This window comes from Lagopus leucura, unplaced genomic scaffold (genome assembly GCF_019238085.1).
Source record: "Lagopus leucura isolate 7727_CA_CO unplaced genomic scaffold, USGS_WTPT01 Super-Scaffold_100027, whole genome shotgun sequence".
Classification (NCBI taxonomy): domain Eukaryota; kingdom Metazoa; phylum Chordata; class Aves; order Galliformes; family Phasianidae; genus Lagopus; species Lagopus leucura.
Window position 1 is genome coordinate 6,348,008 of NW_024962278.1, and position 67,993 is coordinate 6,416,000.

The 67,993-nt window shown below is 48.8% G+C and overlaps 2 protein-coding genes across 16 annotated transcripts; one reads left to right on the top strand and one right to left on the bottom strand.

Annotated features, from left to right (window-relative positions):
• Positions 1-2,576: 2,576 nt before the first annotated feature.
• ARHGEF37 (Rho guanine nucleotide exchange factor 37) lies at positions 2,577-13,445 on the bottom strand. 12 transcript variants are annotated; one of them, XM_042880734.1, is made up of 15 exons: positions 13,008-13,445; positions 12,840-12,943; positions 11,603-11,752; positions 10,090-10,392; positions 9,539-9,662; positions 9,299-9,446; positions 8,366-8,565; positions 7,384-7,514; positions 6,791-6,895; positions 5,855-5,965; positions 5,069-5,398; positions 4,771-4,899; positions 4,077-4,272; positions 3,478-3,650; positions 2,577-3,146 (listed from the first exon to the last, which is right to left on the bottom strand). In XM_042880734.1, exons 4-15 carry the CDS (start codon positions 10,291-10,293, stop codon positions 2,937-2,939), a joined length of 2,061 nt encoding a protein of 686 aa, XP_042736668.1. In that variant the 5' UTR covers positions 10,294-10,392; positions 11,603-11,752; positions 12,840-12,943; positions 13,008-13,445; the 3' UTR covers positions 2,577-2,936. The 12 variants fall into 12 exon arrangements, with proteins under 12 accessions (XP_042736668.1, XP_042736672.1, XP_042736670.1 ...); XM_042880738.1 differs by having other exon boundaries at positions 10,090-10,304; positions 10,382-10,392; positions 12,840-13,445; XM_042880736.1 differs by having other exon boundaries at positions 10,090-10,304; positions 10,382-10,526; positions 12,840-13,445.
• Positions 13,446-26,375: 12,930 nt separating this feature from the next.
• CSNK1A1 (casein kinase 1 alpha 1) lies at positions 26,376-59,406 on the top strand. 4 transcript variants are annotated; one of them, XM_042880564.1, is made up of 11 exons: positions 26,376-26,934; positions 27,626-27,732; positions 37,779-37,905; positions 39,231-39,329; positions 41,694-41,777; positions 45,049-45,188; positions 47,934-48,012; positions 49,016-49,090; positions 50,220-50,326; positions 51,171-51,319; positions 56,756-59,406. In XM_042880564.1, exons 1-11 carry the CDS (start codon positions 26,812-26,814, stop codon positions 56,761-56,763), a joined length of 1,098 nt encoding a protein of 365 aa, XP_042736498.1. In that variant the 5' UTR covers positions 26,376-26,811; the 3' UTR covers positions 56,764-59,406. The 4 variants fall into 4 exon arrangements, with proteins under 4 accessions (XP_042736498.1, XP_042736500.1, XP_042736499.1 ...); XM_042880566.1 differs by having other exon boundaries at positions 51,171-51,283; XM_042880565.1 differs by lacking the exon at positions 56,756-59,406 and having other exon boundaries at positions 51,171-51,324.
• The last annotated feature ends 8,587 nt before the right edge of the window (positions 59,407-67,993 follow it).

Consider the following 67,993-nt stretch of genomic DNA (forward strand, 5'->3'; position numbering starts at 1 on the left):
ACCCGGCTGTCCGTGAGGGGTAGCGGCAGTATGGGCTGCTCCAGCTGACTCATTTCACGTCAGGGGCAGGCTGACAGCACGGCGGCACAGAGCCTCCCCCCACCCACGGCATTTGGCTGAGCTGCAGCACAAGGAGGTGGCAGGGGCAGCGTGGGCTATAGGGTTACAGCACAGGGTGAGCTACGGGGCACCACTCCATCACTCAGAGCCGGGCACGGGGAGCAGGGCTCCACAATGCCAGGCTGTACCCAGCCTTCCCCTGCTCTCCCCATGCCTCCTCCGCAGCACAGCAGAGCTAAGGACTGTGATGCTCTCTGCTCTGATGCTGTTGTGCCTGGGATAGGGCTGATCCTGCAGCCTTGCAGCCTTCACACAGGAAGGAGGGCAGCACAGTTTTCCCTGTGCCTGGGCAGCACCGGCAGCGTGCATGTCCTATCTAAACTCGCCTTCTGGACTAAATCTTTAACAAGATCAAGGGTTTAACTTTATCAGTGGCTGGAAGAACATGACACCTTTTCCCTGGGGCAAAGTATCCCTGTTGCCTGGCATTTCCTGCAGATCCCTGCACCCATCCCACGCCTGGCTCCCTCGGCATTTCCTGTCACAGAGGGGCACAGACTGCCCTCCTGCAGGAAGGAAAGAGCAGAGATCTGTGTCCTTTCGAGGGGACGTTTCCCCTGCTGGCAGCACAGTCCTCACCAGCCTTGCCAGCCCTCAGCTCAGGAGAGCTATCCTCAGCAGCTAGGCCCAGAGCAGGAGCACAGTGATTGATTATCTCTGTTAAGACTGCAAATGGTTTCTGAGCATGTTCAGGCGGCTCAAAAGCCATCGGTCCACCTTGGCGGTGGGGCAGTCCTGTGTTCCCTGCAGAGCATTGGCTGATGTTGCAGTGTGCAGCATCTCTCAGCATCCCCAGGGCCATCTGAAGAGGGGAACGGGGAAAAATGGGGTGTGCAGCCCCAACCCAGCCTCATGGCTGGGCTTCTGCATCCACAGCAGTGCAGCTCTGCTACGGGGCTGGGAAGAAGGGAAGGGTGTGCATTGTGGCTGTGCTGTGGAGCTGAGCTGGGTGCCGTATGAGCCAGCAGCTCATCTGGCAGCTCTGTGACAGCAGGGACTTTGGCAGCAGCCAGCGGCTGGCTGGGGGGTGGGGGGAGGCAGTAATGATGGTCTGTGTCTGCAAAGGTAGCAGAGCATGAAAGCAATTTCACACTTTATTAAACAATTCAGGTGCTGGCTGTGCAAGACGGGAGCAAGCAGTGCCGCTCATGCCTGTGCTCCTATCTCCCAGCCCTGTGGCCACCATCTGCGGGGCTCAGCCCCCCAGCAGTGCAGCACTGCAGGTACCTTGGGTCCTGAGATCCTGCTGCATGTGCTGCTCTGCATCCAGCCCTGCGTTCCCTACACACCACAGCCCTGCACACATTGCGTCCCTGGGATGGACCCAGGTTTGGGAACCAGGCCTTGGAGTTTGCATGGATGCCGTTCTTCCCTCGGCGATGCCAGCCGTGCCTCGGTCACTGTGCGCCTCGCACACAAACAAGCCGGCCCAGGGCCAGCAGGTCAGATCTGATCCTCGTCGCACCCTCTGGGTGGACACCATCCAAATGCCAGCATGTCCAGGATATGAATCAGCTCAGGCACAGTGCCAGTGCCGAGTCCCTTGCTGGCCAGCAGAGGCTGTGGGCAGCAGTGCCACCCAGCTCCACCGCCACCAGAGCCCTGCGCACGCTGAAACCCAGGCTGGTGAGCGGCTGCCCCACACACGGCCCTGCTGCCGAGCTGCTGCTCTGGGCAATGCCTGACCTTGAGGTGGGCACCTGGCCAGGAGCCGCCCCCCGGGCACAGGCATGTTCCACCAGCCCGGCCAGAGCGTTCCTCTCGGGAGAGCGTGTCCTCGCCGCGCTATTTAAAGGCACGCTTGTGCCCTTTATTCTTCCTCGTGGTTGGGCTGGAAGGGACCCGTGCCCTGCGCTGACCCCGAGGGAGCAGCCGAAGCCTCTGTGCACCAGCGCAGTTGGGGTGATAGAATGGGAGAAGTGAGAGACGTCGGTGCCCCGCGTCCTCACACCGCGTAACAGCGCACGTCCCGGGGAGAGCATCTGCAGGGAACGTCCGCGGGCACCGAGGATCTACGCGATGCGATTGGCAACGGAAGATCCCGGAGGAGCCGCGGGCGGGAGGCGCGGCGCTGCGGTGCTGAGCTGAGCTGAGCTGTGCCGGGACGGCGCCGCCACCTCGCGGCCGCGCAGCCACGCCGTGGGCACGGGGCCGGGCACGGCTGCGGCCGCACCGGAGTTTCGTACCGTCACAGCCAAGAGCTGCCGTCGCGCACAGAGCGCTTCTCGCGCAGAGAGCGTCAGCGGCCCTCGGCAGCACCGCACCGCAGTGCAGGGAGCAGGAGTAGGGCTTGGTGGCCGAGAGGTGACAGAGCGCTGGCGTCGGGGGCAACCAATGCCCAGATGTCGATGGGCCGTGTGGATGGGCACAAGGGAGCGTCATCCCGCCCGTTTTGTGGAGAGCATGTCTCCAAGAGACACGTGCCAGGCTGGAGCCCCGTTTGCAGCACTGCGGTCTTTGCAGCTCAGACGTGATTTACTCAGGGATGGTTCTCTCATCACCACTACAGGCATTTTTCTCACCAAAATGAATCCCTGCCGAACTGCAGCCACATGTCACTCCATCCCAAGTCTTCTCTCCGTGCTGCCCAGCCAGAAGCAAACACACATGGACGTGGCACCCTCGCACTTTCCTGCCCTTGTGCACAGCTGCACAAAGCACATCTCCCCACTTGCAACCGCCCCTGGGCCACATTCTGCTGCTTCCCCAGGCAAGGGCTGTGCAGCCACTCCCTCAGCAACGAGCTCATCAGGTGCCAATCAGACAGCTCTCCTCCGTGAGCGGCACGAACCCATCAGGTGCTGCGCTGGTGCTGCTCACACGGGCAGATTCCAGCCCATGGGCTCCTGCACAGGGACTGTCCGCAGGTAGCTGGAGGGCACGTAGCCCTGCTGCCCGTTCACCTCCACCAGGCTCCACTCAGTGCTGCCCTTCTTGTCGTGCGGCTCCAGCACCACCACGGGCTGCCCTGCCTGCAGGCTGAGCTCCTGCGGGCTGCGTGCTGTGAAGGAGAAGCCAGCGACCACCTGTGAGAGCAGGAGGAGAGGAGGAAGCACTTAGCAAGAGGCAGAGCTAGGAAGCAAAGGGACATGCATGGCAGGGTAGGACCTAGAGACACCAAGGACATTGATGTAGGGACAATGGAGACCTCCAATGCACAACTCCCTTGCTCTGTCCACCCCAGGTCCCAGAAAGGCAAACCTCAGCCTTACCCAGGCAGCTGTGACACTCCTGCAAGGCACACAGCTGCACACAAATGGTTGTATGTGTGCTGGAAAAACAGGTCTGTGTCTTTGCCCACGAGCAGAGAGCTATCAGGGTCGCTGGGAACAGCCCTGGGTTGTCCTCTCCTCTCACCTGGAAAGCCGGGGTGAATGTGGCCACCTGGGGTTTAGGAGCTTCAGGTGACACATAAGAATGTCGCCTTCTCTCTGTACCACTCTCCAGGGCTGACATCTGCATCCTGGGCTGCTGGCTTGGTCCCAGGCAATAGGGCTGGAGTTTGGCAGCAGGCACAAACCCTCGGGGACCTGGAGAACATGCACACACAGGTCATGGGGTTCCACCACCTGACACACATAGGATGGGTTGGAGGAGAAGGGAGGGGAACTTGGCTGTGGCTGGCACAGCACAGGAGCCCCATTCAAACGTGTCCTTCGCTAGGGTACATCCAGAGCAAAAGCCCAAATAATGGGTTTCAAGACACTTCTGTGTGGGCAGGACTCTCCTTTCCCAGTCTTGACACTTCACAAGTGCTCTTTTGGGGAACAAATGAGGAAACCCAAGATCTACAGCCAATGGCTACAGGTGTAGCTGGCAGAGCACAGATGGGTTTGGGCTAAGCCAGTCCTGGAAAGGAGGGTCCAGGAGACAATGGCTCACTGTTTCATCCAAGCTGAGGAAGTGGTTTGGGTTTGTTTTCTGACCCTGGTGCCTCCCTGCAATGTTAACAGTACCTCCAGCATCCACAAGCCATCTGCCCTTGTTGCCTTTAGTATCCACACTCTGCAGCAGAGCCACAATCTGCCCCCTTTGCAAGGTCAGGTCCATGTCTTTGCTGCCACTGATGTTGCTTGTCACTTGGTAAAGCTTGTCTTTACCGTGTTTGTTCACAAGGGAAAGGACCTTCCGCTCCTCAGCAGGGTTCAGGGGCTGGAGGGGAACAAGAAACACAGGAGCACTCATTCAGACACAGGAGACTGAGGCCCTCTGTGAGCATGTTCTATCATCATGTGGTCATGTTCCAATGGGTGCTTAGAGAAACCTCTCCACACTATCTGCTCTTCCTCACAGTTTGGAGAAGACCAGTGCTCAGAACCAGAAAAGCTGAGGCTGTTCCAGCTCTGGTTATTCCCAGACAGCCTCTTCTGGAGTAGCACTGTGGCTGTGGGGATCCCCTGTGCCACTGTGTGAGCCAACCTGCCCCCAGCATCCTGCACCACGAGGTCTCAGACACAGCGCCTCCTCATTGTCAGCCCTTCCTTTGGCACAGGCTGCCCAGGGAGGTGGTGCAGTCACCATCTCTGGAGGTGTCTAAGAACTGTGGAGATGTGGCACTAAGTGAGCACGGTGGAGATGGGTTTGTGGTTGGACCTGATGATCTTAGTGGTCTTTTCCAACCTTAATGAGCTTATGATTTCCAGCACCTACCTGTGGCACAGGGCTTGGTGTGACAGTCTCAAATGCCTGGATGAAGGTAGAGAGCTGAACTCCTGACTGCTGCAGGGTGTCCTCCACCAGCCTCCAGAAAGCGGGCAGCAGCATGTGGCCATGGGGCATCTGTGAAGGACCCTGAGGTCAGTGTGGGATGCAGCCAGCTCACCAGAGCTGCCATAGGTCCTGGCCTGCGCCCACAGCCCCACGGGCCTGCTAGAGGGGGAGACGGATGAACCCAGCTAAAACAGGCAAGCCTGGATGAGCACAAGGACACCCGCTCTCCTCCTCTCACCTGCTCTAGTTCCTTTTTAGCCTCATGCAGAACCTCTGCAGCCAAGTCCTGCTGCAGGACGCAGAAGGAGCCCAGGAGCTGTTCCAGGAGCTGCATGGCCACCTGGTTGAAGCGCGGGAGCTCAGCCACAAGCAGGGCATTGATGGCCAGATAGGTGTTCATGGCTGCTTCCTCATCATATGTCACATTGCCCGTTTCGCTCCTCCTCTCCTGAATCTCCTCGTAGTCCAGCAGCTTGTCCAGGCGCTTCTTGACCAGCTGCTGCGGCCCCACCAGCATCTCTGCCAGGCTGCAGAGCGGCTGCCAGACAAGCCTGTCCAGCCGGCGCCTCTGTGGGATGACAAAACCCAAATCTCCATGGGAACCCCACTGGACAGGCCCCGCTGTCTGCATGCAACACTGTCTTATGCATTAGAAAAGGCTTGGGAGCCTGCTGGAGGACTTGTGTGTGCTTACCCCGTGTCTCACCCTGTGCAGCATGAGCAAGGGAAGGGCTGGTGCTCCCTATAGGGGAACTGGTATCCAGTCTGGGGATCTGTCTGCCCTGCCACAGCCTGCACTGCTTGGAAGCCCATCCTGGCCATGCTTACAATGAGTGGGGCTGAGGGCAGACACCATCTATGGAATGCTGATGGGCTCCCAAAGCTGAATATTGATAAGAATGCTCCTGCATCGGGCCATTCTGAACCCCACTCTCTGTTTCCCCTGCCCTGGCAGCCCTGGCAGGAGGTGTGAGAGATGCTTGGCTCTGATCCCAAAGGAGCTCTGCAAAGAAGGAGCACTCACAAACTCTGGGAACACAGCGCAGTGGAGGTGCTCTGCGAGGCGGCGGTACTGCTGGGCAGGGCCCTCCTCCATCTGCAGCTCACACTTGTGTGGGGTAGGCAGCAGGAATGCCTGGAAGGGAGAAAGCAATCAGGGCAGGCCTCTGGGAGCTGCCCAGCACCGTGCAGCATCCTGTAACTATTCCAGCAGCATGGGAGCTTCTCTCCATACATGTAGTGCGCACAAATATAAGGGGGAGAAAGAACAGCCATTCCCTGCCACATCTCACTAGCACACAGACTGCCGTCCTCCTGTGTTCTTCTCTTTTTATGCACTGTTTGGGCTGCAAGGAGTCATCCTGTCCCCTTTTCCTTCATGTCATACCAGTGTGGGGAACCGTTCTCAGTATTTTCAGGACAAGGTCTTTCTGTCCTGACATAGGTGCTCTCTGGCCCCTCTGCCATTTCCTGAGATCTTCCTGACAGTCTTTTTGCCATCACTCATGCTTTCATTTCCTTCAGACAGCCTGAAGGATCTCTATAAGAAAATTACAGCAATTACTGACCCAGGTCACTCAGAAGGGAAGTCTGCTGCCATGCCTCATCTGGGGACACTTGTGCCTTATACCTGGTAAAGCAAGTATTTCCAGGCTGAACAACAGTGAGCACTTCCAGCTATTTGATACTTTGAAATAATGATCAGTGTAAGGATTGACTTTTCTCAACTGACACCCAGCTCTGCCAATGAAGCCTTAGCTTCATTTCAGCCTCCTGTGGATGGAAGCAATCTTCTGAGGCTGTGAGTTCCCCAGCACAACAACATGTTTCAGCTGAGAAACACAAATCCCTGAGCACCTCCAGCTGTTGTCTGCAGAGGGCTTGGGGGTGTTCTGCAGCTCCCAGACAGGGTCCTGAGGCCTGGATGGGGAAAGTTCCCTGCACACAGACAGGGCTTTACCTCTAAGTGCTTCAGGTAGGATGCCACGTTCTCCTTCAGTGCAACCACACTGGATGCCACGCTCTGGAATTTCTCTTCCAGGTCATCATACTCCTTGTCCTCTGTCTGCAAGGCAAGGGGCGGCTTGTCTCTGTGCAGGCAGAACGGGAGGGGTGGGGGCAGAGGGGATGTCAACACAAGGTGCAGCCTGAAGCTGGAGCTGGGGAGACCCTGAGGGGCTCCAGGAGTTTGGCAAGGGCCACGATACGGGGTGTTTGGGCACTACATGGGACGTGGTGCTGGGGAAAATGTCCTAACTGCAAGCAGTGCTCTGTGTCACTGGGTGTGCATCCTTTCGCTGGGATGCTCTACGGGTCTGAAGGGCTTTCGGAGGTCAAAATGTTCCCCTTTGATACTTATGAGGCAAGGAGGGAGGTCTGTGCCTGCGCAGCGGCTAGAATTGGAAACCAACAGCCACACTGGGTCACCCGGCAGGCGGACGGGGGCTTACATGACAGCACAGGCCGCTGGGTGTCAGCACCGGGCTCGGCTCTCCGTGCCTCGGTGCAGGAGGAAAGCCGCAGAAGCGGCAGAGGAGGGAGGTAGGCGCGCACCTTGGCCACGATGCCGGCTTCGTGCATGAGGAGCCGGCTCAGCCGCGTGGTCTTCTTGGCGATGGAATGGGTGTTGAGCCGAGCCAAGCGGTCCCGCAGCGTCAGCTGCTCAGCCTTGTTGTACTTGGTGGCTGCCTCGGGGAGACACGAGAGGGGAAGGAGAGCTGTTGGTGAGCGGTCCGGCGGCCCCGAGGTGAGGGGCTGCTCACACAGCTGCTTATCTGTACAGCGGGAGCCCGAGGGTGCTTTGGCCTTCATTCATAGGACAACAGTGCTCTGGAACCAGAAATCCTGCCTGCAGCCACCAGCAAACCAGTGCAGATCTGGCTCCTGCGGCGCTGTGTCCTGGCTGTTCTCTGCAGGTAGCATGCTCTTATCACAGCCCTGCAGCCCAGCAGCCTCCCTGCACGGTGCTGGGGCAGCTGTTGGGATGCTGGTGTGACCAAGAGAACAATGCGGCTGCAGAAGCTTTATAGCAGCAGCCTGAATGGGTGAAACGGAAAAAGCAAGGTGAGAACAGCAGCAAGGCTGGGGCTGATCAACAGAATAAGCACAACCCACATCAAAGAAGGGCAGCCCCAGGGAAACTACCATGAAAACCAAAAAGCAGAGTGAGCTTGCATTTGTGGGGAGCTTGATTTCTCCTATCCCAAGGGCAGGATTGTTCCTTCAACTCCCCAGCCCAGGGAATGCAGATGGACCAGTTCTGTGCTCACTCCTATGCCACCCTGCTCCTGCAGCTTACCCAGAGTGCAGCACCCACCCTGAGCCAGGTTCCACAGTGCCAGGAGCTGCTGGGACGCAGCCCAGCCTGCAGCCCCACCTGGAAGGATGGCTGAAGGACAGGAGAAAGGGAGAGCTTTGAACTGACTTGAATAGGAGTCAGTGCAGCACCAATGGGACGCAACCAGGGTTGAACTGAGCCTCCCCAGCCACCCGCTGCCTGTGCCATGCCCTCTGCCTGAAATGTGCCCCTGCTCACCCACTTCCCGGCGCCGCTTGTACTCGTTGATGTTGGCATTGACCTGGGTCATGGCACGCACGGCTGCAGCGAGGGCTGCATGAGAGCTGGTGCTGGCAGGGGTGTTCTCCAGGATCTTGCCCAGCAGCAGTGGGTATTTGGTGACTCTCTGCACCGGCATCACCAGGAAGAAGCTGAGGTCCGAGGCGCTCGTGTGAGGCCTGAAGGAGGGGGAACTGCGTGAGGATGGCATGGAGGACAGCCCCAATGCTTCTCTGGGCTTCTCTGCAAGCATTCTGGGCATAACCCGGCCCTTCTCCAGCACCAAGAAAGCTTTGCTGCCTGGGATCCAGAAGTGAGCTGTGCCTGGATTTCTGTCCATGTACCCCAGCTGTGCACCCTCAGGCAGTCTCACCAGCGTGCTGTCCCCGCCAGCCCCAAAGGGAGTTCCAAGCCTCAGCAGGCATCTGGTGCTCCTGAACAGAACTGTGCTTGACTGGCTGAGAGGTGCAGGACAGACATCCCAGGCTGTGTGCACAGACCCCCTCTCTCCAGCACATCATCTACACTGCAAGCAGGAGGAAATGCAAGTGGCTTGTAGTGTTCGTGACCACGCTTATGGGGCAGAAGGGGTCCTCCATGTCCACTGGGGCTAGCCTATCTCTCTGCTAATACTGGAAAATGCATATTCTCTGTGGCACAGCCCCTTTGGATGGCAGTGATCGGGGGAGAGGAGCAGGCAGGAGCCATGGGTGCCACCCCACCATAGGTTTGAAGTCCACCATAATAGATTCCCAAACTGTAATGCTTTGACAGGTCCCAGAGGATGCAGGAGAGGCTGTGAAGATGTGGCACTCAGCTAGGTACCCCAGAGCAGATACCTATCCACACAGGGAGCTTGTTTAGAGAGGAGAAGGGCAAGGCCACTAGGGAGGGGGTGGCATGGGTACCTACACTGTCGTGCTCAGGGTCTCCATGATCTCCTCCTGCAGCCTGGGGTCCTTGCGGTAGCTCTCCACCAGGAGGAGGGCATGCTCATAGCTAGCACAGTAGATCTTGTAGACCATCTCCATCTCCTCCTTGAACTCCTGGAACAGAGTGCCTGGAGGAGGAGGGTCAGGCTGGATGGGACAGTTCTATTCTATGGGAAGGGGTCTCTTCCCCACATACCATATGAGTTTGCTTTCCACTTACTGATGCTGAGCAGCTGCTCATGCTCCTGGGTAGCAGTGTCCTGAAGTCCCCTCAGGAACCGTCTGGAGACATGGAGGATGTCATCAATGTTAGAGAAGAGTCCTTCCAGGTCAAGACCAGGCAGCTGGAAGGAACACAATTGCCCCAGAACAAGCCAAATAGATGAGATGGAGGTGGATCTGGCATTGTGGAATCATCTGCACTCTCTCAACACCAGTATCCTTCCAGCAGCCTCATGTGACATCTGAGGAGCTGGAAACGCTCCATTTCAAGAGGCATTTGGAGATAAGACCTGTCTTTGTTCCCAAGTAGGACAAGGCCTTTCTAACATTACAGATGCAGAGTTAAAGCCTTTCGATGGCTGTACTGGCTAAGACATAATGTCTGTTCAACCCACGACCCTGCCTGATGGGGGCAGCTGGGGGGCTGAAAGGATCAGGGTGCAGGTACTGGCCTCCCAGCTGTCCTGGGAGGCCTGTCCTGTCCCATCAGCCCTGCTGGGATCTGGGAGCCCCTCTGCTCCCAGCACATTCATCCCACAGCGCCCTCACCTGCTTCTTCTGGAGGTGCGCCCGGATGTCGGACAGGCACAGCTGGAGGTTGTGCACATAGCTGGCTTCAGTGGTGATGAGCTCCTCCACAGCCAGCCGCTGGCTGTGCTCCATCCTCTCACAGAGCATCACCTCCTCATAGATGTGTGCATCATGGTCGGCTGTGTCCTCAGCAAGTGGCTCTTCTGTGTGGGTGCTTGCCATGACAAGATGCTCTGCAAGAGTGAGTTGGGGTCAGGGGCTGAGCTGCAGCCACAGGGACTGGTGCTCCGGTGTCCGGCTCGGTGCTCACACTTGGTCCACCTATGCCAGGGGACAGAGAACACTTCCATGGGCACATCTGTGGGATGCACACTTGCTCCAGGGGACAACAAGCCATTCACATCTACAAGCAAGGCTTTCCTACCACTGATAAGGTCTGGATGGATAGGGCAATACTGCAAAAACATAAAACCATAAAATGCTGAGAGCGAAAAGTAGACTGGCTGTCAAGGGCAGGCACCCACGTGAGACAGATGGGGACATGCTGAGCAGTCGTGCCCAAATCCCAGCTGCCAGAGCAGCACCCCGGCACCAGCTGTGCGCCCCTCCCCAAGAGGAGCACAGGGCTCCACCAGCTCCGCGCCTGCTCCAGCACTGCTCGGGCTGGCTGTCACTGCTCAGCAGTGCCTGGCATGCTGCCTTGCATTCAAGTGTCTTTTTCAAAGTACAAAGAGTATTTATGTGACGCCTGAACAACAGGCATTTCTATGGGAGGGAGAGCTGATTTACAAATTGGGGGGAGAAGTGGGCAAAGGCGTGAGCGCCTGGTGCCAGAGGCGCTGGGAGCCCCTGGTGCTCAGAGTGCTTTCTGCAGAAGTGCTGCTCCGGCTCTCTTTCTTCTTGTAGAGAGCACAAAATCTGGGAGCTGATTCACGGCACTTCCTTCTCAGGGAACATCCCCTGTTATGCTGGTGCTGAGGAGAAAGGCACAGCTCTCCAGGTGGCACAGACAGACGCTGGGGCAGCGTGAGGCGGGAGGCCTTGAGACACAGCCAGCCTAGGGCAGCCTGGCCTCCTGCACAGCTGCACAGCCCTGGTGCATGTGGTGGGAACGGAGAGCTGAGCCAGAGCCTCAGCTGGGGGCTGCTCCAGCAAATGCTGGGTGCTGCAGCAGTGAGTGCCCCTGCCTGGCAAACGCCCGCAGCTGCTCTGGAGGAGAGCTAGGCTTGGCAAGAACACAAATACATGCGCTAAGACAGCAGGCACAGCGCCTCTGCTTGCTTTATAGGAGAACTCTACTCTGCTAGCTGTCATCCCAACCCCCTACGTATCTGTGGCTGCCACAGGACACTGTTCTGCGCTCTACTGGGTGCCTCGGAGGTCCCCAGACAGTGGGATGTACCCCAGAGACAAGCAGATGACTGGGGCCGGGGCTGGAAGTGCTTCAAGCTCTGCACGGCAGAGGGGCACACAAATGCAGGGACCGAGGGGAAGGCAGGGCTCAGGGTGCTGCCGTGCTCTCTGGACCCACCGCGCTGTGCAGCTCTGCCCCACTCCTCACTGGCTGCAGCTCGAGGAACCAAGCACTGAGTGCCACCGGTCCCAGTGCCGATATGGGGACCCCCGCTCTCCCATGCTCCAGGAACGGCCCCCAGGCTAGGAAACCTCTTTGCGCCCCCATCTGAAACGGCGGAGAAATAACAAAATTGAAAAGGAGCCGTTCTGACAGCAGGTTTGATTGCCCGGCTCTCCCCTCGGCCTGCCTGCAGATCGGCGCTACGCTGCAGCCTCCGAGCATCCCCGCAGGAGAGCTGCACCCGGGGGAGGGCAGGGGCTGCCGGGCCCCAGCTCCCACCCCGCAGCGCCCCGGTGCCCGAGACCCCCCTGCCCGGGCCCGACCCCGCTCTTACCTGCAGGGCCGGCGCCGGGAGCCGCGGCCGCGCAGCCGCAGCGGGGGGAGGTCAATGACAGCGCGCTGCGGGAGGGACTGGGCGGCCCCCGGCGAGCGGGGACAGGGTCCGGCCGGGGCCCGCCCGCAACGCCCGGGGGAGCGGCGAGGAGGAGCGCGGCGGCGGCGGCTCCGCACCGCCCGCAGATGCCCCCCCCGGGTCTGATAAGAGAGGAGAGGCGGCGGGGGTGGGGAGACCGCGCCTGCAGCCGGTGCCCGAACGCCAAGCCGGGTCAGCTACGCAGCGGCGGCGGAGCTCCGGCTGCGGGTTCCCGGCTGCGGCTGGCTCGAGGCGGTGCGGAGCTCCCCGCTGCTGTACGACCCGGCGCTCCGCGGCTGTTTGTTTATGGCTTCGCTCCCGGCTGTGCGGGGCTGGAGTTGCCCGGCGCGGCCCGGTGCGGTGCCTGGGCACCCACTCTGCTGGCGCTGCCCTGCTGCTCAGCCGCAGAAAGGGGTTCGGAGAAAGCAGAAATGAGAAGTCCAAATACAGCCGACGAAGCGGTGCCACCGGGACTCACGGACGTTTTAGGCTGCAGGTTTTTTCGCTTGTGAAGTATTTGCATCCTTGTAAACAAGCTATTGAGACGGCAGCAGCTGATGCACAGCCAACTCCCGCCGCCCCCGAGCGCGTCCCATCCAACCACAGGGAGGTGACAGCCGCACCTGGATTTTTCCAGGCTGACACAGAGCATCCAGAAGTGGCGCAGTGAAAGGACACACGTAGGGGCTTACAGAGGGGCACAGCGGGCAGACACGTGGCCACGTGGGGATGGGGCTGTGAGTGCAAGCAACCCACACGGGCTGGCAGCAAAGGCCTTACCTGGCTCTGGCTGCAGGGATGCAGATTTTCTTTCTCCCCCGCAGCAGCGACTCAAGCCTCAGCCAGGTCCATTCTGGAGCAGCAGAACGCCTGGCCAGGTGCCCCTGGGGACAGCATCTCAGCAGTGTCAGGAGCTTCCCGGCTCCATCCTTGGGCAGGCACACTTACCAACACATCCAACGAAGCCATGGAGGTATGTCACTGACTTTGGCTCCCATCAGCACCCGGTGCTGCGTCACACCGTGGCTGGCAGCGCTCTCCTCCCAGCACATCCCTTGCCCCAGCAGCCAGGGCAGTGGGGCAGCATTCCCGGCTGTCTACTCCTCCCCAGATGGGTCATGCTGTGGGTGTTTCCCCAGGCATGTTTTCAATTCCAACCAGTATTTTCGGATGCTTGATAGCACAGCTAGGGTGATTTCCTTGCAAGACCACTGTGCTGCCAAGTGATTTTCCCCAGTGTGAGCAGTTTCCTTCCTGCTGTGTCGCTAGCCCTGTTCTCTTCCTATCCCGCCCCAAGCTGGGGCTGCACAGCGCCATGCAGACATGCTGTCACCACTCCAGGGCTCACCAGGAGTCAGGAAGGCATGGGTGTGGGCTGGCTGCCACTGCCAGGCTCTGGTTACAAGGAAAAGCAAATAGGTGCATGCTGGTCTAGAACAATTGTTTATGTTTCCAGGTTTCAATAAGCAAATCTAAAGGGCCCTGCTCTCTTCTCCACCCTGTTGGCACTGACTGCTGTAGCCTTGTGGCCTTAGATCCTGCAAGCACGTGATCCAGCAGCGTGGCATGGGGAGGCATGCAGAAGGGCGCAGCGCTGCGGAGGCGGCAGGGCAGGACTGCCTCCTCCTGCTGGGCTCCCTGGTTTCTGCAACCTCGGTGCATGCCTGTTTTTGCTCACAGCTTCTCCAGGGTCACCCCCACACACCACTGGCTCTGCTTGTACCCACAGCTGCGGCAGGAGCACCCAGAGGGGAGGGCAGCCTCCCAACATCTCAGCCCAAACTGAACAACTCCTGGAGAGCTGTTTGCAGCTGATGGGCTAGAGCAGAGGGATTTTCCCAATTGCACAAAAGGTTAAGGCTCAGGTAGCTGGAAGTTGGAAGCTGGAGTCGTCAGGGGGCTCAGTGGGAACGCAGCAGATGTGCTGTGCGTTAGTCAGGGCTTGCTCAGAAAGCAGGCCCAAAGTGCAGCAGCCCTGGGTATGCCCAGTTGCAGCAGGCAGGGGTTCTTCTCAGAGCAGCACGTTTGCACAGGAAAACAGTGTTTCTTTTATTTAATCTTCTCCATTATTACTGTTCTTTGGATTTCTTTCCTGTCTTGAAAGGGCTTCACGACTGCACACTGCTATCAGCCATTCATGTTGGAAGTGAAAACACACAGAAAAAAAAAACCCAACTGCTGAAGAATACGGTGGCAGGTGCGTCCTAATCACAGAGCTTCCTCCCACACTGCACATCTGGGAAGTGGACTTTGCCTCAAGCACGGTTACTCATGCATGCAGTGAAGCATGGGATCCAAGCTGAGGTGCTGAGGCAAGGAGGCAAGTGCCATAAAGTTAAATATTTTCACAGGACTTCATATCTGGGCTGGTCATTAGCATAAGCATCACATGAAAAACCACGTAGATGTCATTCCATTTCTTTCTTCTCTTTCCAGTCCATATAAACTGTGCCTAAGTCCATGACGGAAGGGAAGCACACCGCTCACACTAATTACCCCCACGCCATATGAGGGCCTTCCAACAGGCAGCAGTTGCTGCAGGAAGGAGCTGCAGGCTGCAGGCTGTGCTGGGGGGCACCGCCTCCACCACGAGGCAGAGCGGAGGCTAAAAATAAGGAGACAGAATTTGATCCATGCAGAATAAATTAAGAGCCAGCTCTTTATTTCTAAAGGGGTGATTTATGGGCCAAAGGTTTGCTTGTCTTTGGCTTAGCTGTGCCATGTATTCCTTCTCTGCTCTGTATGGAGATCTCTTTGGCAATGGCAGAACATTGCTGTCACTGCTCTACCTGTGCCATCACCTCCATGCTGTCATCCCCACAGCACGCACCCTGGTGTCCAGCAAAAGAAGCATGAGATGGAGTGACAGCTCCGACTGTTGCCCCTCACACTTCCTCCCAGGCTGTGGGCTTCACTCTTCATTCCCGTGGACTTTTCTTTCCCCACTGTGGTGAATCCAATGGAAAGAACAACCCTCCTAAGAAGAATATAGAATTGTTGAGATTGGAAAAGACAACTAAGATTATCGAGCCCAACCATCGAGACAAATCTACTTTGTGTAAGGAGTGTCAGCTCCTCTCACTCTCTCCAGGTCTGCAGCATCTCACATCTCCTGTCCCACATTTACAGCCTGAGGCTTCACGTCTACCAGCCTCTGTGGCCCTTCCCTCTCCCCTTCCCCGTCCTTGCTGCCTTGCATTGCTTTCCCTACCCTAAAACCTCCAAGGCTGTTGACTTGGAGCCTTTTCTGCTTGTGGCTGCTTTTCATGCTGGTGTTTCTGCTGGTGAAGGAGAACAGTTTACTGTCAGCAAGGTAGCAAATAGCTTATTTTCTAAGGGCCATGGTTTGCAAGATCTCCCATCCCTGCCCATCAGGGTTGCACACACTGAGCTGCTTCTGGGTTCTGGTGCTCTGCAGCCATAGAGGATGTGTCTGCCTGCCTGTGCAGTTCCTGCAGCTGCCAGGTCACCAGGGAGCCGCCTCCTCCAGGTGCCCTCAAGAAGCAGCCAGGCATCCTGCTGTCCACACCTCACCAGGGTGAAGTGGCTCTGCTGTGCAAGGTGAGGGCGTGAGGAACTCTGCAGAGGCACGTCCCCTCAGGATGCACCTTCCTCGGGATTGGCCGCCTCTGGAGTCCCATCACTATCTGCTGCTCTGGGCAGGTTCCTGCAGGAGTGGCTGCTCTGCAGGCATGGCGATAGCTGCTCTCTGTGCACACATTGCAGGAGATAGCTACCCTTGCTCATTGGAGGAACAAAGGGTGGGAGGAAGGCAAGATCAGCCTTTGAAGCTGCCAATCCAGTTTGTGAGCAAGCTCTCCATTCCTTTTTCCACTGATGCAACTGGGAGTGTCTTTGATTTGATGGGGCTTTAGTCTCTGCCACAAGTGAGCACAACAGCAACCCTCCTGAAAGGGAGCACTGCGTGTTTGTTTCACTACTGGGGGCAGAGACTCTTCCCATGAAACTTAACTGGTGTTCTGAGGCTCACAGCATGGCGAGGATGTCCCAGGCCCTGTGGTGGAGGGCAGGGTAGGCACCGTGCAATGGGCTGCGGAAGCCCATTGGAGAAGCCCACAAGGAAACAGTCTGATGCCTGGGCTTCTCCTTCCTCTGGGCTTCCTCTTTCTCAAGGAGAGCTTGGCATTTCCACGTGGACATTTCCAGCAACATGGAGTTTCCTGCCAACGCAACAGCACCCAGCTCAAGAATGCTGCATGAGCAGAAATTACTTCATCCCATCCAGCCACAAGGCAATGGCAGTGTCAGAAGGGACATCTCCATTATTAATCCTGTTAGATGATACCAGTTCCAGCTTCTCCACCCCTCGAGTCACCAGCCTGTGTGCCAGCTGCAGGCCTCCTTCCCAGGCTGTGATGATGGAGAGCCATCAGCCTCAAGGCCTCTGAGCTCTCTGCCAAGTTCTGGGTGCTGTTTTTGGCCAAGGCAAGTCCTGGGGGCATCCAGGATTCTCCAGCATCCCCAGGCTCCTGCCCGGGCTGGAATGGGTTGTGCAAGCCACCCCATAGCTGGTAGGAAACCAGCATGCCCAGTTTTGGAAGGGGGCTTGTAGCAGGGGATGTGTCCTTCTCTCATCACACACCACAGCAGGTAATGTGCTGATTCCTCATGGAGCACACCAGAGATTTGGCCCCCAGGTATCTTTGCACAGAGAGAACTGATGCGAGGCACAAAAAAGCTCAGCCCCACCAGCCAGCAGCGGCTTCACATTCAGCAGCACCAAGCAGGCCACTCGCAGTGTGCCCTTGCTCCCCCTAGGAGCCTCGATGCAAAACGACAACTATGTTTTCTTTCTGCTCGTTATCAGGCTCTCAGGAGGCAGATTTTCCTGGCTCCTGGCCTCACAGGGCTCCCTGTGCTTGGCCTGTGCTCTGGGCTGCAGCCAATGCCCTCTCTGGGGCTGCCAGGAGGGTCTCCTTCCTCTGTAGGAGAAACCACTGTGTGCCCAGAGCCTGCATCACTGCAGGCAACATTGGCCCAAACATGCCTGATTTGAGATTTTCACCCCAAAATGAATGTTCCAAGAAAGAGAAGAAATAGCAAAATGACTGCCAACAGCTTAGGAGGATGTGTGCACGTCTGGCTTTCCTGTTGCCTCTATGTCACAAAGATGGAGCAGGGAAGGGAAGTGTGAGTGCCCAAAGCCCTGCAGCAGCCTCGGGGTGAGGAACAATTCCATGGCTGGGAGCAGGGATGGGTGGGAGGCTGTGAGACAGAGCCATGTGGTCCTGGCAGGCATGTAAAGGGAGGGAGGGAGTGTGCGCTGTCTCCTCTGACGCAGGAGTAGGGGCTCCAGCTGAAACTACCTGAAGGAAGTTTAACACAACAAAAAGGAAGTGGTTCTTGGTGCAACGTATAGTTAAACTGCAGAGCTTCTGGCCACAGGATGTGACAGATGTAAAGCATTTAAACAGCATGAATTCATGGAAGAAAAATCTGCTGTGTTATTAAACACAAAGAGCCAGCATCTCTTCCTGAAGGCTGCAGGACTGCTGGGCTCTGCACCTGGCAACTGTTGCTGCACCCTGACTGCTCCTCTGCCAGCACCTGGCCAGGGTGAGCTGTCATACGGCCTTGGATGTGTCCCACTGGGCAGTGTGGTGAGGCCGTGTACCCAGCAGCTTCCTGGGAACACCTGGGGTCCTCTCCTGCATGATGAGCCTGGCTGCTCCAAGACACAGCCTCTGCAGGAAGGCTGCTCCACAGCGTGGGATGCAGGCCATCGTGAGGTCTGCTTTTAACAGAGCAGTTATAATAATCAGCTGGAGTCCATTATTTTTCTTGAAGCACTTTTTGGAACATCTCATGGCAGGGAGCATCCCTCTGCTCTGTCTCCACTGCCTTTTCAGGACACATACAGTGTGGCAAAAGCAAGTAATCTGCTGCTAACTGTGTGATGTCTTTGAGACAGGGTGGAGAGAAAGAGCACGGGAATTCACGGAAGTTACAGTATTTATTCAGGTTACAAAAATCATTAAAAAAATGTTCTTTAGCTAGGACTCAGTCCAGCCTCCATCTCCAGCCTGCATGTCTCCATGCCCCCACTTAATGCTCATGAGAGTTTGAGTCAGTTCACATGTGGCAGGAGCTTGGACGTGGCCACTGACTTCAGTGTTTTCTGCCTGCCTGCTGCCAGGTGGGTCTGATCTGAGTGCTGGCATACCCAGACGGCGCTACTGAATTCTGCAAGGTAAATGAGTTTCAAGATTTCAGAGCAGAATCTCGAGTTCCCACGGTTGTAAGGAAGACCTCACAGTGAGGGCACGCAGAGCCAGTGTCGTGTGCCTGGAGCTCCTGCTTTTTCAGTGCTGCTCCTTTGAGCTGTGCTAAGCTGCTGCTCATTGGTGCTAAAATTAGCTGAAGGGCCATCAGTAAAGGAGTCCTTGAAAGAGCTTGCTCTTTGAAGCATCAAAGCGGGACAGCCTGCATGCTTGTCATCTGCTCCCTCAGGCCCTTGTGATAAAGTGGGACCCACACGGCATGAATGCTGCTCCAGAGATGCGGAGCTGGGCCGTGCCATCAAGGGACTGATTGATTTGTTAGCGATGTTTCCTGCACTGTGGCAACAACACGTGATGAGCCTTTCCCCTTATCTGGCACTTTCCACCCTGTGCTTTTTACAAGCACAAATGAACTGGAGCTCGTGATAATCTTTGGAGGAGGGGAGAGAATAAATTCAAGCATTATCAAGCAGTATCTCTCGGCCCCTGCTTTGCTGCTCTCAACAGAAATTAGCTTTTGGATGGCATGAAAAGCTGCTCCATTGAGCAGAGGTGTTCAGGCCTGCAGGTGACTGCTGGAATGAATGAGACGTGAGCAGATGCTGAACTGGGAGGACACACTCGCACAAGGGGTTGCAGCCCCAGACAGCCCACTTGTCTGGAATTGGGAGTGCCAGCCTGAGTCCATTTGCCATGGCATGTGGGAGATGGGCCCATACTGGGCACCTTGCAGAAGCTGCTCTGCTGTGAATCCCCCCAGAACCTAGACATCTGGATGGCCTAGGAAACAGTCTGCCTAGAAATCAGAGACATTGACACCAAGGCCCTGTAGGGATGGGGCTCCTTTCTGTTGCGCCTTGCTCCCCATGCTCTCTGGGATGCTCTTAACCATGGAGGGTTTTTTTTTTATCCTAATCATAGGAGGAAGCAACTAGCTCCAAAAATCTGGAAAGAACTGTACCTTCCTGGCTGCACAGGACCGGCTCCGTGACCCCTGAGGAGATGCTGATAAAAGGCATCACGTGATGTGCTGTGAGCGATAAAATCACCAGACTCAGCAGCCCTTGATTTTGTCCCTCATCTGCAATCTGCTCGAGTGCTAGCTTCTGCTCCAAGAGCAGCTTGTGAGCGCTCTGACATCCAGGAGGTGGGAGGCAGTGGGAGGGTCCCTGCTGCATGGGGCTTGGGGACAGCATAGTACTTCACCTCTGTTCTTGGCTCAGGATCCTCCCTCCCAAAATGTGCCAGGAAAAGCCAGAGCTTTCAGAAAGGGAATGGTGAACCCAGAGGGACAGACTGCTTGGCTGGCTCCTGCCACTGGAGAGCAGCAGCAGCCATGAAGTATGGCCAAATCCTGCATTGCCTGTTCTGCTCCTCCCGTCCCCCTCTGCATCCCGCACCACTGCACAGGGCATGCGTGAAATCCATGCTGCCTAAAATTGTTCAAGCAATTATACTCAGGAAGATTGATGGCAGCCCCATGTGTATCAGCCACCGTCCACAAGCTGAGTTACTTTGCGTTAGAGAAGACTCACCCCGATGATTTGAAGCTGAGTGATTGCAGCAGTGGAAGTGTGGTGTGGAAGCCAAATATCAGCACTCCTCACTAGCAGCGTAATAAATTAACCAGTGCCAGAGAAGCTGCTGCCGAGGACTTGACGTACCCACGGATATGACAAGCCATGAATCAGCCTCGCTGCCATTTACATCCTTTGTCCCATAACTTCCTGGGAGCCTCTCGCCTCACCTCACAAGGCATTCAGCAGCGTATTCCAAGCAGTTTCAAGTCTGACATCATGGAAAAGTTCGACCTCAGCTTCACCGCCATTCAGCAAATTGTCCCTGGGGAGTGTGCCAAACAAAAGGACCTGCTGTTCCTCCTCCTGGCTGCAGACCTAAAGGAAAGCAGAAACACGCAGGGCTCTCATGTCTCCAAACCTTTTTGGCTGGGTGGATGCTCAGAGCTCTGCAGCAGAGCCCAGGCAATCCAAGCAGCCTGCAGGCACCACTCCTGGCAGCAATACCTCACCAGGGAAACTTTGCAGGAAAGTCTTCCAGGAACAAGTGCATTGGTAGAGCATCAGCTGTGCAGTAATGGCATTTCCTGTGAATCACCAAAATTATTTGAAAATCCCCCTTTTCCGGCTGTGCTTAAAAAATCTCACTCCAAGCAGCCAAGAACATCCCAGGCCACACAATTTCCCATCCAACTTCTTGCGCAGCTTGGCAATGGCGCTGTCAGCTCATGGATATTTTCTCCCCAGAGCTGTGAGGCCCCAGTCCCTCTTACCAGTCTCATTTTTTCCGAGGGCAATTAAAACTCAGGTAGCATTACTGAGCATAGACACCCAGGGCTTTTTCAGGTCCCCACTTCTTGAATTTGAGACAAAATCACTTCACTTATGCCCATGGTGGTACAGTCCAGTCTCCTCTGTTGGAATCACCAGCACAAGCTGGATTTGACTCGTCCTGGCACGAGCAGCTCCTCTCCAGCCATGTTCTCCAGCACCACAAGCCCTGCTAAAAATAGTGGGGTCAGCTAAGGTCAGAGCCAAGCCATAGCCCACGGCTCTGGAGGGAAGGGAGGGCAAACAGCCGGTGTGAAAGGCGTGCTGCTGGGGGCTGCGTGGGCAGGGGGAGCACGGAGAGATGTGTGAGCAGAACTGGTGCCCTGAGACAAGCAACTGCTGTGTCTACAAACCTGTAACCCAGATCTAATTTAAAGCGCAGATCCCTCGGCCGTGGGAAGTGCCAGGAGCTCATTTGTCCCTACTGCCAAAGAGCAAAGAAATACTGAGCTGACTTTGGCTGTCCAGGCCTCAGGGAAATCCATTGGCAGTGTCTCAGTTTGTACACCTGCACCCAGACTTTGGCCACTTACGTGAAAACTGAGGCAAAACCACCATGGCTGTCTCTATCTGAGACAATAAGCACTTCAGGAAGAAGTGCTGGAGCTCTGGAACTCATTCTTGGCTATATAGGGTACATAGGGGAAATGTGCCTCTCTGGAATGGGGTTGATGCTGGGTGGCAAAGCTGAGGAGACAGAATGCAAAACATATACATTTTACTTCTAAAGAATTTGGGATTCTGGTGATCCCTCTCCTCTTTCTCCTTCCTGTCAGCTCCAGCTTTACTGGTCCGTGAGGCAGTTTGATTCCCCAGCCCAGCAAAAACAAGTGCCTGTGAAACAAGTGAGTCCTCTCCCACCCTTCCACAAGTGAGGAGGATGAACCAGCTCAGCGAGTGGCCAGACTGCATGCGGTGAGCAGAGCTACAGGCCAGCAGGGGATCCCTCAGTTCAGCTCAGCTGCAGCGTACATTTGTGGTCTGCATTGCAAAAGCACTCAGGATGTGCATCCCCTGTGCCCCCAGGTCCCCCCTGCAGCAGCACAAGCAGAGCCCTGGGAAGTGGCACATCCACCTCAGAAAGCTCTGAAATTCCAACCCAAACCAAACACAAGTCGATGGCTCTGGAGCAGAGGCATTATGTGGCCTTTGACTTTTTCAGATATGACTTTGTCTAGCTTGTTATTTCAATGTTACTCCCTCCCCCTGAGCCTTTTTATAGAAGCCTGGGATATCCCTGCTGCCCAGGAGGATGAACAGCTCCCTCCTGACCCAACACAGCAGCAAGTATTTGCTGACACAGTTACAAGCATGCAAAAAGGATGCTGCTCCATCAGCACTGCTTCAAACAGCTGGTTTATTACACTGAAAACACTCCCTTCATTTGCTGTGATCAAATTGAGAGGTGTGGAGATGCTCAGTTGCAAAGCAGGCACAAATGAAGGATGAGCAATGCTGGAGACTGGGCCATGCACAAGGACTGCTGGCCTGTCCTCTGGAAAGAGAAGAGAGAATTCTTTTCACTTTATCAAGTGATGCAGCTATAAAGTGCTTTCATTTCCTCCATGTCCCTGAAAGATGTGAAAAATAGTAATGAACAGCTGAAGAATGCAAGCTGAAGAATAGCTTGCATGAGGCACCAGAAGCTGGATTTACCCCCTCTTTTTTTAGTGCTAAAACTGCTGTTTTCCTCACTAGCAATGAATTCAACAACTGTTGTGTTCTTCCTGGGTGTCTGCAGAGAACCTTTCCTGACAGAAGGCCACACTTCTCCACTCCCATCTGTGTTCTGGCTGACAGAAAGGGACAACTCTTGCACTGTCACAGGGGCACCCTGGAGCTCCTCGAACTGTTCCAGTTTGGCAAAATATTAACCGAAAGAAAACATGAAGAATCACATGCAGACAATTTTTGAAAGGGGGTCAAAGTGATCTGCAGAGGTTCTGACCAAGGCACTGGGAGCAGGGCGATCAGGAGAGGAGAAGAATGCAGAAGTTGGTTTAGATTGGGTCAGCTGCTACAAAACCACAGCCTGAACTCCTCCTCCCAACCTACAGGTGAAGGATTTTTAAGTTGTATCAATTTAAATCCATGGGTACCTCCATGGCTTCTATGTTTGTGCACATCTACTGTGTGCCTTCACTGATGTCTGTGCTTGCCAAAGAGTCAGGACACAAGCCCAGGCTGTGTAGGCTTTTTACAATGCCAGCACTGCTTTCAGACCATCAGGATCTCTGTTGTTCAGCAAGGCAAACCCCGCATGTGGCAGCACAGGATGTGGTTTACCATGAGGGGCTGGGAGGGGAACGTTCCTATGTGTGGAACAAAGACAGGACAGATTCATGGGCCAAAATAGAGCAGAGCAAAAGGTCTTAAACAGGTGGATGTCGGATCTGTCCGGATGTGAAGTGAGACCTGCCTCCGGCTTTGGACATCTACAGTCCTTCAGTCTCAGTGTCATCCACCATCATTCTCTCAATAGAGCTATTCATTCCTTAGGTTAAATCCTGCTTACCCAGAAATACACATGCACCTTCACTCTTCCTCACAAACAAATAGACCTCTCCTTGTTCCTGTGGAGACACAAGTAGAGAACTGGAGTGGCCGAGGCATAAACCTGAGCGGTGGGCTCCAACGTGGCTGCAACCACAGGCAGAGAGCAAACAGGAAGCGGGCTGAGGTCATCCCATGTCACACGGTGGGATGCTGGCACTGGGCTCTGCTGCTCCTTCACCTGTCCGACAGACACCAGGAGCAGGCAGGCTGCCTGGAGCTGCCACAGCTGGCGATGGGGGCAAGGTTTTCCCCACGCTCACTGTTCTGACAGTGTGCTGGCCAGGAGTGATGGAGCCTGCAGCTGCACTGATAGGTCTTCTGTGTCCCAGTGATGTGTCCCAGTTTATGCTGGCTGACTTCTCCCACCTCTGCCCTCCTGCAGCCCTTCCCACATTACCTACACAGGCCTGCTTTCCAATCCCTCAATTCCTAACATCGTTGCGGGATTCAACACAAAGACAACATAACCAACCTGACTGTTGATCATCGCTTTTGTTTGTTTTTGCACTGCAGACCTTTGGGAGACGATGCGTGTCTGGGCATCTCTGTAGCAGGCTCAGCTCGGCCGGTCCCCACGCAGCGCTGGGCCCCGGGCGGCAGCATCCCCTGGCCGCAGAGCTGTCCCCCGGCAGGCAGGAGGTGGCAGCATTGCACAGCCCAGCAGAGCCTGTTCCCCTGCATCCCACGGACGGCGTAGGTACTGCCCGGGACCTGCAGACCTGTTTTTCCTGCTCCTCCAAGGATACGTGACTCGAACGCTTACAGACTGCTCAAATCCCATCCAGAGCAATCATTAAAAACGACTAAACCCCAAAGGCCTCTAAGTGCACATCAGTCCTAATCTGTTTGCAAATCACGATTAACAGTAATATGAGGGCAAGTGAGGACAGAAAGGCTCTGTATTTAGAAACGAGTGTGATGTTCAGATACACCTCGTTTGCCCTTGAAGCTCCAGCCCCCTTAAGTGCCGTGTGATGTGTCAGAGCTCCTCCGCACAAAATCCACCTTCCCTCTCAGTGAGAAGAGTGTGGATATTCTTGCTCTTACAAATGCTCCCTTACAGTATTGAGGTAGGAATGAGCTGGAGGCTCGCTTGCTCTCTCAGCATCTCTTCCATTCTGTCAGATATGGTACAGTCTGATCTGATTTTGAGTCTCCTGCATTTTATTTTTATTGGAAATGCACAGGCACCTGCAGTAGAACCTTGGGTCTAAAGTCCCTGAAACATAAGGGAAATTTGGAACTGATATCTGCAGTTCACAGCATTGCTGACTGCCAATTTTCCCTCTCTGTTCCTCCTGGTCTCTCACCATGGAGTCATCCTGTAGCTAAGTGAGTCCACCACAGGAAGAAACACAGCAAATCGCAGACTTCCCTCACTGGGCAACAGCCACATGGACACAAGCCAGGACTTTTTTGCACTTGTGCAGACAGAAAGTATTCATACCACAGTAACTTTACCAAGTTAGAAAGCAATATGGTGGGTGCAATAAAAACCTCCCTTATCGTGTAGATGCTGCTATGCTAAGACTCCTCTACCTTCATACGAACATGCTCCTATTGATACCATAATGTCCTAACCTGGACCTCTTAATCTCAATTTTATCAGTGTTAGCTATTTAAAACAATCTGTGCATAGACCAGTCTTAAAATAATTTATCTTTTTTTTGTTATTCCCATTACTTTAAGGACACCAGGCAAGCTAGAAAACAGATCCTCTGCCCCCATTAAATTAAATAACCTGAGTAGATGTTCCTTCTATATACATGAGCTACATTACTGTAGGAGCTTTCTTTTTGCTGAGGACTGAATCATTTCCCAAATGTAGGCTTGCACAGCAGAAGACGCTGCTCTGACAGGGAGTGATAATGAGTCATTGGGAATTCACAGTTTTATGTTCCTGCAAAGGAAAAACTCACAGCACTGAGCTAGAGGACAAGGGAGGAGAACTTGTTTTTGAAAGACAGCAAGAAATAGGGTCTGGAGCAGGAGCTTCTTGTGCTTGGAGCCTGAGTGAAGCTGCCAGGCAAAGGCAGCGGCATCATGGCTCCAGGTGATCACAGCAGGTGACACTGCCAAGGACCTGGCAGGGGCTTCACAGGAAGCTATGGGCCCCTCGTGTTCCTCACAAACCCACCTATGCCCCAGAAACCTCCCACAGCATTGTGAGGCCTGCTGGGATTGCCAGCCCTGCGTGCTGCCTCCTGACAGGCTAGGGCTGAAGGTCGGATGGATAACACAGGCTGGGCAGGGAGGAGTAACGAGGCAGATATCGTGTGCTCACAGCATCATGGAGAGCTGCATTCAGAGAATCATAGAATGGTTTGGGTTGGAAGGGACCCTTAATTCCACACCTCCATTCAATGCTTCCAGCAAGGGAGCATTCATAACCTCACTGGCAACCTGTTCCAGCATCTCACCACCCTCACAGTAAAGAATTTCTTCCTGATATCTAGTCTAAACCTACCCTCATCCAATTTAAAACCATTCCCCCTCATCCTGTTGCTACTGGCCCTTTTAAAAATCCCCTCCCCAGCTTTCCTGTACACCCCTTCAGATACTGGGGCTGAGCCCCACAGAATAAGGGTTTGGTGCTTACAGCACCACAGCAGGACACGGGGCACCTTGCTGCAGATTCTCTTCATGGCTTAAATGCAGGCAATTCAGAAACAAGCAGGCAAGGCTCCACGTATGACACGGCCCTGAAAAGCCAGCAGCAGAGGTGTCACGTCGCTGTGCAGGCAGTGAGAGCACCGCCTGCCGTCTCCCTGTGCAGACAGAGCCCACCAGACTGAAAACAGCCCGTGTCACCAGCCCCACGGCTCGGAGGCCCACGCAGGCCCTACCCGCAGCCCGGCGCTCCAGCCCCTTTAAGGAGCACTGAGGGCACGCACGCCTCTCCCCTTCCGCCCGGCCTCGAGCTTCAGTGACGCGCACGCGCACACCCAGAACGCGTCGCGACGCAGTGCTGGGGGCGGATGGAAAACGACGGCGTTCATTGGCACAACGGGAGGGCGGTGCGCGCGCACGCGCGGAGGGCTTCCTGCGGCCGTCTCTCCGCCTTGCCCCCGCCCGCGCCGCCCCTCGCGCAGGCGCGTTGCTGGCAGGAGGCGGCTTCGCCTCAGCGCGTGCGCCGGGCCGCCCCGCCCCGCTCCCAGCGTGCCCCGCGCGGTGAAGAAGCGGCGGCTGCAGGCTGGGGGCATTTTGTGTCCGCGATAGCAGTGGTTGAGAGACAAGATGGCGGCGGCGGCCGAGTAGGGACCGGCGGCTGCCGGGACCCGGCGGAGCCAGCGGGCCTCGCGCTTCCCTTTCCCTCTCCCCTCCCGCTCCCTCGCAGCACCTCGGTGGCCGCCTCTCACCTTTCCGGAGGGCGCGGGAAGCCGAGCGGCTCCCGGCCGGGGAGCGGGGCAGAGCCGCGGAGCAGGGCGGCCGCCCGAGTGGCCTGGCCCGATCTGAGCGGCGGGGACCGCCGTTCTTCGTTCTCCACGCGCCTTCCTTCCCTCCCCTGCCCCTCTCCCCTTCCAGGGGCGGCGGCAGAGCCCTCTCTCCCCTCTCCCTTCCCCTGAGCCCCGCAGCGCCGGGAGCGCCCCGCGGCCGCCTGTCGCCATGGCGAGTAGCAGCGGCTCCAAGGCCGAGTTCATCGTCGGGGGCAAATACAAGCTGGTGCGGAAGATCGGCTCGGGCTCCTTCGGGGACATCTATCTGGCAATCAACATCACCAACGGGGAGGTAAGGGCGGCACGCACCCCCGTCCGGCGGCTCGGCGCACCCGGAGAGCGGCGGTGCCCTCCTGAGCCCGGCGCTTGGCTCCCTGGGTTCGCCTTCCCGGGGCGCTGGCTGTGGAGCCGGGCGTTTTGTTCCGGTCCTGGGCCCGCAGATCACGGCCTCTGGCTGGGAGCGGTTCTGCTTCTTCCCACGGAGCCGCTGGCCGCCGCCCGGCGCTTTGCTTTGTGAGAGGTAGGGAGAGGAGAGCGCCTTGTCAGCGGCCGGAGAAGTCTGTTTTCTGGCAGTCATCTCTGCCCCTTTTTTCTGCTGGGAAGCGATTTATCTCGTGTTCATCAACCGCAGTAGAAACAAAGAAGATCCCCTGTTTCTTCAGTTCTTTTTTATTTTTTGTCGTATTTTTTTTATTCTTTCTCCCCCTCACTTCTCTGAGCTGTAAAGAAGAAACACCCACGTATGTTCTTCCTTGCTTGTGTGAATCTGAAGATATAACATCTCCAGCTCAATTTCATGACCTGGGATGGATATTCGAGTACAAATCATCATGCTATGGATTTTATTTGAAGAGGCAACAAATTGCAGGATGTTGATTGGCAGAAGTGTGAAAAATTGTAGCTCAGAGTGTGGGGAATACTAAAGTGGCAAGGCAGTGCTCGGTGGACACTCTGCTCTGATTCCTTGTTCCCTCTCACTGCAGGAAGTTGCTGTGAAGTTGGAGTCTCAGAAGGCCAGACATCCCCAGCTGCTGTATGAGAGCAAACTCTACAAAATTCTGCAAGGAGGAGTTGGCATCCCACATATACGGTAGGATTCAGTTGTAGATGCCGACTATGGCAACTTTTCTTTAATGTTCCCATGAGGTGGGACACCACCATAAGAGACTCATTCTTGAAGGAGTTGGACTGCTGGGAAAAATACTCCTTTCTAAGCTTAACAACTACCTGGGTATCCTTGTAGCTTCCTCTCCCTGCTCCAGACTCTGTTCTTAGGCTTACATACTGTGCGTTGGAAGTGAGATCTTCAGCAGTTTGTGAGCTATGAGAAATTCTTAAAGCGATCAGAATAAAGCTTGAGATTGTTTCTGTGTGAGCCAGTGTTCTTGATGAGCTGAGAGTTTGGAGCTGGTACTGGAAATGGCTGCTTTCTTTTGTGTTTTTTTTTTTTTTTTTTTTTTTTGTTCCAACATGTCTTCCTCCTCCGCTCAGAAAATGGCGGATAGACGTGATTAACCCTCCCCCTTCTCCTGTTGGGACAAGGGACGTGCTCAGGCATGTATCTTTTCCTTTCATAGTTATGTGCAGCAAGGCTTGAGACTGCTGAGAACCTCGACCAAGAATGAAATGGCAGCCCCTTTCTGTTACCCGCAACAGATGCGTCACTAGGATTTCCGTACAGTTAAAGTGCCAGGATTAATCCCTCCCAGTTGCTTGTTAGGCAGTTTCCTTATTTCTTTTTCTGCCTGAAACTTTCAGAGTTTTCAATAATTTCCTGATCCAGAAGTAAGTTGCTGCTGTTCTGGTGCAGCAGACTCTAGGAGGAGTCATTTCTCTGATTATTGAGGTGTTATCCTGTGTAGTTCTGTCTGCTGAATCCACATCAGAGTAGCCTAAGTGAAACTTCTTTCTTTTCCAGAAACACTTTGTCCAAGAGTATTTTAAATAATTGTTTTTAAAGTTAGTATTTGTGGTGTTTGTGCAGTATTATAAAAGGAATTGGTGTCTTGTGCTGCAGGAACAACTTCGTTAGGGCTAATGAGTCAAACTGCAAATTCTAATTAGTCCTTTTGCTCTTAACTCACTTTGTTGCACATGTATAGACTAGTGTTCTGTACAAACTGGAGGGACATTCGTGTATTTCAGATTGTATATTCTAACAAAACCTAGAAGTTGCTAGCTTTTCGCCCTGCTCTGTAAACACAACTGATTGTAGACCTGATTGTATGCTGGAGTTATGCAGCCTTGTTTCACCCATCTGTCCTCTCTGTTTGTGGCAGCCTTCTACAGGAATAGAACAAACATACCTGTATGAAACAGAACAGCTACAGTTACAGCAGTTGCTTGGGTGTAACCAGATTTAATTTTTATTTTAGACAAGTTTCTCTTTTCTTTGTATGAATACATCTGTTTCACAGCCGAGAAATAGAAGTTGCATATTGGAAAGCCATCACAGTACAGCTTCGTGCTAAAACAAGGGTAACTGGGAGAGCAGCCAAAGCATGCGGGTATCTGGTGTTTCATCACAAAACTGGAAAAGCATGCTTTCTTAAGCTTATGCTTTTTTCTGAAAATCTTTAGTGCTGTAATGAGACTTAAGTTGCATGTTTTTCGAACTTACCGTGTAACAGAAGTGAAATACTGTTTGAAGTAAGTTCTTGAGTTTGATTTAAATGCCTCATACGAGCTTTTTATTTAAAGCCGAGATGCTGGAAGTCGTCTTACATGTTCAGAAACTTGTTTCCAGCTTCAAATGAAGCAGTAATCTTGTAAGCTTTCTTTCCTTTGTATTTGACATACTTTTATCTGACCTCACTTTCCCTGTGACTCTTGTTTAAAGTTCCGTCACCACAGAGGAACTAAGAACTTTCTTTGACATCTGGCCTCTGCAAAGTAGTACCAGATTACAAGAATCTGGGTAAGAATTGACAACTGGGGCAGCACTCAAAACAACACAGATGGCTTCTGTTGTACGTGAGATACTATTTGATTATGTCAGGGGGTCTTGAAGATTTCTACCTTCAGGTTCCAGCATTGTTAGTCTTAGGATGACTTTTTTTAGAAAAGCTTTTCTGAAAAACTTTGGAAGTGCCTTTTATTGTAAATTTTAAGTATGTACATATTAGATGTTGCTTGACTGGTTCTTTGTGCTTTTCTTGTTGTCTTGTGATATGAAATGTGGTGATGCTTGAAAAAATAAAAACCAGTACTTCTGTTTATATTCTAGAAGAGGAAGCAGAGGGGCTGCTCAGCTCACAGTTCGCTTGATAAGCATTGAAACGTTGTGTCATTAGAATCCCAATTCCTGGTGCTTGGAATCTGAAGGAGGGGACCTGTCTTACACAATCAGGTGCATCACTGAGGTGCTTAACCAAGCCTAGGAGCAACGTCAGATTACTGCACATGTTGTTCCAGACAGCTCAAGTTTTCTGACATGAGTTTTTGGCAGCAGCAAAGCTGAGAGAGTGTATGACTTTGTACTTAGGTCTGTGCGTGTGTAATTGATAATACGCATTCTGCTTTTGGTTTGTAATGGTTTGCTGTCCAGTTGGAATGAGCTGTTCTTGGCTCAGTGTATTGAGAAGGATGAATCAGGTTGAGGAAATTCCTGCAGTAAGTTGGTTAAATTTTCTGTGAAGTGGTACCTTTAAGCACAACAGAAATGAAGTATCTGGTTCCAAGCTTTTCCACTTCCTGTGCTGTATAAGCTGGGCTCAACGGCGTTTTTATCCTGCTGCTTCTGTGGGATTAACTGTGAGCTTTCCCTTGTGGAGAGAGGACTTGCTGCTTGCACTGTAACAGAACATATCACTTCCACATGAAATAGCAAAAATTGAGATTAGCTTGTCTGTTGTCTGAATATCTGCACAACTTTAAATTCACACGGGGCTCTTCAACTTTGCTGCAAGCTGCTGCTTTCTGGAAGAGCAGGGAGGATTCTGAACTGCTCTCTGAAATGTCACAAAACCTGTGAATACCGCTGCAGACTGTGGTATGCACGAATTTTGGCTATACTGTCTTCATTTTTGACAACCAGCTTTGGAACCAAGCTTAACATCTGATGATCTGGTCTGCCTTGGGACGCAGTGCCAAGTCTGCAATATCCTGGTAGGGTTATTCTGGTTGTTCTCGGTCATCAGCTCTTTCTTTCTCTTTTTTTAGTAGCAAAGCATTTTTAGCTGTGATCGTCTCGTTAACTGGGTGTTGATCCTAATAGTTTGGAATATCTGCTTTGATTCCCACATTCTTCATCTTGATTCAGAGAAGTGAAACTTTGAGGTTTCGTTGTTTTGTTTATGGTGTGAATCTCTTGACGAGAGAATTGTTTGAACCGCCTGTAGTTGCCACTCTTGGTTTTTGCCATTTATGGTGATGATGAACAAGAGTTGATATCCTTTATGAAGATTCTTTAGATATCTTGCAAATGTACTTCTAAAAGAAAAGCAAACTTAAGGGTTTTTTTCTCCTGACAACACCTCGGTGTAACTTGTTACCTGCTTCCCACTAGGAAGGGCTGTTGTGCTGGATCTAGCTGCAGCTGTTGGCAAGGTATGAAAGTGTTGCACAAAAACCAGGGTTGACTGTAAAACAGAAGATGCTTGTGTTCTGTGAGCAGAGCTGGAGAGGTGCAGTATTCAGTTGCATCTGAGGCTTATCAGGGGAATATTTGAGTTCAGTCACTGCAAAGTTTAAATACAAATGCTATTGACTTTTTTGTTTTTGCAGGTTGAACAAGTAAAATCCTACATTTCTAACATGACAATACAGTAAGTTCTTGCGAAATATTTTGAGGTTGAGAAATTAAATATTGTCACTTAGGTATTGCTACATAATGTCCTATCGTGTGGCATGTTATAAAGCTGCTGTCAAAAAAGTCAAAGCATCTCAGACATCAGGGCTCTCATTACTTAGTGCCATGCTGGTGGATAATCTGTTAATAAGCCTCTCTCCATACTTATCTTCACTAAATAGTACACGCAGTGGAAAACCATGGTCAAGTTCAGTATTTTTGAGGTGGTTCTCACAATGGAATTTTCCCTGAGCATTTTAAATTCTATTCTTAAAAGTTGGTAAATTTCTTTCAAGCACCTTTTTACTGAGGGACAGAGCCACTGTGGTAGATATGAGCAACACTCCTGTTCTGAAAGCTCAGTGTGAAACTGAAATGAATCCCTGAACTTTTACTGCTGGGAGTGAATGTCTTTAAACAAAATTTCATGTTTTATAACAGTCTAAACTTCTGTTTTAGTTGGTGCTCGTGGACTACTTAAAAGCAGCTGAGAGAGACCCTGTTTTTTGTTGTTTTTTTTCTCTTGCCTTAGTTTGTCCTTTGCAGAAACAGCTGCAGAAGTGTGCACTTGCAGTTCAGTGTTAACTCCATTTGGCACAGATGATCAGCAGAAGTCCTACAGAAAGGGTCTGTTTTCCTCCAGTGTTTGCAGTACATGCTGTAGATTAATGGCTTACCTTCTCATCTGAACTGAGCCTTTTGACTTCTATGGAAGAAATGTGACTTATGTTCCCCTCGCTTCCTACCAGCTGTTAGTTTACTTCATAAAACAACTAGCAAAGCAGCAGATCATAGAAGTATGTATGCAACATAAGACCAGGCAGATGAAATTTCCCTTGTGCCTAATGGATGAATTGCATTGGCATGCTTCATGTATTCATATTTTTCTCATAACTGTACAAAAAGTGGTACAAAATTTTATTTATATCCTACCTAACTTGATAACATAGGGTGTTCTTTGCTATTTCTTTATTTAGTACTTGAGTGGCCTAATTCATACTCACCATGGCAACTAATGTTAGATGACATCTGTTAAATATTCCATTTCAGTATTTCAGTCATGCCATGTTATGTTAGGTTCATTTATGTTACTGATTCCAAGCTGGCTAGCAGTTGAAGTGCTTTTCCAGCTTCAGGGAGTGCAGGATATGTGGCAATGTAGATATGAATCAGAATCTGAGTGGTAGATTGCCTTCCTCATGCGTGTTGCTTCCATATCTGTTAAGACTCAAATTAGTGTACTTCTACAGGCAGAATATACTCAGTGGTTTGTCTGTAACATCCTTATTTCTCAGGAGTTTGGCCTGAGAAGTCCAGAAGAGATTACTTTTGGTCCTGTTCCTGTTTGTTTTGGTTAATGTGCAGTTCTTCCTGTGATTCTGGCACAATGCTGACTTCTTAGGCCAGCACTCATTGCTCTGTGGTTGGAAAGAGCCTGAAGATGAGTGCTTGTACCCGTAGGCGGTCGGTGCCCATTTACTACTTCCTTGATTTCTTTAATGGCTGCCTCCCTCTTACAGTCATCCTGTATGAGCAGTTGCATAACTTCATGACTGGCTTGCTGAGCTGTGTGAACACGGTCGCTAGGATCACCACCTTTCCATCCATGTTGAAGTCCTCTGTCCCTGTTCTGCTTTATATTGCCTCTCCTGGATATCTGACCCGTGCGTTTGTGGATTGCTGCATGAAGGGACAGCAGTGCTGTAAGCATTGGCACCACCTCCTGCCCAGTTTCTGTTGAATACCTGTGTTTGCATTGGTTAGGATTGCTGATTTTTTTCAGTGCTGCCTGTGGAAGCATATGATTATAGGGAGGCCTGTGTTTTCCCTTTGGTTACGTTACGCCCGGTTAGGAGAGTTCTGTGTCAGTGCTTTAGTGATCGCAGAAGTGGAATAGTTCAGTGCATTCATCGCCTCGCTGTCATTCGGTTTTATTTCGGACACTGAGTCCTTTGTGCTCATCAGGTCTTCCAGACTTGTGTATTCACCCTCATGTGCACACTGACTCGTCAAACTTACTGATAAGGTTATCTCAGGTAATCCCACTAGTTCTTTCCAGCTTGCTTGTTCACTGTGGCTTGTTTTTGTTCTAGTAGTGTTTCTCAATCCACTTTCATTTGACAGTCTCCACTTTTTTGTCATGAGTTCTTCTGTCTGACATTTGAAAGCCAAAACGCTGGGAAACTAATTGCATAGAACTAGACAGAGTAATGGTAGGGTGGCATAGTACAAATGATGAAATTAGCAGAAGGTAGTAGAATGTTGAAGTGCAAATTGACCTTTTTTATTGAATGAAGATATAATTGTTTCTGGATGCCTTTTCATCAATATTATATTTTTGCTTGAATTCCACAATCTAAAGGTTTGGGTCCACCTAAGCTTTCTCACAGCAGCATTGTACTTCTTTGCACTGAGGCACTAGGATGCTTTTTTGTTGTAGGACACGAGCGTGACCTTCTGCAGTTCCTGGTGGTACAGGAATAGTCAGTGGTGGCAGTCAAATTCACAGAAGCCTGGAGCAGAAGAGCAGACGCTGGGCAAAACAGGGGTCTGAGGAGAGCTTTTATTGATCTGAAACAAGACAGTCTTGTTATAGTTGGTAGTAGGGATGCACTGTTGTGACAGTGAGCTGATGTTCTGGTTTTACCCATACAGTAACCTGTAGGTGAAATGATGCTGCCTTATGCTCATGCCTTGGTAGTTTCGGAGCACCTGGGGTTTGGGTTTTCTTTGCTGGTGACCAACAGCTGTCCAGTGAGCTGCTTCATTCACTGCTGTTTACATTTGCCACTTTGTAAACATGAATTTCCTGAATGCTTTTATTTATCCTTTGAACAGCTTGCACAGTTTAGGTGGTGGTAATTACAACAAGGTAGCAGTACCAGCACAGTTATCAATGTAATGCGTAAAACTACTCATTGTCCAACAATTGTCCAACAGGAGGCTGCAGCTGGGCCTGTAGTTTCTCAGCCTGTTTCTGAGTTTTGCTAGCTCTTTGCTGACTTCTTTACTAACTGGTTTACCTCAGTTTGACTCTTTGAAGGAAAGAAATACAAAATGTGAACAGGGCAATAACCAAATATTTCATTTTCTTGAAGTTCTTTTTAGACATGTTTTCTCAAGGGCTTTTTTTTACTATTGGCATTATTTAGGAGCCATATGGTTATGAAATAGAGATGATATGATTTCTAAAGATGCATCTCTGGAAACAGAAAAGGATTTAAGCTTGGGTCAAGTTGACCTACAGTCTTTGCCACTGAGTGCTAGATGTGCATCAGTACTTCGCTTGCTTGTCTCAAGGTTAGTTAAGGGGATGAAAAAACATTTGAGTAAGCGTTCATTTGTCATATGATCTGGCTTCATACTTCACTGGGTGGGATTTGGAAACCAAATACTTCAAAACTACTGTGTCATGTGACTTAGTTGTTTAGCATAGAGCTGCAAACTGTTCAGGATGTTACAAGAAGTTTTGTGTGTGAGTATATGGGAGCTGTGTAGCAGGCTGCTAAGCCACGTGATTTGGAAACTCGTCGACATGGTGAGTCTTGGTCTGCTGAGTGAGATGAGCTGCTGAAGCCAAATGAAGGCCGCAGTTCGAATTTGATAATGTTCTAACCACAAAAGCTTCAGAAAGAGTTGTTGGGGTTTTTTGCTTTGTTTTTATAAACTATGCTCTAACTGATCAGTGGCCTTGAACAAATGAGACATGAGAGTGACGAAGCATTTCTATGCGCACAGCTTAGGCTCAGCCCGCAGCTTCAGCATGGGCTGTGCCTCTTAGCGGCTGCGTCAGGGCTTGCTGTGCTGCGTGCAGTGTTCAGAGATAACTCCTAGTCTTACAGTATTGCACTGTCCTGCTAATAATTAGTGAAGCCTTCCAGTAAGGTTTTCTACAAATGTTTGGGAAAGCTGATTTTGCTATAAGCTATGTATATATATATGTTCTCATGAGTAGGTACAGATGGACCTGTGCAGCAGAACTGAAATTGTCTAATTGTGCAGTATGTCCTAATAGGACGTGGGCACTGTGCAAGTGAGTTAGAATAGTGATAACGATTTTTTCCTAGTCCAGGGATTCTGTATTTCTTTTGAACATATGTGGTATGTAACTAATACACAGGGTTATTGTGTAACCAGAGTGAACTGGTAAGTTGTTAAATATCTCCTTCCTGCTTTCTAGAGCTCTCCTTGCTTAAAAAAATGTTGCTGCTGTTCTCTGCTCCTCAGTGAGAGAGAGAAATTCACTTTCTGGGCGTGTTTAGGAGAAAATGTCTAACTGACAAGTAGAAGACGTGTTCTGAGGTTCTTGTAGCATCTGATAGTTAACCAGGGCTTTGTACAGTCATTCTTTCCTACTGGTAGTTTGCTTCTAACACTGCACCAGCAGTAGGGCTTGGACCACTGGAGATCTCTGGAGACGACCAGCCTTTTTTCCAGAGGTGTGCTCCCTTTGGTGCTGTGGCGTTCCCCGCAGCATTAAAACTTGCATGGCAAAGCACGTGTCCAAAAGGTGTGATCATATGTCATCTTACAGTGACTGTGGGATCAACGAGTACTTGCCAAGCTCTTCAGCATCATCATTTCCAAGGATTCCTCAGAAGAGCCAACATTTGTAATGTTTTTTCTTGTGCTGCCAGCAGTAGCAGCTACTGGACACGCTGTGAATGGACCTGATGTAGCCTTACTTCTTAATCTCATTTTCCCTGGAAATGTTCCAAGGGAAATGAAAACTGAGCGTTAGCAAAGTAAATAAAGCACGGGTGACTCTGGTATTCTAGCAGAAGTTTCACTTGCTGTCAGTGCAATGAATAAATGGGGTGCTCTACTACTTGAGGAATTATAGCCCTGTAAGCATGAAAACTGGGCGTATAGAAGTCCTGTTGTCTTGCAAAGTTGAGTCTGCTTTTCAGAAACATTAAGTGATCAGCAGATTAAAAAAAGTTCTTGTGCCTATGTTTTCCCTTGGACTGTGCTATTGGCTATTGAGCCATTACTGTAATGAACAATTACAATCAGCATCTGAAATAGTTTTCACTTCTTAAAGCAAAACATAGTTTACCTGAATCTGGATTTACTCTTTAGAATGGCAGGTCTTAGGGTGCTTGGGTTCGGTTTATTTTTCATAGAGCAGCTAAATTTCATGGCAGAATATCTAGCAGATCATCCAATCCAGTTTTCATCGCTTTGGTTGACTGCAGTGTTTCATTTTGAATTGTGAGCTGCAGAGTTGTTTATAGACCCTCGTCATAACTACTCAGCAGTTTGCAGAGGTGACTTTGATAGGAACCAAGATGTCATATCGAGTAATTCCTGAAACAAATATTCTTTTTTTTTGTCCCAGATTGACACATCAGACACTTAAGGGTTGATCCTACTGCCTGCTTAGCTGTGATTGAAAGTGTGTGTGTTGCAACAACTATTTCTGCCTCTGTGGCACTCAACTGTCTTTCCCTGTATCGTGTTAAAAATCTAGTAAAGAGTTCTTGTCATTTACTTAGTAGTACAGCAGTACTTGATTGATATTTGCAGAACTTGAATGAATAAATGAGAAGGTAGTATGAGTTAACTGCATGAATTCTGTGCATTGCAGAGATGCCTTACATGAAACAAAGCCTAAAGCAATTAACAATGCTTCTGTGAAATTAAATAATGCAGAAAATAAAGATAGAACTGTAAGGTGTCCTGCTGATGAATTTCAGTTCAGATTTCAGTTCAGTTCTTGAGATATGTACCAAAACCTCAGTATGTTGGCTTGTAATGACTTCTGCTTTGATTGTGTTAATTCTTGTGTTTGGTGTTTCAGTTGCTGCTAAAACTTAATGTTGCTACTTCAGGGAAACTTAAACATGCCATGCACTGTTGTCAGTTTCAGTTTTGCCTTCAGGGTTTGCTTCCAGGAAAGTAAGAGTGACTAATAACTCTGGTTTTTAGTTAACTCTCTAGATTGAACATAAGCCAGCAATGTTCCTTTGCATTGAAGAGGGTTGGTGGCATCCTGGAGTGCATCAGGAGTGGTGCCAGCAGGTACAGGAGGATGGTCCGCTCCCTCTACTGAGGCTGCACCTGGAGTGGTGTGTTCAGCTCTGGACTTCTGGGGACAGTGGAGATGTGGGAGGACTGGAGAGAGTCCAGCAGAGGGCTTCTAGGGTTTGGAAATGTTGAGTGTTCTAAAAGTGTCCATTGGTTTCCAAAAATGCATTTTGAGAATGATCACTTCTGTACACTCAGGAGCATAACTGCTACGTTACTGACAGTAATGGAGCTGCTTGGCTCACTCCTGTTTACTGATGGCTAAGGCTCAAACTTGTGTGATTCTTGCTAATGCTGAGCGCGTTTCTTTGTTGCAGGTGGTATGGTCAAGAAAAGGATTACAATGTTCTAGTTATGGATCTTCTTGGTCCCAGCCTTGAAGACCTCTTCAACTTCTGTTCTCGCAGGTTTACGATGAAAACAGTACTTATGCTAGCAGACCAGGTACGTACAAGCATAAATGTCAGGATATCAGAAAACCTGAATGTTATTTTGTGTAGCATGGTTCTCTTTAAGTAGGTTAAATAATGTGTTAAACAGCCTTCTGTGTTAGTTGAGATGCTGTACTGCTTCAAACTTAATCAAGGCCTTGCAGTCTGTTAACTGAGGCCTCAGGAGTGCCTGTCTAGTCTTTTTTCTAGCAATTGACAGTTCTTCAACTTGGTTCTGAGAGTACAGCTTTTCAAGTAGCCACTTGCTGTTTAGTAAATAGCTTGCTTGTACTGTTCTCAGTTACTTGGAAGGCAGTAGGGGGTTTGTGAGTTGAATTTTCAATGGCAATTTAATCTAATATTACATAATCAGTGTTAGTACCCAGTTGTCATTTAGCCAGAGCTCGTAGAATCCCAGGCGTATGGCCAGGGAAGCTCGGGGAGCTTGTATAGAGACAAGATCAGCTGTCCCCTATCTCTGCTGCTCTAAATGGCTGGTATGCTTGCTCTAGAACAAAGCATTTACAGGCTCACTTAACTAGAGTCAGGCTGTTACAGTGTTTCTGAGGAACCTGCACAGTTCTTGAGCAGTATTCCTTTGTATGGAATACCAACTTTTTGTCATCTGGGAAAAGAAGGGAGATGTATGAGGTCAGCATACAGAACTGGGTTTTAGGACATAATAAAGTAGAACAGCTGTCAAGGATATGATGTTGTAACATACTTAGCTCACTAAAGGCTGTGTGAAGTGCAGCTGAAAAGCTGTTCCATATGAACTCGTGCTCTTTTCTCACGCATGGGAAATTGCACGACCATTTATGATGCTAAGATGTGCCAGAACTTCTCTGCATCTTTGCTCACTGTCATTCTTGGATTCTAGTCGTCAGAGTAGGATGGGCCACCATCAAGTTGTTACTTGCTCTAAAAAAGTGTCTGGAAAAGCAGTACTTAGTGATAAGTGAATAACTGAATGAATGAATAACTGAGATGGGTGCTGCATGAAGAGACAAGCTTTAAAGTTGTCTCATGGTAGGTATTGAAAAGCTACACTGCAAAAATAAATTTCTCTTCAGTTGGACACTGTAGTTACGTGATGAATTTGAATGTCTGGGAAATAATTTCAGATATTTAATCTTCCAGCTCACAGCCAGTATGGAATTTTAACACGTAAAAGGACTTTCTTTAAAAAGTATATGAAAAAGGCTTGGTTTTTGCTGAGCAAATTATACATTTTAAATTGCAGTGGAAAGTAGCACTAAGAAGTCATGCTTAATTGTAGGCATAAGTGAATTGTGTTGCTCTCAATGAATCTCTTTCTTGATGTTTTCTGTTTTACAGATGATCAGTAGAATTGAATATGTGCACACAAAGAACTTTATACACAGAGACATTAAACCAGATAACTTCCTAATGGGTATTGGGCGTCACTGTAATAAGGTTAGTCTAATGCTGTATTTAAAAGATTCAAAGAGAATGGCTATGTTACTTAATTCAAGCTGCACAGCCTTTCACTCATTGCTGAAGCTGATGTATTGGATGCTAAACCATAAATCTTCGTGAGAACTTGGCTAATTTGGCTTTCTCAGTATCCACTGCTAAATGCAGTGGCACGTGTGTGTGTCTCAGACCCACGCTGAGATGGACTTGATTGCAAGATGAGTTCAAGTCTTGCAACAAGGTTGTAAATGAACCATAGAGAATACTTTGCTATTCTCATCGGTGATGGAGTTTCACTGTTGAGATGACTGTAATGGCATTTTTTCTTAATAATGAAGTCAAATCTTTGACTTTTGGGCTGACTTCCTGGGACGAAAAGTATTTGTGCCATCGTGGGAGCTCCTGGCCTACCAGTCATCAGGGCAGTAAGACTTGCAGTGACAGACTGGTAAAGAGGACTCTTCAGCCATCAGAACTGTGGATATGACTACTAGTCAACGTGTAGATCAATTGTCTCTATGAATAAATGAATTTATGCTAAAATGTGAATGAAAAACTTTATAGAGTACCTGAATATATTGTACAACAAAAAACTTCTTTTAGTTTGTGAAGAAAAGAGGGGTGGGGGTGGGAAGCGGGCTATAGTGCACTGTTTGGGTGGTTAAAAAGACTCACAAGTGCATGTTTCCAGATGGGGGGGGGGGGCGGTTTTCTTCTACATGAGGTTTTATTTTATTTTTAGTCTTAAGTAAAATATGCTTAATCCTGCAATTTGTGTGTTGAGCTCGGGCAGACAGGCAGCATTGGCAATGCATTAAGCATGCTACTTAATAGAAATTAACTTCAGGACAAATGTACACGATCAAGCTGTTTATTGGAAGCAAGATTCCCACTTATTTTCTATATATGCCATTAGAGAATGTCTAATCTCTTTAGGCACTACCAGTGTTTAAAATGTTTACCTTTGTTTGCCTGTATGAATGCCAACTTCAGAGCCACGAACACTAGAAGGGGGAAATGTATTAACATCAGGTAACAGCTCTTGTCTGAAGAGGTGCAGTGCACTGAATGTTTAGATGCAACCGTTGTTGGAAAAGCTTGTAAGCCTAATTGAAAGGCAGTCTTTATGTAATTCTTTTGCTATTAAACTTTGCTCATTCCCAAGTTTCATACTTTCACTCTGTAGAGCTCTATTTTTCTCTGCTGTGTCAAGCAGTTAGGCTCCTTAATTTTCTAACCAAACTTGGAGTAAAAACAGCTTTTTTTCTAGTTTTAGTTTCTGATTTCCAGTTCTTTTTGGGCCATTTATCCGTGCTTTTGCAGTTATGCTAGCTTAGCATTGCTGTGCTTTGTTTCATCTTCATTGGATTAATGGCCTAGAAGATACTGCTGTGCTTATTTTAGTGGAAAGACACATTAGATTTGCATCAACTGGGGAAAAAAAAAAATGCCAGTAAACCATTATTTTTCTTCTTTTCCCATTAGTATCCTAGTTAGAGAGCCATGCAGCCTTATGGTGCTAAATACTTCCTGTGAGCTGTGGGTATGGGCTTCGCTACTGACGCAGGGTTTTGGAGATCAGAGAGGCACTTCTTGAGAAGTGCAAATTGGCAGGTTTACATGAGCAGAATGAGAAAGGGGTTGGGTAAGTTTAGCACTTAGGTGTTCTATCTGGGGACAGTTGCCACCACACAGCGTTTGCTCCTTTTTGTAGTAAAGGATAGTTGAGGGTTTTTGGAAAGATGACTGTACACTACCTGAATCAAAATCAGCCACAAATGCTAGAATAGCATGGTAATCTTGTTCCAGTAGCTTCCTGTCAGTTCTATTAAAAACATGAACGTATTCAAATTTTAATTTGGTGTTTGGGAGAAATTGTGCTCCCCCTTAAAAGGTGAATTTTCAGTTCTGCTAGAAATGAGCCCTGCATGCTTATGAAAGTAAACTTTAAGGTGACTAAATGCCTTCTACCTCTTCCTTACTGAAGATTTCCTTTTTCTAAATGTCTTTCGGGGGAAGGGCAGTTTATGGAACCGAAGGATGCTTTTGTAAGCAAAACTTCAATTTCCTTTTTTAATAGAGCCAAATGTCACCACTGTTATCCCTGGCCAAGGCAGTGCCATTTTGGAGCGGCTCGCAGTTGAAATTTACCCTGCCATATCTTTTAAATTTTCTCCTTACAAAAACAAATTAAAAAACCAAACCAACATAGCTATTGGAAAGCTACAGAGCTTGGTGGAAGAAGGATGGCATTTGGCTACCCTGTTCTTTCTCAAACGCCTCGGTGTTGCCTGTCTGCGCCGGCCATTGTTGCAATGTAAGCAATACTGTTTGATGCACTGCCACCCTCTATTGTTTGTTCAGTGTTTAGAATCTCCAGTGGGGAAGAGGAAAAGAAGCATGACTGTTAGTACTTCTCAGGACCCATCTTTCTCAGGATTAAACCAGGTCTGAACTGTCTCCTATTCCAACCTCAACCCCAAATTCATGTGCTTTATTTTTTGTTTTGTTTTCGTTTTGTTTTTTTTTTTTTTTTTTTAAATCTGGAGAATGTAGATCTTGGAAAAGCACCTCTTATGTTGGCATTATTCAGACATACTTGGCAAACATGTAACATTACTAAGATGTTTCCCTGTGGCGCTTGTTTAAATTGTGAAATTATTTCTAAACTTGGTTTTCAAAAGGGCTAAATGTATGTGCTTGATTTCAGATGCAGAAGCAGATTTCATTTCTGTCCTTTATAACTGAAAGGCAAGGTCTTGGATATGTTAAAGAACAGACCTGCCACCCAAGTGAAGTAGCAGGGCTTCTAGACGGACACCTGCACAGCTGGCTGCTTGCCTTCCCATAGGGTTCCTGCAGCATCTTCACACACATGAACAAGTTCTGCTGTCGTGTCAACCAGACTTTTTCCCATACCATTTTTTCTTCAAAATCTTCTCAAATGTGTGATAAGGGCTCTCATATTTTTATCTGTTGTGCTTATAAAATTACTCCAGTGTCTTGAAGAAGTGTCTAGTGTTAAATGTAGTACTCTTGACTCTTAAAGAAAGATGAATTGGAAGCACATCAAGACATATGCCTCTTTCTAGCAGAACAGCTGGAAATTGCTGAATATGTATCATAGCTGAGGAGTTTGGCTGAACAGCAGCCCATAGTTTCCCCAGTAAGTCTTCAAGCATTAAATCCCAGCCAGCTAGCTGCTGTATGCAGGCTTAGACTTCTGTTGTCTGCTTCTGAAACTCACTTATCGGTTGAAGCAGAGACTCTGATCTACTTTTGTCGTTGCTCTTGGCAGAAATCTTGCCCTACTTTTCTAGTTTCCTACTGATCATGCAGTAAGCACAGCTAAGGTGGCATGAGGTTATCTATGGAAAAACTTCTTTGCTGACTGGCATCGATGTGTTCTATATTCACCCAAATAAGGCTATATCTTCCAGTGTCCCTCCTTTTGAGATTAACTTAACACCCTTGACTTCTATCCATCTAGGATAGGGCGTACAGCATGAGCCTGAGCTAGGGAATAGAAAAATCTTGCACAGAGAGGCCAGTGTTGTCAAATAATATCTAATAACCTGACTAATGTGTAAAGCAGAACTGTATTACAAAAGTGATTCTATTTTATATGTGCATGTCTTTAAAGAGGGCTCCCCATACTGCTTAAGAGAATGTATAATTGCCTTGTTCAGGGCTAATATTCAGAGCTTGTAGCAGCTGTGCAGGAGACAACATCACTTAGTTTACTTCTCTGCCCCTTGAGGGAAGTAATCTTAAGTAGTCTGTTAAACAAAGAACGAGACACCAAATCTTTGCATGTTAGAGGTGTGCTTTCAATGTTCCCTATGTTCATTCACAAGCTGTGACTTTGTCCCTTCGTGGCATTAATTAATGTCAAGATTGAATCGCTTTGTTTGTAATTAAATTTGTACTGAAAAGATTCTGTGGATGAAGTCTTCAGTTTCCTTCCTTTTCTAGGCATAGTGCTTTACTTAAGCTAATTGGCAAAGGCCTTGCAAAGTAGCTGTTGCAAACTGTATGTCAGACACTGTCATGAAATCACAGACCTTTCATCAGAAAATGCAAGATAGCCTCTGAGATCAAGCTTTGCTTCTGAGAAAGTTGCATTTGCACCAGAGTAATCACATATAAGCTTTGTGCTCCATGCTTGGAAGTTTAGTATGCACATTTCTCATTCTCTTGTAGCTTGAGACCATCTTCATGCCTGCTTAGCATAGTGGGTGCAATAAAGAAAAGGCCCTCACCTTTCCCAAGCTGTTGTCCGACTGATAGAATTCATTTTTAAAGTGTATTTTAACTCCTCGTGCTGGGAGTATTCTGGGCCCTTCAGGGTGACTTTTCCATAGAACTGTTTGTAAAAAGCGGATGAACAGGAACTTTGTGCATAAATCATGTTACAACTTCAGCTCAAGAATTTCTGCTCTAACATCAGCCATTTAAAAAGAGGCTTTTAGCTTTTATTTTGTCTTGTCTAGACTGCTACAGATACAAAAGTCTTCAGCCAGTATTTTGAAAGGTGTCTGCTGTGCCATTCAGAAACTCCTTTCGTTGCCTTGCAATCTTCCATGCTGAGTGTTTCTTTTTATAGCACATTCCAGTGCCAGTGTACTACAGTGACCTGTTTCATTCTTGAATGCAGATACAACTGCATGTGAATCCCTGTACTTGTTTGCATGAAAAGCAGTATCTTCTTTTCTTTATCTTTAAGGTGATGCTGAACAGGTTTTTACTGAGAACTTCTCAATCCGTGTCTCTTCTCCCATCATCTTCCTCCCCCTGCTCACTTCTGCAGCATTCACTAATTTGCAGGGGCTGTAGTCCCTGATCCCCTGTCGTTAATCCAGCATTGAAATCTGCTCAGCCAGATGATGAGTAGCTTGAAGGCCAACTGCTAGAGTTTTAAATGTTCCTTGTGTATTTCTGCCTCAGTTTATTTGCCTAGTCCTGAAATCTTGTTGCAGGGAGTTACTGTCTGTATGAACATGTGGATAGACTGGCTGTTAGCACACTAATTAGCACACACTCAGTTGTTGCTAAATACCAAGTCATTGAGCAAGCTTGATCATTAGAAATCTAAATTGGATTCTATGCATTAGGCTCTAGCTTCCTGGCTGTATTAATTTCATCAACAAGAGTTTGATGCTGCTGTTTCATGTCTTCTGGTAGCCTTGCAGAGGACATGTTGTCGAAGGCAAGATGTCTTGTTTGCTGCTGGAGGCTTTGGCCTTCTGCTCTGCAAAATGGCCAGTGCTCTTCGCAGTACATAGAAAAGAGAACAGGATGTGCATCATTTGCATTAAGCTGCTGAGCTGCCATTAACTATCTGTACGTGTAAAATGCTCTGTGAGAGTGGGTTTTCCTGACGTACACTGACACAGTTCTTCTACATTGTGCACTGTAGTTATTGAGCTAATTTGATACAAACTATAATAGTAACAAAATAAATGCAGAGCTAAACTAGAGATGCTGAGTAGCGCAGTCTAATCTATTCCACTGGATTGAAAAAAGGCTTGAACTAATTCACTGTTACGTTTTTGAACTTGTTAGTTAAAGCTAGTTGTGACTGCACTGTTACTTTGCTTCCTTGTAACTGTAGGCTGTTATGTTGTGTGGATGTCCTAAAGTGTAGCTAATGCCGAGTGAAATTGGTTGGGGATTCCGTGTGTATAAGTATAATGTGTTTTCATTTTTCTTTTCTAAGTTATTCCTTATTGACTTTGGTTTGGCCAAAAAGTACCGGGACAACAGGACAAGGCAACACATACCGTACAGAGAAGACAAAAACCTCACTGGCACAGCTCGATATGCCAGTATCAACGCACATCTTGGCATTGAGCAGAGGTGAGTTCAAAGAGATGGCAGCCCTGAAGAGCACAGCAGTAAGATGATCTTATTTGTAAGCTTCTGAAATGTCTAAACCAATTTTGTGTGAGTCAATGTATGTATCCCTTTGCTCCTTGTGCAAGGATAGGAAACCAAAGCACCTAATCTGCTCCTTGGAGACATGCTCTCTTGCTAGCGTGAGGTGGATGGTCTGTGTGCTTTTCATTTTTAGGGCAATCCATACTGTTGTCTCTTCACAGATATAACTGCATTTTTGTGATTGCGGATCTGTCAGTGCCACTGGTGACTGACTTGAGATGGGCAGTTCTGTTACCAGAAGGACTTGTCTGAAGCTGATGTTCTCTGACTTCCTATTAATTATCAAGCTACTGTTTGGTCTTTTGCCTGCAAACGAGACTTTATGATCGCGCTGCTACTCCACACATGCTGCGTTTCAGTTTCTGCTGCGTTCTGCCCTGTGTAGCAGTAGTTGCAGCACTGTGTATGTATGTGTGTACAGACACATTTTATCTTTACTTTAGCACCGCATTTTTAGTGTCTGGATGAGAAAGTATTGCTACAGAGTTCTGGCAGCGTGCTGGTGCAGGTCGCACTTCAGGTTCTTTGGAAGGCTCTTGTTAGGTATGAAAGAACAACTCAGCTCTGTTCTTGTGTGCCCAGGTGTTATACAGCAGTGTGATACCACGGCTTTACCACGTGATGCTGAGGACTCCTACTCAGAAATTTCATGGGTGTCGGTGCCTATGATTTTGAGTTTAATCAAGATGGCAAAGACAATTTCTAGTGGTAGCACTGGTAGAAAATGCAACTTAAAAATATTTGTTTCCTTTAAAAAAAAAAATGCAAAAAAAATTTCATCTTTGCTCTCACTAGTATTTCTTAAGAATATTTTATTGTCTGTCAGTATCACTGTTTAAGCTTACTTGACCTGTGGGTCTGGTGGTGTAAATGACAGGTGTTATTTCGGAATTAAATAAACTTTGCAGAACTTTAGCTATTCTTGTGAGAGAAGCCATGCTAGCCTTCACAGTGAAGGGAGAGAACTGCAGAGGTTTACTGCTGTTGAATTTGTTTAGAGGTCTTGTACCACTGTCTGCTGGTATTGGAAATTCTAGTATAATTAGAAACGTGGTTTGGTCCATGCCAGTTTGTGAAATTGCCTCTCTCAAGCTAACAGTGAAGCAGACAGATAACACATTACTGTAATCAGGAGGGACCAGGTCTGAAACATATGGCAGAATGCTCCAACTGTTAGTGCTGTAGTTACAGAGCATGTTTTCCTATATGTAGTGACAACTGTTCCTAAGGAGCTGTTTGTAGTCTTCTGTTTCTTGTTACAGTAATGGAGAGTATCATCCTGTTTTCCAAATCCTGAAAATAATTTTTATTACAGTCCATCCAAATGTAATGTTTCCACTGAAGATCTCATAAATGTTTCCTACTACAAAATCATGAAATTGAACATTGAAGAATGAACTAGGTGAGAGAAAGAAGCCATTAATCTCTTGACTGGTCATGAATCTGCCACTGCTCCTCAGAGAATTTAGTCTTGTGTCATGGCCTTATACCGGTTTCACTGGGTTCTGCTGATGATTAAAAGACAAATCCAGTAGAACTGAAGCCTCACAGGTGGGGATTGTGGTCTTTGTATCAGTTCTCATCCCTCTGACCTTGGCTGTGGTTTCCTGTTGCAGCTGAGATGACTTGAGAGCTAGCTCCTGTCAAGAGGAGGGAACCAGTCTTCCAGCCTTCAGCCCTCCCACAGCTAGTGCCCTTTGTAGTGCAGTGGATTAGGAAGACACAAACTGATTCTCTTCTGCAGTAACTTCCTGCAGTAATTCCCCAAGGGGTCAAAGAGGTGGAACAAGCATGGGGTGGTAGGCTGCTCTGGGTATAACTGGTGGTTATATCAGCTTGGCCTTAACGTGAAGCTTTACGTATAGCTTCTTTCCTCTGATATCAAGAGCTGGAGGTAGAACTGTCTAGGTTCTTGCAGATTTTTCTCACTTTAAGGAAGCTCTGCTACCTCATCCATATGTATAATCTTGTTAGCACTCCCACTCTCTAAGCCTTTTACTCCATTGTGAGGACAGGAGGTGTGTAGTCTTCCCTGTTACCATTTAAATGCTTTTCTTGCAGCAGCTATACCTGTCAGCTTCTGTTTAGAAGGGAAGTAGGAAAAAAAATAAGGGTTTTGTTAGGGTTCTTTTTTGTTTGTATCTTCTCTTCAGGTAGATGTCAGCTGCAGAGATGCAGTCACAGGAAAAATCTGACTGCTACAGCTGGGAAGAGGCTGAAGCAGTCAGATCCACTTTTGCCAAGAGGAAAAAATCATGGAGTGTTTTTTCCACTTCACTGAGCTGTACTTAGGCTTAGTAATCATGAAAGCTGTGTAGCAAACTATGATGGTGTTCGTGTGGCTGAAGCATAGATCTGGAGCATATGCAGTACAGAGAACATTTGAGGCCTTTTACATGAAAGCTTGCATGCTAATTGTCAGTGAAGTCTATGGATGGTTAACTTAAGAGTTCTTTAACTGTACTGAAGGAGGGAGAATGCAAAGAAAAGGCAGGAGTTATGCCCTTTGTAAATACATTGCTCCTTGTGAACAGGTGTTCATTATTGGTCCCAGACTGGTGCACTGCTGGTTCCTTTTTTTTTTTTTTTTTAATTTTGCAATGATTTCACTGCTTGGAACAAAGCTGAAATGTGTGATTCAGGGTATTCTTTCCCTTTCTACAGTCGCCGAGATGACATGGAGTCTCTAGGCTACGTATTGATGTACTTTAACAGAACCAGTCTGCCTTGGCAAGGGTTAAAGGTAGGTAATGTTACTTTCCCTCTCGAGCCTTCTGCACTTTTCTTTTGCCTATTTGGGATCCATGGTTTTGCCTCCTGGTCTGGACAGGCTGCTGTATATCATGTTCAGTTCCAGTTCAGCAAAATAGTTTTTCCTGAGGCATGGTATTTATAGAATATAGAAGAAAAAGGTTCTGCCTCCTCCTTGTGCAGCAGGCAACGTGTATTGTTTGACTCCTAAAAATTATGCTAAACAATAGCTTACGTCAGCTTTGCAAATTATTATTGTCCTGTCCGAGGCTGAGGCCCTGTTTGGGAAGTAGAAAATAACATTTTTAGTGGCTTTCTGAATTGCCGTAGAGAGCATGGAAATAATCTCTTGCCTACCAGGTTAAGCTTTGCTATCTTCAGTCTAGTTTATGGCACGATTGCCAGCTGAAATGTACTTGTTTCAAATATTATTACATGTGGTAGTAGCCAAGTGCAAGTGTGGCAGATATGTCTTGTTTCTGTTATATACACTTCAGTGACTTGTATCCATGTTTTAATTGTTTTTTTCTCTATGTGAGAGTTGTGTAACTCAAGTAGTGTTGCAGCTGCAGATGTTAGCTTTCTAAAGGCAAGCTTTAGAAATGAAACACAGGAATGCTTCAGCTGCTAATGAGTGTAATGACTGTGTACTGAAGCAGGCAGAACTTGAATGGGGCACTGAGTGGGAATTGATGTAACTTTACCAAATAGATACGCTGGTCTGGTCTGTTCAGTGCACAAAAGCAGTAGCTAGAACTACACGAGCTGTGCCATGTGAGGGAAGCATTAGACTGCAACAAATGGTATTAAACTGTGTCCAAATCTTAATACCAGATTGACCTTCATTCTCTTTGCAGTGAGTGTGTGGGACTTGCAGATTTCACGTAAAATACTTACAGCTGACCAAAGGGTTTTTTGTCATTTTTTTTGCTACTGTTCTTGTTTAATCCAGTGTTGCACAATATCTCTTATATTGTGACCTACATGTTCCACAGGCTGCAACAAAGAAGCAAAAGTATGAAAAGATTAGTGAAAAGAAAATGTCCACTCCTGTTGAGGTTTTGTGTAAGGTAAGAGTTTCCAAATGATGTCATGCCGTGAGTTGGAAGTTCTTTTCTTGTTTTTAAAATTAGAGCCAATGTATTAATCTCACATAGCATTTGCTGCTGAGTTATACTTCTCTGGCAGTCCATAAATGCCTTGTGTTCGGCCACCCAGCAAGAGCGTGAAGTGGTAGGACAGGGCAGGCATTCACTGCTGTTTCTTGGGATAGCTCATGCCACCACAATTCCAGTTGTTGGAGACTGTGGGCTGTGCAAGCTTTCTCTCTCTCTGCAGAGGGTTATCCATTTTTTTAAACTTCTACAGCAAATATTTGACATTTACCCTCTTGGATAAATAAAACCAAGGCAGATGTATATAGGCCGCCTTTACCTGTTTAGATGTCCTCTGTATCTCAAGTGCGTCCTGTAGTAGAATTGGATGTCAGTGATCTTCAGAGGTATGTCACAGAGCAGTGATTTTTATTTCTCTCTTCAGAGTTCTCCTGGGCTATACAGCCACGTGCTGGTTAACAGAGGTCCTTGAGAACGCATAGTTTTGCACATCAGAATGGCACCAACAGTCTTACTATTGAACCGTTGCTCATTCTTTTCTTTCTTGTAGTATAGTATTATGTATTTACAGTTACCTACTCAATTGCGTGCTTGAACACATTCTAAATTGAGAAGTACATAACACAGAGCCCAGAGTCTTTGAAAGAGGTTGAGGTCTTCATGATTTAAGTCTTCATGCTTACTGGTGGTAAATGTCCATTGGTATGTTCAATCAGGTTATCAAGAAAATGAGTGTAATCTCTTAAGATCAATTACTAGGATTATGTATTTCAGAGGCCTAATTAATAAGAAGTAGGATTAGTTAATTGCTTAAATGTTGTATGTTGAAGGTTTTTGTATTTATGATTGCAAATAATGCATCAAGTAATGATTCAGGAGGGGAAAAAAAACATGTACCTGGTAACTTGCTATCAAATCTGCTTTCTAAAATACAGGGTAAGGGAATAACAGAGGCAAGGTGGAATTTAGGGATTTGAATCTTCAGCCAGCTTTCTTTTTCTGTTATAGACTCAGCTTTTTGCCTTAGGAGTGTATGAAGCCCTTTGTTCCAAATCATGGCTTGATTAACACTGTTGATTTACAGGGATTCCCTGCAGAATTTGCCATGTATCTGAACTACTGTCGTGGCCTGCGTTTTGAAGAGGCACCAGATTACATGTATCTGAGGCAATTATTCCGTATTCTTTTCAGGTCAGTCTCAAAGTGCAGTAGAGGAATTTGTACAGCCAGTAACTGCTCTGGAACTTGCACTGCAGAAAGCTGCAGTGCCTGGTGTTGGAGCTCTGGGTCTTTTTTCTTTCAGAGTTGGAAAAGTGATTATAGTTGCTTCAAAAAGACCCTGAAAAAATACTGCATGATATTTATGTATGAAGGAAAAGATTCTGTTGCTTAAGAGTTCTGTGATCTTACCACGAATGCTAGAGAGTTGAGCCTATGCTTCAAAATCTGTTGCAAATGGATTGAGGAGCTGGCCCCTTCGTGGAACTGTTTGAAGCTTTTCCTGTTTGGCAGACAGTGATGAGAATAGCAGCAGTACCCAGGAGACTGATTTCAGAGGAGGGGCATAGAGCTGTTTCCTTAAGTTTGCTAGAGAATCCAGAACATAAACCCAACCTTGCAGAGTGAGTAGTGTCTGCAAAAAGAGGAGCTATACTGATGTTTTAAGAGTCTCCAAGCTTCTAGAATCCAAAGAAGTTGTATTTGCTAAATTTGGAATTTATGATACTGCAGTTCCTTATGGAACTACATATACTTTAAAAGGCTGAGAATCAGGGTTAAGACAAAGCAGTAATCTGGGTTGCTGCTGAGACAAATGTAGACTCTTGCATAAAGAAAGAAGAAAACTCTGCTTGATGATATTTGGGCTTACTTCAAGAATCCATTTCAGTTAGCAGTTCTTAGCATTTGTGTATCATTCATAATCTCCAAAGCAGCTTACAGAAAGAGTTAATCTCTAGTTCTGGGTTTTCAGCAAAGACTGCTTTACCAGTGAGGTAGTTATGATATTGTAGTAAAGTATTTCACTCTTTTCTAGGACCTTGAACCACCAATATGACTACACATTCGACTGGACAATGTTAAAGCAGAAAGCAGCACAGCAGGCAGCCTCTTCCAGTGGGCAGGGGCAGCAGGCCCAAACCCCCACAGGCAAGCAAACTGACAAATCCAAGAGTAACATGAAAGGTTAGTAGCCAAGAACCAAGTGACGTTACAGGAAAAAAAATTACACTAATTTGGACAATGTTGGCAATTCAAGTGTTAGATCAAGGAGGTGGTTAAAAACATACATTTGGCTGTTAATTGAAAAAGCAAAAACAAAAAGACGTCCTTGGAGAATTTGACTACTAACTTTATACCAAAATGTCCTTGTTCTTCATATCATTTCTTCTGGGGATGTTGGGTCATTTTAACCACTGCATCTTTTGCTCCTGCATTAACCACTTTCCAAAAACAAGGAACTGACCTGGTGTTGGGAATGGGACATTTTTATTTATTTTTATTTATATATATATATACATATATTTGTATATGTATAAATATATAATACAATCCAAAATCCTAGACCTAACACTTCTTAAAGGATAATTCTCATCAACTAGGCAAGGATCTAGAGACTTTGGGTTCTACTCTGTTCCAGCTGTTGTAGTGCTGTGGGTTTGTTGCTGTTCTGTATGCCTCAGACATCGCAAACAGAAAATTGTGGATGGTCTGGCTTCCTCCAGTGGGTTTACACAGAGACATTTGATCCACAGTTAAAGGAAAGCACTAGTGAGCTCAAAATGTCTTGCCTAAATTGAGTAACCCTGAACTGCTGTGGACTGCCACGTCACAATTTTCTGAAGTACATAGATGGCTTGGGTGGGTTTTCAGGTTTCTGGACTATTTTTAATGTTTCTAGGTTATGGTTTCAAGGGGAAATGTTGCATAATGTTCATACAGTTATGTAAAAGCTAGAAAATTAAGTTCTGAAGAGGCACTTAAGAATTTTTTTGACATATTATAGGCTTTAATTTTTTTAAGTACCTCTCCAGTGTTAGTCTAGTAAGCCACTAGAATGAAACACTGCTACAGCTATTACAGCCAGTTTTAGCATGAAATTGACTCTTCAGGAAGAGGTTTGGATAAGATTGAAGTTGTGGCGTTGATCAAATAGAGAGAGCAGGTTCAAGTTATGTACTGAGATGTTGCTACTGCTTGCTACTCTCCAGTACATTCTTGTCTTGACTAACTTTTATTATGTATTTTTACATATGTAGTTAGCAGTCTAACATGGTAGATTTAGGTGGCAAATAAAAGCAGAAGTGTTTACAGAGAGCTTCTCAAAATACTGTTTTTTATGTATTGTGGCAGCATTCAAACCTTACCAGGTAGCCTGAGTCAAAATAACTATCCAAAGGTGTACGTTGTCACCTTTCTGAGTGAAGTAAAATACCTGCTGATCTTTCCAAGACTCAGTCTGGAAGTTTCCTGAAGGAAAAAAAAACTCAATAGGATTTCTTGGTTTGTTGGAGCAGACAGGTGTTACAACATTGAAAGCTGTGAACCAGTTTCCTTGATTGAAACTGTGGTGCATAGCAGACTTGGTGATAACTAAGCAGGCATAGATTATTTCCTGAAACAGGAAGTTGTGGTTGAAGTTTAGAACCCAGTGCAGGAGCCAGTCCTATTCAGTGTGTGGAAAGGTTGGTTATTACAGCAGGAAGAAGTAATCCGGGTGAAAACATTCTGCCCAGCAACTGTTCTGTAAAGTGAAGGTTTTGCAGGTTGTGGCCATCTGTAAACCAATGCTGTCTTGAAAATCGAGTTTTATATGCATTTGAAATGCTGATTTGATGGTGAAGTATTCTAACATTTAATGTGCTGATTGGCTGGCTCAGGAGTTATCTGGTCAACTGCTACACCGTCAGTAAAGGCTGTTATCATTATCTGCTTCCATTTCCTAATAATGAGTTAGTGGCAGAATAAAAGCTGCAGCTGGGTGATGAGCGCGAATAACGAGCAGCCGTATGGCTGAACCCAGGAGCATTTCTGTCCCTCGATGGACCTTCCCCTTGTGCACGATCCTTGGGCCCTGAGCCTCTGGAAGGAGTGTGTTCTTGGGAGAATCTCCATGGCTCTTGGCATGGCAGCCTCTCAGTGGAATGATTCCTTCCTCTCCCATTGTGAAGAGAAGATCCGTGATGTGTAGATTGATCAAGCTGTAATGTTGGTAAAGCACCAAAGTCATGCGTGTGAAACATCGGAAGGTTTTCCAGCTTCTTAAAATGGATAGCTTAATCACTTCATCAAAGCAAAGATGTCAGCTTACAAAAATCATACATGCATTTCTGTGGGGAACATTGCCTGTTAACAAAGATCAGAAGCCAGCTAAACTCAAGCAGGAGGTTGCATGACTCTCATACGTTGGTGTCACATTGAAGATTAATGAAATAATGCATGGTTATTTTTCTCTAGTGTTCAGTTACATTCTCCCATAGTTGCTGTAGTAAAGGCTGTCCTGAACTGGCTTAAAGATCTTTACCATACCAAATTATAAACACATCCAGTGTAACAGGAGTACTGGAACTAGCATTTTTAATGCAATTTTTATGCAATATAGCATTGCTATTGGAGGTGTGCATCTTGGGGGCAAAAAATCAACCTTTAAATGACATTCATCACTTCTTCTGACAGCGTGTTCATTTCTAGGCTGTCCTTAACTGTGTTTCATGTTAAACCATTTCACAGGTTATTCAGGCTGAATATTCTGCTTGCCTCCAGGGTAGTCCCTTCACTGGCCTTTAGTATTTTTTCTCCTGTCCCTGTCTTCTGGAACTCTGCAATGTCTTTTGTAACAGCAAGATGAACTGGTTTTGATCTTGGGAGAGGTGAACTGAACAGTGCTTCCCTGCTGATTCTGGGAAGTTCAGCTCAATCTCTTGACTGACAGTGCAGTAGTTCAGGTGTGATTTGTAACAATGCTTACAGTCAGCTTCCCTCAGATATGAAACTGATTGAAACAGTCATTATCCAGAATACATTGTCATTCCATTTGAGAGATGTTGTTCATTCACTTTGATGTGGAGCTGTATAGCCTGTCAAGCAGTCCCATTAACATTCACTGGATACCTTTGGTCATGGCAGTGTTTCTCAGAACACACTGCTCATTTTGTGAGGTTTAGCCAGTTGACAACTAAGCAATTCTCACTGCTTGTTTCAGCAGGAACCAAATAATTCTGTAGCTACAGGAATATTAAAACAGTTTGAGCATCCATTGTATACTGTTGTGGACATGAAAGTTTGGGGTAACGCCCGGATAGAAATAGACAGAGATCTGAACTGGCCCTATATATGGTGAACATATCTACACAGTGGTAATAGGACCTGCAAGGGCCTTTATGGGTTGAATGCAGTTCCCTACTGATATTTGCAAAGTTGGGCATTATGTTGCCAAGTACCTTAAATTTGAGGTTTTCCAGCTAGAAGCAACTTGCCTTTGAGTGACTGTGTCACTATTGCCTTCCAAGCTTTGGATAAAATAGTTTAGGAAAGTGGAGGGAGGAGCCATGACCAGCAGGATGAAAGGTGAGTGCTCTTAACAGCGCTGTGCATACTGCTGTGCTGCTCAGTCAGACTGGATTTTGAAATGGCTTATTTCTAAGTGTTGACCATGAAGAACAGCTATTCAACTAATAATCTGATACATGGGGATGACAAACTTCTGGTTTCTTATTTTTGATTCAAAGAAAGGTGATCCCTGCAGCTTGAAGACACTGGTGCTGAGTGTTTGCAATTGAGAGTCTGAGAGATCTATTGTGAAAAGGTGAGCAGCATGCCTGCTCTGGTTCTGAGTGTCCTTACTTTGGCCCATACAAATCTGACTTCTTGAGGTAGCTGAAATGGATCTGAGTTGAACAAAAGCATGATCCAAGTGACTTATACCTGTGTATGTAGAGCTTAGATGCTTGTCTGATATGGAGAAGCCCTGCCAAAGATAGCGGTATTGCATTGTCTGCATGGTTTTTTGTGTATCAGTTGTCAGATTGGAATCTGGAGCACTATATTCTGCCCTTCAAAAGTGGCTCAATTTTCCAGACTTTTGTACAGTAAAGACTATTACTCCAAAGCAAACAGCAGCACATCATTTGTTAGTATATCCTTTGTCCTCAGGTTCAGGATCCCTTTTTTGAAATGTCCAGGCTCCTGAGCAGTGACTCAGTCTGTTTGTTTCTGTATGGGGAATGGACTCCATTCTTAAGTTGGTTTTGGCTGCTTAGATGGAGAAAGTGGTTCAAGTGATGAATCTGTGTTCACAGATGACCACGTTACATGGAAAAACAGCGTAAATGTCAGCTGTGTGAATCAAGGAAGGGCTGTGAGCAGCTTTATCCCAGTGGAACCAAGGGATCACTGGGGCTTCTGTGAGAATTCTGCACTGCAGTAGGAATGATTGCTTTGATGCTGCTGCAGGACTTTGTTTTTTTAACAATTGCTAGTGTTGCATAAGGGGAAGTCTGTTATTTTAAGACTGGATTCACACAAAGCCATTGAATCTCTTCTGAATTACCTGTAACTTATGCTGGAAGAGTTAAAGCTATTTTCTGGCTGTTACCCAGATATATGTGGGATGGAATGTCAGGCCCTGTTTAAGGCTTGTTTACATTTGCTTTGCTCTGGATGATAGCACAGGCTATCGCTGAGGTCAGCTTTGGAGTTCATTCTGGAGATGATTCTGTTTGAGGGGGAAAAAAAGAGCTGTTGCTTAAAGGAATTAACACGTTCAGAGAATGCAGTGCTGTTTGGAGGCCATCACAGTGAAACTCGCTCAGTAGTCTTCAGTTGAAATTTCTTTTACAGCACAGGCTGCTACCTGAGTCATCAGAAATGAGTACGTAAGCAGTCTCATGAAGATAAGACCAGCTTAGTTTGCAGTAACTGGTTCTTTGAGATCTGTGTGTGTGTTCCTTTCATTTCCCCTTCCCACAGCACATTAAACTTGTCACTTGCAGTTTTGAACTCCTAAACAATTGTTCTCTATGCCCCCCTCTGGGTCACATTATCAGTTAGACTCGTCCTTCCGAGAACAGAAGGTATTCTGGGTTTCTAGCTAATGTAAAGCTTCTGTTGTGGTTGCCCAGAGCATCGTACATCTGAGCATGTAGTGAGCACCAGTCATTGGAAGGTAAGTTGTTTCTTTTCCTTCTGTCTGTGTGTACTGCTGTGCTGTGTCTCTGAAGAGCACCGCTGCAATCAGATGACAGTTTGACTTTCAAGGATATGAATGTGAGGCATGGCAGACGAGTAGAAAACAATCCTATGAAATTACATCCTGCTTCCTAGAGGCAATAATCCATCCTTCAAACTGTTGGTCTGAATTCCTGTTTGAGTAATGTGGCATCCAGCTGGTGCCTGAACCCTTTCTCCAGTGCAGCAGTAGGTGTGAGTGAGAGCCACGTGTTTGAGTTAAAGGATGATGGCAAATACTGGTTAAACTTTGGAAAAGCACAAGAACTTTGCAAAATTCGGAGGTGGAACAGCACTTTCCCCTGTGACCATAACTGATGTTTACTTTTCTTACCCTGAAGGCTATTTCTCACTTCCATCCTGTATCAGTAAGTTGCCCTTGTGTTTGTCTTGCAGGTTTCTGAGCGTGGAGAGGATGGGACAAAGCAGAGCAGATTGGAGCAGGACTTGTCACTCCCCAAATCCTAGAAATTTAGTTCATACGTACACTTGCCAGTGGCTGTGGGCAACCATTTATTGGTGTAAAGAACTTAATATCAGTATAAACTGGCTCTGGGCAGTGTCAATGATGCTGCACTTTGAGTTGTAGCAGCTGTAATTGTGAATATTACTGAGATAGTGAAACATGGTGTCCAGTTTTCTATTGCATTTTTTTCAAGTGGAAAAGTTAACTAATGGTTGACACACAAGTGGAGAAAATTGTGCATATGCCAATTTTTGTTACCTTTTTACTTTGAACTACACTGCTTATGAGATCTCATTGTTTTGGAAGAATGGCATGAACAGTCTTCGGCAACAGTTGTGATAATTGTAAATGCTCACAATTGTGCACTCTTTTCTGGTTATTCCTCCCTGGGTTTTGAAAGTTGTACACTTAAACATTCTTAAAGTTGTTGGCTTCTATGTGCAACATACCAAGCCAGCTGACATGGTAGTAACCAAAGATTCCAGTTTTTAAGCGTATGAAAGACTCTGCCTGCTTACCTGTGCTAGAAATAACAGCATCTAAAGTGAAGACTTAAGAGAAACTTAGCGACTACTAGATAATCTTTAGGACTCTGCATTAACTCTATAATGTTCTTGGTATAAAAGGAAAAACAGCATATTTGTCACGAAATTTAGTTAACATCTTACAACTGAACCTGTATGTAAGTTGCTTAGATAAATGTAATCACTGTAAACATCTATATGATCTGGGATTTTGTTTTTATTTTGAAGCGGGAGCTTTTTTGTTTACAAGTTCATTAAAAACTAAAAACCGTTTCTGTAAGGAAATTTTTTTTTTTAATTTGCCTTGTTAATCCAGTTCAAGAGAAATCTGCATTACCCTGTTTTTTAAACCAGGTTTCAAGGCCATTTGTTAAGCGAAAGAAGTCATATTTCTTTCTAAATCATTTTAGACGTAGTGTTGTAACTCTTCCTCGTTTTGTTTTTAAATGGATTTTGTATTTTTTTCTTGAGGGGAAGGGGCAGTCTGGCATTTTTATAACCTGCTGTTTGAGACCCATCCCTCTGCTGAGATTGGCTTCTTTTCAGAACGGCATCTTTTGCAGACCCAGTGTTGGCAGCCTGAGCGTTGCCACGTCATGCCTCGGCTGGACTGCCTTGTGATTGCCTCCTTTTGGGAAAATTCAGACGGAGTTTTTGGATGGTTTTAAACCAAGGTGTTTTCTTTTAAGTTCCTGTGAAGTGGGTATGAGTGGATTTACTCTTGTTCTCAGACAGCCTCACGCCATGCAGAGTTCACATTGGTTACTGCCCCGGGCTGTCTTCCTTCTCACTTTTATTCTAGCCCAGCTGAAAGACAGAAATAATTTTATTGCTGATAATTCTTTAACAGTGTAATTTATTCCTTTATAGCATGTCAGAATAAATTAAAAAAAAAAAGTCTGAAAATGCTGCCAGATGCCTATTGTGTAAATGTTGTTTGTATGTTAGCTTTTTAGCCAGTTTCCATGCATGTAACAGTTTCTGGTCACAATTCATATTTCTACCGTTTGGAAAAATCTTTTGTTTTGAAAACTGTCTCTTCAAGGTCATAACAACCACACTGTGCACTCTGTCATCTTAGAGTTGTAATCTGGATCAAGGCTGCTCACTTGCGCGGTCGCTGTGCATGCTCCCTGTACAAGAAGGATCTGCTCTGAGGAGATGTTGAACTTGAGCTGGAGAGCACTGTGTGCTCACGAATGCGTGCATAGATTAACCTGGAGTGCAGGGAGCTGGAAGTCTGCCAGGCTTCAGAGATACCCCTGCAGCTTTGGAAACCTGTCTGCTGTTTAAGAGCATTCTTTGTTACCTGGGAGGTGAAGGAAATGTAGCTCTCTCTCTTGGCTAGGGTATTTTTAAAGTTCTGATCATTGCCCCATCCACTAATGGATGCTTTAAAAGCCATGCCTCAAATGAAGACTGGTATCTTTTCTAAAAACTGGTGTCTAGAAGACTGTGCTAATTCTTTAAGATTTCAGATGTCTAGGCAGTACATCTGACAGCATGCATTGGCATGGGTGGAAGACATCAATGAAACACCTCCTTGGCAGCTGGTTTCAGAGTGGCCGTTTGGATTTGTTTGGTACCTCTTCTCTTGCTTTGACGTACAATGCTCAAAAATAAGAGGAAATAATTTGGTTTCGGGAGAAGAAATTTCCTCTGTTCATTAAACTTAAACTTCTAAGAGGGTTATCAAAGATGAAAAACAGAACTGTCCTTGAATAAGCAAGAACAGCCTGTAGTGCTTGGTGTGTCAGAATGCGTTGGTTTGTAGTTCTTGCTACTGCAAGTCTTGCAATACAGAAGAGTGCGGAGTCCAGTTAGTCTTTCAAACTTGCTATGTTAATAGAGTTTACTTCTACACAGAGGTGTGAGCTGAAACTGTCAGCCCTGTTGTGCTTCGTTGCAGAAAGCCAGCCTTCGCCAGACATGCTGACCAAGATGGCAACCCTTCTCAAAGAGATGCTGTGATGATATTGAACACTCGTTTGCTGTATGATCTATTTGGTTTGTAAGGAAGATTTAAAACAAAGCATTAAAAACTATGTGGATCTTGACTTTCTGGTTGCAGCTTTGCAAAGGTTTTGTGTTGAGAGGTTTATCTGTTATCCTGATGCAAAGTGAAATATCTGCAAGCAAACTCGGGCCCTTCACAAGTACTTATTTACAAAGATGGCCGTAAAGTACAGGAACTACAACCTTGTGCTCCCTGGAAGGTGCTGGAGTTTGGAGAACAAAACTAGTCTGTGACCAGCAGGTTCTCAACCATCTTCCTAAGCTACATACAGCGTTTTAAAGCAATTAACTTCTTTATGGCAACCGAGGCATTTTAAGGCCACATTTAAAAGGCTTGCTTAAGTGGGAGGATGGAGTGTTTGCGTGGTGTGCTGATTCATAATTGTTTAACCCATTTAAACCATTCCTTGTTGCAAGCAATTAAGAGCCTATTTCTTTTCTCCCACGTAAAAGGCACTCAGAAGAGTGCTTCAGGTCTCATCTGGATGAGCAGTGTCCCCCATTGCCTCTTGTTCTGTGCAGTGTTGGGTGTTGGTGATAGTGGTGAAATCAAACTCTTCTCACACACAGGCATGTGTGATACTGTGTCAGCCTGGAAAAGCTATCGATGTTTTTGCTAGCTTTGCTAAACCTGTCCTGTGTGTGTGATCCTGGGTTTTTAACCTTTTGCTGGTTTCTGTTGAATTTCACTTGCAGAGTTTGTGGTCTTTGTTTCTCAAGCTTCCACGTTGGTTTGTTCTGCCAGCGCATTGTGCTGTTCCCAGTGGGCTGGTTCAGGTGTGCTGCTTCCAGCAGCTCAGATGTGGCTTTGTGTGCTGTGCTTTTCCTACTAGGGATGCAGAAGAGCTGAAGGTGCCTAAGGCAGCTGCTGCTACTTTGGGCAGGAGTTGGAGTAGAGACCTTCCTGCAGTCCCTTCCAACTGGGATTCTCTCTGTGATCCTGGGCCGGTTTTTTACATGAGGCTTTAATTTCTCCTGACAGCATTCTTCAATTTAGAAGATTTGTTGCGTGGCCAGCTTCGTCAGCCCATCTGCTCCTTACTTAGTCACAGTGAAATCATAATGATTTCATATCAACTTGATGTCATAACGCAAGTTTATGATCACTGCAGGCTCCAGACAAAAGGGAAAAGGGGGCTGGGAGGAAGAGCTGTCTGCTCTGAGCACTGATGTCTCTGGAAGCATGAGGCAAGGGACGACGCAGAGGAAGTGCCCACCCTCCTAATTGGGCCTGAGTGGAACAACTGCATTCATGGTGTGTTCTAATGTGGAAATTGCTCTTTAATGTAATCCTTATTATCTAGGGCTAAACAGGAAGGGGGTGGGGAGGGGGGGTTGTGCAAGGTCTGCGTACAAAGAATAGAGAATGACCGACTGTTGTGCCAGGGTATGGGGATGTTCTAATGAAACTTCAAAACAGGCTGGGGCTGTTTTTCCTCTGCCACAAAGGAAAGGTCGTATGTTAGTGGAAGGCTGTGGCCAAAAGGAATACTTGTTCCTAAAGGATCTGCAGTGAGCTCAGCTGCCTTGCAGAGCTCGATACTAAAGGTGCAAATCCCTTTAAGGCTATAATTTGACTTTGTGAGCAGCTGGCTTTACTTTGTTTCCTTCTGAGTTTGAAGGACAGCACAGAAGCACTAGCAGTAGCTTGCAGAAGTGCTATCAGAACTAGAGTGTGCATGAGCTGTGTTCAGAGTCGGCTCCTGGCTTCATTCGCTGCTCCCAGCTCTCCTCCCAGCCATGAAATGATAGCAAGCCTTGAGCAGCTTTGCAGACTTGGGCATTTTTTTGAATGGAAACAATTTGAGGTCAGAAGACCTTCAAGGATTGCACATTATCACACGGCGTAGGCTGGCTTTGAGCTTCCCTTGCTGCCAAAGTCCATGTTTTATGATAAATAAGGGCCTTATTGTTCTATGCTCCTGTAAGTACAGAGCATATGCTTCATTACATGCAATTCAGTGTCCCTGCTGAGGTGGGGCAGCGGTTCTGTGTGACGCAGCAGTGCGTTGCGGGGCCTCGTGGTCTGCCAGGCCAAGGGCACAAGGAACAGACCTTGCTTTTCCCTTCCTCGTGCCATAAATGAGTCACTGGTGTGTGGCTCTGGCCGATACCGGTGCCAAAAGGAAGTGCAGTGCAACCTGTTAGAACGAGGTGGGTAATCCGGTGTGCTCAGCTGGGAGCCCTGCAGGGTGTGAGGTTGGTTTCTGCAAAGCCTACTCTGCTGCCTAACTGGCTCTCGCTGCTCTGTGGCCTTCTGGTGCTGTTTGTACACCAACAGGTCACTGCTTTTCAGTAGTGCAGACACCAGAGCTCATCGTTATGCAACTGCAAGGAGTGATGTTTCACAGATCCTGATGTCCACAAGTGCAGTGCTCTGACCTCGACCAACTTGGGGCCAGGTAGTTGGCTCCTGTATTCAGAAGCAGTTGGCCATTGCCTGCCTGCAGCTGGACCAAGCCAGCTGGCTTCTGCAATGGTAGATGCAGGGCACTTGCCATATCTGTAGCTGGGCTTTGCCCAGGCTGAGCACAGAGGAGCAAGCTCTCCATGCAGGTACCGGGCTGGCAGTGGGAAGACAGCATAGAGATCAGGTGGGTCCTCTGAGCTAACAAGTCCCTCAGGCAGCAGATAGATCAGCACTGCTCTGCCCTGTGCTGAGCTGTTCTTTCTCTTTTGCATTGTTTGCAGCGGGTGTGTCTGAGCTGGGATCACCTGGTGGGGTGAGCCCTGCTAACGGCTTGGCAGAGTGTTTGCACAATGAGGGTATGTTCATGTGCCCTCAGGGCTGGTACTCGCATTGTGCAAGTGGAAGGTCAGGAAGCTCCTGGTGCAGGGTTGTTAGGAGAGTAGGCATGGCCAGGAATTCTCACTGACTCACATCCTGGAAGCACTCTCCTTCCTCCCTGAGACCCTTTTCTTCTGAGGAGGAAAGCAGAGTACACCAGCTGGGACTATTCTTCTCTCAGGTTGCACAGGATGTATTAATTGATTGCTTTTCTTAGGTGGGCTCGTGCTACAATGGCCAGCCTAGGGCCGTCAGTAAGGCCTTCCCTGTTTGCGTTGCACCCCAGGCGTGGGAAGGTGCTGTTGTGCTAAGGCTGCCTGACACGGTTGTAGCAAGTTCCTGACTGGCTCGCCTGAAGCTGTTAACAAATCCTTTAAACTGATTATGGCTGTAAGTCACTCTGCTAAACGACCTTTCTCCTTAGTGACAGTTCTCTCTATTGCGTCCCTTGACCTTCCCGGTACCTGGTAGCAGGGCGGCTCCCCGCAGGCTGGGGCTTGCGTCAGTGCCACAAATGGCAGCTCTGTTGGAGCCTGGCAGCTGGTTCCCAGAGGGCAGAGCTCAGGCTTGGCAACATGATGTTGATTGGAAGTGGCTTGTTTTTTGCTTCCCGACATGCAAACAACTCGCAGGATCCAAGCCGTGCTGTGCTCAGCCTTTCCTGGTGAGAGAGGTTCAGGGCTTGGCAGCCGCCTGCTCCTCACCCATCCCTTAAGGCTGTGGTGCTATCTGATGCCCCATCTGCAGCAGCTTCCCTGCCCACTGAAACCTGCAGGAAGGTGAAATGCAAGGAGCAAGTGGAGTACAGATGAGCTTAGTTTTTCTCAAGCACAAGGGGCTGCTTTCTGTGGAGCACGCAGCAGGAGAGAGCATACCCTGTGCTGCAGGGGGCTGAGCTCTGGTGCTGGCAGGGCAGCAAGGTGAGGAAGGCACTGTGTATGTGGTTAATGGCTACGAGCAGTCCTGCTCCTCTAAATAGCTTGCCAGCTGCTGGTGCTTGTTAATGGTGATGAGCTGTGGTCCTTGGGGGAATGTGAGGTGCTTGAGAACTGTGTTGGAAGAGGGGTTTTGTGGGATAGGAAGGAATCTAAGCCCCACGGAGCACTTTCCAGGAAATAAATGTTTGCACCCAAATCCCCTGTCTAAGAGGGCAGGGCAGCCTGCCCTACAGATCATGGCTGCCTTCATTCTTGCTGCAGTAATCGGGAAACAGGGCTGACGTCTGCATCTCAGCCTCTGCTCAGAGTTGAAGGCTGAACCAGTGCCACGTCAGCTGTCTTGCAGCTTATGGTTGGCGTCTTCAGGGTGTTGTCCTGATCTGGAGACCTGTATGTCTGCTCTGGAGCCAGCTCTGAATGTTGGGCTAACCTGTGTGCTCCTCCTTCCCCGGCTGCTGGGAGCAGCCAGGTTTGGTGAAGCAGGCATGGTGCAGCCCCGCTGCAGGAGCTCACTGCAACCACAGATCACACAGGACATGGGCAGAGCTGGGGGCTGCATGCTCTCTGCTGGCTGCACAACCACATGTATGGTGTGCTTCACACACAGCGTCAGAATGAAGTCTTTAAGAGACCATTTTCTCTTTGCTACCTAATGCAGCTCGGTCCTGCTGCCCACTCAAAGCAGCCTTCTCCTTTCCTGGGTCCCTGCAGCACGGGGCAAGGAAATAGCACAGCTTTCCTCTCAGGTGGAACTGAGCAGAGTAAGCTGCACGTTGCCTCAGCTTGCATCAGGAGGAGCAGGGTAGTCCTAGCATTCCCTCCAGTGCTGCCTGGTAGCTGGAAGTGCTCCTGGGAGAAAGGCGAGAGCAGTGCTGTGGCTGAAAGGTGTGAGCTGCCATGGCTGCACTGTCCCTGGGCAGGGCCGTGGTGCTTGGTTCTGTGCAGGAAGGAGCCCAGAGCATGGAGGCAGTGCCTGCTGCAGCTTTGCATGTCTGACTCCTGTGTCCTGTTGAACGAGTGCTTGCTGGGGAGGACCAGCACCCAACTCTCCAAGCTGAACCACTCACTCACTGCTCCTGCTGTTGGCAGGGTTTCATCAGGTGAATGCCCATGCCATCTCCTCTGCCCCAGGGAAATGAGTGGCCCCAGGCAGGTGCCGGCTTTCAGCTGGGCCTCTCACAAGAGGAGCTGGGAGCCCCCAGCCCTGCAGCCCCTTCCTATGCATTGCCTGGCTCCCTCCTGTTCCTGGGGGAGGAGGGGGAGGGGCGGAGGGTTGGCCCCTGAGGCCCGGGGAACAGAGCAGGACTGGGAGGGTGAGCAGTGGAGGTGCTGGCTTCTTCCAGTGGAGCCTCTTCCGTGTGGGAGCATGATGGGGAAGGCAGAGTGTGGCCCAAAGCCAGCTAGGAGCAGCGCACTGCAAGCACTGTGAGAAGCCATGGGCCCATCCCTGCAGCCTGAACAAAGGGCTGAGCTCTTGCTGGCTGGCTGTGAGCACGGGCTGCTCCTCAGCCTAGCGCTTGTCTTAATGTGGGACGTGAACCAAATTCGTTCCTGTACTGCTTCTTTGTGAGAGCAGAAACGCACAGGAGGTTCCCAGACTGGGTTTCTCTTCCCCAGTTATAAAAACTTGTAGGGGATTTCTTGAAATACTCAGAATGGGAATGAGTTTCTCTGTCCTGTACCAAACTGACACTCCTGCTCTACGCCATGCCTCCCAGCAGCCAGCTCCCTTCATCCCACTTAGCCCAGATTTCTAAGTAGGTCACTTGTTAATTGAGGGCAGGTATGGAGCTGCTGTGTTCCTCCTGGCCCTGATGGCCCTGCTGGGAGCTGCAGGGCCAGGGGTGGGAGGGGGGCCTGGTGCAGCCCCACTGCTGGTCGTGGCTCCAGCTCTGTGCTGTGTGAAGCTGGGAAGGGCTGGCGTGGCTCTCACCAGCTGTGCAAGGCTGAGCAGCTCACTGCAAGAAACAGGCACAGACTGCAGGCACAGGCCCTTCCCTCAGCCAACACCCCTCTATTTGCATGGGGTTGTGGTGCAGAGGGGAAAATGTGCTTTGTGTATTCTTGTGCTAATTCTGCCTGCTCCCTCCCTCCTGCCCAGCCAGGGCCTGCAGGAAGTGCCTCATGGCGGCCCTGTGTATACAGTGCTGTGCCAGCTGTGGGTGTGGGCCAGGGGACAACTGTGGCTGTCACCTTCCCTGGGGGCACACTGTCACTGCAGCACCCCCGGAGGTGCCCCAGCAGTAAGGGGATGCCTGAGCGGCCTGGCTGTGTCCTGGCAGCTGCCTGCCATGCTTGTGTTTAGTTTCTCCCTCGTCACCATGCAAACAAGGGCGGGGGGGCCGGGCTGGAGCTCTGCCTGCCGCACGTGCCAGGCCCTGCATTCAGCCCTCCTTGCCAGCTCCAGTGATGCCTGAGCTGATTCCAAAGTCCAGAGTGGGAATGGGGTGGGAGGGGGAGGTAGTGGGGGCAGTGCGGTGCCACGCAGGTGTGCTTGGATCACTGATGCCTCACAACAGCTGTGAGGCCCTCAAGGCTTGTGCTGCAGCCCGGCAGGAGCCATGACGGGTTGTGCTGGGGCAGGGCTGCACGGGGAGGATCAAAGCCGGCCCCAGCCGCCCCGGGCCCGGCAGTGCAGGCAGGGTGGTGGGAACTCGCAGCCTGCTGGTGGCTGCCTCTTCCCTGGTGGGGTGTGTGCTGCTTTCCCAGGCTGGGAGCTCGGCAGGGCCTGCTGAGCAGGTTGGGAGCTGCTGGGCCTGTTGGCCGGGGCGGGGACAGCCGGGAGCTGCTGACGAGGGGCTTTCGGGCGTTGCGTCGGATTGAACGTGCCCAGCCGTGCCTCCTGCTGCAGGGCAGGGCTGGGCACAGCCTTCCTGTGCCAGCAGTTCTGCTGCCCGGGTGCCCACGGGCACCGGCAAGTTCCATTCTCCCCATCCCAATGGGGCTGGGTCAGGATGGCCACGCTGTGCCCGCTGGGCTCCCGGCCGCCGTGAGGTGATCCTGGCCCCGTCCTGCTGAGCCAGCAGCTCCCTGTCCCTGCCACGCGGCAGCAGGCAGACCAGGAGGTGCGGCGGTGCTGCGTGGGCGCTGACTCAGCGGGCTGGGCGGGTGGCGGCGAGCCGGGGCTGGGAGCGGGGCGGGGGGGCCCTGCAGCGTCCCCCAGAACGGTTCGCCCCCCTGTGCCTCCTGTGTGCGGAGAGGCTCCCAGGGTGCAGATGGGCTCAGCCGCCTGCCTGCTCCCGTAGGCACACGTGTGCGACTGCACGCAGCCCTCCTCCCCCGAGCCACGCTGATCTCTGTAAATCTGCTGTGCAAAAAGCCTTTATCCTGCGAGACCTTCCCGGCAAAGGGCGAGGTGAGCGGATGCTCAAGGCCCCGCAGGGCACAACGCGGTGCTGCCAAGGAGCACAGGGGCACCCGGCGCTGGCTCTGGGGCAACTTCACTGGATCCTCCTGCTTCCCCTCAGTGCCTGGCAGCGAATGAAAGCACAGTGAATGCTGCCTGGGCTCTGCCATGCCCCCCCCTGGGCCCTGTGCCCAGAGGCCAGTGCTGGGCAAGGATTAGCTTTAAGCTGATTGCTGCTGCCTGTTGGGGAAACGCTGGGATGCTTTGCGGTGTGGAGGGAGCATGGCCGCCCTGGGGGGCTGGGGGCACAGCTGGGCTGCCGACTTGCTGGCCTCAGCCTCTCCAAGGGATGGCAGTGGGGCTATGCCCTGTTGTGGGCAGTGACCCCCAGCAGTATTATGAGGATTGGAGCTGTGGTTCAGCACACGTGGCTCTGGAGAGATGGGAGGGGGGAAAGTGAGAGCATTTTCCCCACAGCACGGGATGATTTAGCACTACAGAGCACTGCAATGACAGTGACTTTGTAGGAATCTTGGAGGGGGAGCAGGGATAAGAAAGCTGCCCAAAAAAGGGAGCGTGGCAGCTTGGCCTTGCCTCCCAGAGCTGCTGGGAGGTCCCTGGGGCCACTGCTGCTCTCTGCAGGCGAGTTCGTCCTGCTAGGAGCAGGGAGAAGCCACAGTGCCCTCCTGCTGCCGCTGCACCCAGCCCAGCCCAGCCCTTGCGTCCCTGCTCTGGGTGTGACGGAGTGCCAGCACTGCCCATAGGGGGAAACTGAGTCATGGAGAAACGCTGGTGACTAACATCAGGGCTGTGTTTGGCGGAGGGCAGGTGTGAGTGCCCTCATGGCCATCAACACAGAGCACCATTCTGCCCACCCACAGAGGCCTTGGGACCCTCTTGGTGCCTCAGAGAGGACTGTGCTGGCATGGGGCAGCAGGTCATTTTGGTGATATCTGTGAACCAGGAATAGTCCCAGGGAGAGCCACCCGCTGTTGGAGTGCGCTGGCTGAGATGTGCAGTGCTGGCAGGAGGGGCAAGGCCCAGCCCTGCATCTGCTCTGCAAGTCCTGCTGCTCTGCAAAGGGAAGGACAAACCTTCCTAAAATGCGCCATCCCAAAATGTCCCCTCCCTGTCCCACACTACAATGGGATGCTGGGGTGAGGCAGGGGTCTGTGCCTCAGTTTCCCTATCAGGAAAAACGGCTCGGTGCTCCACAGCTGCAGGCAGCCTATGCACAGCATTTGGGGATCACTGAGCACCAAGTGTCCCTGCCTGAGGTTCACCCCCAGCCACCGTGCTGCCCCGGGCTGTGATGCTGGTGGATGTGCAGCAGAGCAGAGCAGAGCCCCAGAGGCCCCGCAGCTGCTGGGGCAGCAGTTGTGCGGCATGTGGGGGGCAGGTCGGGAATTCGGCCTTAAACGACCCTTTTTTGGCCAAGGATTGCCCATGTGGTCCAAACAGAATCTCTCTTTGATAAATATTCTGGCTGGGAAAAAAAAGAAAAAAGAAAAAAAAAAAAAAAAAGAAAAAGAGAAAGAAAAAAGAAAAAGAAAAAA

Excerpts from the sequence above, each read along its gene's own strand:
- ARHGEF37 (XM_042880734.1), bottom strand. The coding sequence starts at position 10,293 with ATGGCAAGCACCCACACAGAAGAGCCACTTGCTGAGGACACAGCCGAC. Across the intron at positions 8,566-9,298 it reads GAGACCCTGAGCACGACAGT|GCCTCACACGAGCGCCTCGG; the intron begins GTAGGTACCCAT and ends CCCCTCCTTCAG. Across the intron at positions 3,651-4,076 it reads ATGGCTTGTGGATGCTGGAG|GTCCCCGAGGGTTTGTGCCT; the intron begins GTACTGTTAACA and ends CATGTTCTCCAG.
- CSNK1A1 (XM_042880564.1), top strand. The coding sequence starts at position 26,812 with ATGGCGAGTAGCAGCGGCTCCAAGGCCGAGTTCATCGTCGGGGGCAAA. Across the intron at positions 39,330-41,693 it reads TTGGGCGTCACTGTAATAAG|TGTTTAGAATCTCCAGTGGG; the intron begins GTTAGTCTAATG and ends TTGTTTGTTCAG. Across the intron at positions 49,091-50,219 it reads CTGTTGAGGTTTTGTGTAAG|GGATTCCCTGCAGAATTTGC; the intron begins GTAAGAGTTTCC and ends GTTGATTTACAG.